At 39.9% G+C, this 72,089-nt stretch overlaps 1 non-coding gene across 1 annotated transcript; it reads right to left on the bottom strand.

Moving 5' to 3' along the window:
- Window positions 1-32,114: 32,114 nt before the first annotated feature.
- On the bottom strand, window positions 32,115-32,186 carry TRNAA-GGC (transfer RNA alanine (anticodon GGC)). Its single transcript has one exon. It is a non-coding gene; the product is annotated as a tRNA-Ala (tRNA).
- Window positions 32,187-72,089: the final 39,903 nt, after the last annotated feature.

Below are 72,089 nucleotides of genomic sequence, written 5' to 3'. Positions count from 1 at the left end.
CCATAACCTCCTAGGCAGGACTTAGACTTGTTTACAGCCTGAGGCAGATAGGATATTTCTGCCCTGGCACCTCAGAGAACTCGCACCACCAAGACAAACAAGGAGCTGAGATTTGGCAGGGAGCAGGGGCAGGGCTGTTCCGCTGTCTTCCCCAAGCCCGCCTTCGGAGCGCTGGCCCAAGGCAAAGCATGCAGCTGCACAGAGCAGTGGAGCGAATGGCACCGGGAGAGGGCAAGAGGCAACCTGCTTTCCTGGCAGGACTGCAGCACCTGACCACGGTGCTGGGAGGGGGCACGATCTGCCTGCCTGCCTCACCTGAGTGCAGCATCTGACTGCAGCACTAGGAGAGAGAGTGACCCGCCCGCCCACCGGATAAGAGCTCAGCATGTGACCCAGTGTTGGGAGGGGGTGCAGTCGGCTAGCCGACAGCCACTGGGAACAGCACAGATGAGGGCGCCAACAGAGGGCCTCTGGAAACAGCAAGCTGAGTTCACAGGGCGAAGGTACAAGGACCTCTCAATAAAATCATTAAGAGCACACAGTCTCCAGGAGAACTAGATAACTGAGACTCCTTAAGCCACAGTGCCAGAGAGATATGAGCAATATGAAGAAGCAGAGGAACCACTCCCAATTAAAAGATCAAGAGAAATCCCATGAAAGCACAATCAAGGAAATAGACATTGATGGCCTACCAGATCAAGATTTCAAAAAAGGAGTGATCAAAGTACTGAAGGAACTAAAAGAAATAGTGTTTAGAGATATAAAATATATCAAAAATGAAATAGAAGCTATAAAGAAGAACCAAGTAGAATTAATAAACTCATTTGCTGAGATGAGAGCTGACCTAAAGTCTGTACAAAGCAGGCTAGCTAATGCAGAGGAACGAACAAGTGACCTCAAAGACAGGACAACAGAAAGCACCCAATCAGAACAGCTGAGAGAAAAACCAATAAAAAACAATGAAAACAATATAAGGGACCTATGGGATAATCTAAAGCATGCCAATCTAGGCATAATAGGGGTTCCAGAAGGGGAAGAAAGAACAAAGGGGATTGAAAAGGTATTGGAAGAAATCATGACTGAAAACTTCCCAAACTTAAAGAAGGAATCAGATATCCAAGTACAGGAGGCTCAGAGGGTCCCAAACAGGAAGAACCCAAACAGACCCACACCAAGACATATCATAATCAAGATGGCCAGAGTCAAGGATAAAGAAATGATCCTAAAGGCAGCAAGAGAAAAACAAAGAGTGAGTTACAAGGGAACCCCCATAAGGCTCTCAGTGGATTTCTCTACACAAACACTACAGGCCAGAAGGGAGTGGCAAGATATATTCAAAGTCCTGAATGAAAGAAAGATGCAGCCTAGGATACTTTATCCAGCAAGGCGATCCTTTAGGATAGAAAGAGAGATAAAGAATTTCACAGACAAGAAAAAGCTACAAGAGTTTAGCAACACTAAATCCATGCTAAAAGAAATATTGAAAGGTCTACTCTAAATAGAAAAGCAGCAGGATGCTACAGAAATGAGAAACTCACAACTGGAAAGGTGGTAACTCATGAATTACAAATAAAATAAACACAAAATTGTAAAAGAAGACATCTAAATCATTAAGAGTGGGAGAGGGAAGCAAGGAAATCCACTGTGGAAAACAGTATGGAGATTCCTCAAAAGACTAGGAATAGACTTACCACATGACCCAGGAATCCTGCTCCTGGACATTTATCCAGAAGGAACCCTACTTCAGGAAGACACCTGCACCCCAATGTTCATAGCAGCACTATTTACAATAGCCAAGACATGGAAACAGCCTAAATGTCCATCAACAGGTGACTGGATAAAGAAGAGGTGGTATATTTATACAATGGAATACTATTCAGCTATAAAAGCTGACAACATAATACTGTCTGCAGCAACATGGATGTTCCTGGAGAATGTCATTCTAAGTGAAGTAAGCCAGAAAGAGAAAGAAAAACACCACATGAGATCACTTATATGAGGAATCTAAAAAACAAACAAATAAACAAACAAACAAACAAAAAACATAAATACAAAACAGAAACAAACTGATAGACATAGAATACAATCTTGTTTCCAAGGGGGCGAGAGGTGGGAAGGGACAGACTGGGATTTTAAAATGCAGAATAGATGAACAATATTATACTGTATAGCACAGGGAAATATATACAAGATCTTGTGGTAGCTCATAGCAGAAAAAAATGTGACAATGAATATATACATGTTCATGTATAACTGAAAAATTGTGCTCTACACTAGAATTTGACACAACATTGTAAAATGACTATCACTCAATTAAAAAATGTTTAAAAAAAAAAGAGCTAGGGTTGATAAAGAAGGCTTGTGAAGGAGTGTCTCTGTTTATTCCTTTCATCCATAACATACCTTTTCCCTGAACTCTTTGACTGTCCTCAAGTTTGCTAATGGGCACATTTCACATCTTGTGAAATATGCTTGCTGTGGTGGAAATCCTGAGAGACGAAGAGTACCGTAGGGTACCATTCTCTCCCACCTCAAGATGTCCCACTGAGCCTTTGGAGGGAATTGCCACCAACTTCAAGGAGGAAACATCATTCCCAAACATAAGGTACAGGGTGGACATTCATGGAGAGGACCCTCACTTCAGGGTAACAGAAAATTGTGTGTTAGTTAGGAAGGACCGTCCTGGACCTGTCTTTGGGAGAGTTAACATGGTCCTGTGCCTACACAAGCCTTTTACAGTCCTCTGATGAGAAACGTGTTTGGTGCTGAACTGGAAATGCTTGTTTTCTGTGATGAGGATGAGTGCCCTTAACTGCAGGTTCTCCTTCAAAGAGGCCCCAAGGCATGTGATTCCCATCCTACTAACACAGTGAAATACCTCAAAAGACCCTAAAGTCTCCAATGACTAGCCATCGGTCTCAGGAAATCTGTGGGTAACTCCTAGGCATAGTAGTTTCAGCATTTTCATCCCACTGTCGTTCAGTGCCATGTCTTTCTGACCCCGTGCTGTATCTGAGCCACTTAAAAGCTCTGTCAGTGAATGCATCTCAGAGCAATGTAGGGCCCATCAAAGTCCAAGGTCTGGACAGTGTCAGTTTGCCATGATCATGACCCGTTCTTTGAAAAAACTCTGCTACCAGACAGTTACCTGGTTTAGCCATTCTAGCCCAGATAACTCCAGTGTTATTGTTATTCTCTGCAAAACTGTTTTAACTTCCCAAAGCTTTTCCAAGTCCTCTATTTCCTTAGATCCACCTTGCAAATCTATACTGTTGGCAGGACAGCTACTGTTATCCTGTTTTCACAGAGAGACGAGGAAACTGAGCTCATGATGTAAATTCTCAGAGCTTGCTGTTGGTGGGACTGGGATTCAAAGCAGGGCTTCTCATGTTCCCTGCCTTCCTGTCCCCTCCTTTCCACCGCAGTAACTTTCAGTTCAGGATGTCTGTGTGCACAGCTTTCAATGTTCTTCTTGAAAGTGCTCCCAGCAATATTTTAACAGCATTTTTTTGTTGTTGTTGTTGCTACTACTATAGGAAATTCCAAACCAATTATGTATTCAAAAGGTTTGTATTCCTTTAAGTTAAAATTTTATTTATAAAGCATTTTACCATTGGAAGTGTCAAATCATGGTGGTTAGAATTTCAAAGTGTCCCACAAAACTGTAGCAGAGAAGAGGAAGAAGTACCAGCAGTAGCACTGAACCCCAAATTCTGTTACGCTCTCCTCTCCCTGCCTCGAGCATGAACCTCTGCTCGGTCTGATAATCCTGGAGCTTCCCAGAGGGGCTCACTGAAGACCAAGTGCATTCATGCCACGATCCCGGAGAAGGGCCTAATAGCAGCCTTTCCAAGGACTGGTTTCCCCTGAGTCGAGCATCTTCAGCGGATTACTAGCCTCCCTAAGTCAGGCCCCAGATTCTTCCTTTGGAATCCTTCTGCTCACGAAGTTGTGCATATCATGTGTCCTGGCACTAAATGACCACAAGAGAAAGAAGCCCCGTTGCCACTGACTGCCCTCCCCTTCATATGGGGGCAAAGGGAATGCCGTGTCGACAGAGACGGAGCTGGCTCCTCGCCTAGGGATGCTCACTGAGTGTAAAGATCTATGCGCCAGCTGTGAGGGGAAAGACGAAGTTGTTCCATCCACCACATTTTATTTTCTCATCTCACCATGTCCATCCTCAGAGGTGAAAATTCAAACAGGCTCCACACAGTCCCCGACCTCTACAACCCACTTGGAATCCCAACTAATCTTCTCCCTACATCAGCATCAAAATGGGAGAACAGCTCTTCCATATTCTCTGACCATCAGTGATGTACCCAGCGTTGTCACAGACCTTGGAATAGAGAAAAATGAGGTTCCATCTCTGTCCTTGAAGGCCTCTTCAAGATGGGGCATCAGGTAACAAAATACAACAAAGAGAAAAGAATTGCTATTTTTAAAATTCTTATTTTTTATTGAAGTGTAGTAGATTTACAAAATTAGTTTCAGGTGTACAGCCAAATGATTCAGTTATACGTACACATGCATACATTTATATGTTCAGTTTCCTTCCCATTATGACTCCTTATAAGAAATTGAATATAATATCCTGTGCTATACAGTAGGTCCTTGCTGTTTATCTATTTTATATAATGTGTGCTGTTAATCCTAAACTCCTAATCTATCCCCCCCCCCCAACTTTTTCCATTGGTAACCACAATTTGTTTTCTGTCTGTCAGTCTATTTCTGGTTTGTAAATAAAATTTGTTTTTTTTTTTTAGATTCCACATATAAGCCATATCATATGATATTTGTCTTTCTCTGTTTAACTTACTTCACTTAATATGATAATCTCTAGGTCCAAGAATTGCTATTTTTTTAACCAACCTTCCTTCCAAGGTCACTATCTGGAAACACACTTTCCTTTTTTTTTTCTTTCTTCTGAGAACATTGATTGATTTGCTTGAGCAAAGGTGGGACATGAATCTGAACTGGGGAAAAGGAGGTGGCAGGACCAAACATAAGAAGGTGAAAATAAGTTACATTTCTTGGGGCTAATCCCAGAGGGCAGGGGTGAGAAGGAAACAGGAGAGGCGGGGCGGAGTGAGCTGGCACTGTGCCCAGAGCGCGACGTGGGAACCAGCTATGAAGCATCTCCAGAGTGAAAGGGCTGAGGCTTTCAGAACGAGATGTCTCATGTTCACTTGAAACTGTTTATATTACTGCCATGTAAATTCCCCTCACTGTTCCTTCCAGTAACATCCACTCTGCAAAATTGCCTCTTTTAATTGGGGTTTTGTAAATACAAAGCAAGGACCTGCATTTCCTGTCTGTCTGAGGTGGTCCAGACCCCACTGCACTGAATGGCACACACAGGATGGTGACAACCCACAAGCCAAGGTCACAGTCATCAAGCCCAGTGTGACCACCATTTGTAAAAACCCTGGGGGCAGGGCTGCGTGGTCTGGACCCCTCCCCAGCAAAGAACTGGAAGTCCAAGAAGATGAATTCTTAAGGGGAAAGTGACCTTTGTCATCTGTGCTGCTTTGAAACAAACAAAAATTAGTGAACAGTTAAAAATGTCTTAGTAGAAGTTAAGAAAAAATATTTCAGGATCGGACAAAGAAACTAAAGCAACAAGAGAAGGGGGAGCAGAGCTGAGAGGGCTTCAGAGAGGAGGGAAATTTCAGCAAGGCTTGAAAGAAGAATGGCTTTTCACCAGATTGGAAAGCGAGAGAGCCGGAAGGCGGTAGGAAGGTGGGAGGAAGGGTATTCTAGGCAGAGTTCATAGCTTAGGTCAAGGTTTCTCCACATCAGCCCTATTGACATTTGGGACTGGGTAGTCTGTTACTGCAGGGTGCATTCGGATGTTTAGCTGCATTCCTGGCCTCTACTCACCAAACACCACAGCACCCCCAGCCCCTAGTTGTGACAAACAAGATGTCTCGAGATACTGCCAAACATCCACTGGGGGACAAGGCACATGGCATGTTTGGGGGATAAAGATTCATAAGCCTGAAGCCCAGAGTCCACAGACATCAGAGGATAAGGCAAGACAAAGATAAGGTTGGCCAATAATTTGTGCCCAGGTGGTGGAAGGGAGCTCAGTGCTTGCCATGGACTTGACACCATTCTCCATGCCCTGGTAATCCAGATGGGAATTTTAGGCATAAGCGGCAGAGTCCAATATAAGTAACAACAACAAAAAAAAATACCAAATAGATAACCAAGCCGTTGATAATGACTTGGAGGGCAGAGCCTGGGTCAGAGAATTCGAATAATACGGTTGATACACCTGGTAAGAAAAGGAACACATCCAAGCCTGCTTCCTTGACGCATCCGTGACTCTTACCCTAAGGATTTCCGCTTAGACCTGGCCAACCATGCCTGCCCCTCACTCGGCACCAGTAGCTTGTGCCTCTGAAGGCTGAGAACACCTGCGGCTTTGCCCCCCTTATTTTAGCAGCAATTCTTGAAACAGCGAGAAGCTCACACGCAGAAGCCCTTTCAACTGTTTGTTGTGGTGTTGCTAACGGAGCCTGAGGTCTAAAAGGGGTTCCCAGGGCGTGTTGACTAGTTATCTGCTGTCCGGGGAGCCAGGGACACAGCGTGCGTAGGGGCTGCTCGGCTTAAGAGCCTCGGTCAGAACTGGTGGTTATTTAAAGCCTCTGGCAGCAGTGTCAATGTCACTGTGGCTTTTTTTTTTTTTTTTTAAGATGGTTTAAGGGGCCAGGAGTAATGGCTGGCTGATTCTTCCACTTAGCCTTGCTAATTTGGGATTTGTGCTGCAATTATAAACAGCTGTTGCAACATCTCCAGATTCCTAGGCCAAAATGGGGGTGACTTAGGGAATCCGATTTTGGCCTGTTAAGGATTTTGGTAGTTGAATTTTCTCCTTTGGGGATGAGACCCCATAGGAAGTAGGTTCAAGATTTCTATCATGTTTGGGACAAAGGAAATGTCCTTGATTGTAAAAATTACATGTAATTCAACAAGTATGTATTCAGCGCCTATCATGTTCCAAACAATGAAGAGAGCTTACTAAAAACCCATCCTGGCTGAGTTTACAGTCACCTCCAACATGGTACCCAAAAGAATCTATTTCTTCATTTACACATTCAGTCATTCAATCTGCTACATGTGGGGCACGTTCTCTGTGCAGGCACACTAGTCCTAAGTATACAATGAAGGAAGAGCATATTCCCTGACCAAGAGAAGCTTATGGGCTGGACTGATAAACCAAAGCACCAAAGAGGTAGCATACTGTGAGGTTAGTTTCCTACGTCCGGTAAACCAGAGCAGAGAGAAGTCCCCCAACTCTCTGTGGGAGTCGAGGACAGCTTTCCAGAACATAGTTTGCTCACCAAAAGACCAGGTCTATTCTTGTCTTGTTATCTTCCTGGTCCTCAGTACAGTGCCTCTGACATAGTGGGCACTCAGAAACATGTTCAATGAATGAATGAACGAATGAGGCAGTGATTATACTGATGTTTGGTGGCTCCATAGGGTCCTGACACCAAGAAATACAAGATGCCCAAGCCGGAGTCCTTCTGAATAGTCTGGTGGCCATGAGTACCAGCAGGGGTAACTTCACAAATGTCAAGACCTCTAACTTTTCTAATAAGCTCAGCATACAGTGAGTTGCCAAGATAGTCATGTAAGTTGTCACCTTCAAAATAGTTCCTTAGAGCAACATGCTTCTCATATGAATGTTAGTATAAAGCAAAAGAAAATTTTCCTTGATCGGCTTCTCCTTCAGAAATAGGGCATGGAAAACAAGCATGCACCTCCTCAATGCTCTGGAAAATATGAGATGGGACTCAGAGTTCTGGGCATATTCCCTTTGGCTTGGCTCCTTCGGAACCCAACCCAAGGTCCTTTGCAACAAAACTGTGCTCGGAGTATAAGATCCTTCTCAACCTCATCCTTGTCGAGGAGAAAGCTCTCATGTACTGAAATATCATGGCACTGGGGATTATGAGGGTACAGGAGTCTCTTAACTTCAGGCAAATCTCTCTTCCTCTTTGAGATTCATCTCCCTCCTCTGCTCTGCCTCAGTATCACAGTCGCAGTGAGGATCAAATGAGATCGAGGATGTGAGTGCTTTGCAGGAGGCCAAATGCTGTAAAAATGCTCAGTCCAACAAAACGTTGATTGAGTGCTCCCTTGGACTACTTGAGGAAGCACAGTGACAAGAGCTGGACCGTGCTAGCTATTTGGAAAGGCATGCCTGAAAGCGGGTATGTGTAATGCCTGGCAGAGTGGGGCAAATTCCGTAATTCTGAAAGATCCCCTTAACACCTTGAACGAGACTGATGAGAAGAGACCCGAATAGATGGGGTGGAAAACACTTTCTATGAGTTTCCTATTGCTGAGTAACAAATTACCACTAGTTCAGTGACTTAAAGCAACAGCCGTTGCTTGCTTCTCGATTTCTGTTGGTCGCAAGCCCAGACCCAGTGGGACTGGGTTCTCCACTCAGGGTCTTACAGGCTGAGATGAAAGGGTCAGCTGGGCTCTCTTCTCATCTGGAACTCATGGTCCTCTGGCTGACGTGCTATCGGCAGAATCCAACTCCTTGCTCCTTGCTCAGTGTCAACGGGGCTTTCTCTCAGCTCTTAAGGACTGCTCTTGTGTCTTAGAAGTTACTCCCAGGTCCTTTCCACTTGGCCCTCTCCATCTTCAAAGCCAGCAACAACAACAGAACCCCTCCCCCAAGTTGGATTTCTTCTTCGGGAAGAACTCAATCTTTTTTTAGGGCTTCCCTCATCAGGTCAGCTCCACGAGGGACAGTTTTGCTTTCTGAAAGTTAATTGTGCTGTATGGCAAATCTAATCACAGAGTGACTATCCCATTATATTTCAAAGTCCCACTCCCACTCAAGGGGAGAGGATTATACAGGATGTGTACACCAAGGGGAGGAAGCTTGGGGACCGTCTTAGACTTCTGCCTACCATGCACCACTGGCTACCCATTAAAGTCTCTTAAAGCCTTAGGAGCAACACTCTTTCTGTCTCTAACCCTGCAGTGTGCGCCTGGCAGGCTTTGAGGTTCTTAAATTTGCTGCCCAGCCAAGCCTCGGTCTGTCCTGTCCGGTGGTCTGGTTCTCGCTGGATCACGGGATATGCTGAGAGCCTAACTGAGCCAGGTGCTTTATACCCACTGCCTCAGTCCTCAGTGAGGACTTGTATAGTACATATTGTTCAGGGGTGTTTATAATTGGAAACTGAGGCTCAGTCCTCAAAACCATACAGCTAGAAAGACTTGGAGCCAGGATTTAAACCCAGCTCTGTCTCCCTGCCTGTTCTCTCTCCACTGCGCAACACTGGCAGCTTGCCATGGCTGAGACACTGGGGTGTCCTGTCATATCTGCCTCCTCACTCACTCAGCCTCCAAGACTGCCCGTGCCTTCTTCCCACGATGCTGTGCACATTCTGAAAATACGCTGCTCAGAGCAGTGCTGGGTGTGTATGTTTCCAAAAGAAAAATGGGAACTATGTGTCCTGGATTTTCAGAGAGAGTTCCAATTTCAAGTAGATGGTCCTGATGTCAGCTCACGTCTTTGATGTTGGTGCTGAACTTTTTTTCTTTTAACCACATTTAGAATTCAGAGAGCATAACCAGAAAAGAGAAGAAAGGTCTCATTTCTCTTTGAAGATTTATAGCATTTATCTTTCAGGAAAAGTACTTACAGCCACCGCATATAAAAGTGTCATTAATATTGTCTAATCAGTATGTGTAGAGTTCCTTGGCTGCCCCTTCTGAGAGATGAGAGACTCCTTTGAAAGCTGCAAGAACTCCCTATGGTGCTGCTCCCTAGGGTACACACACACACACACACACACAGTGGGATCTGATGGTAATAATTAGTTCCTTACTTCATTGATATATTTCTCTGCTTATGATTATCTGAGATCTTAAGGAATTGAAATACTCATAAAGAAATACAGAGCTATTGTGCAGATGAGCTAACAGTATGCTATTTAATCTTAATGTTATCCAGAGAGGGCCACCTAACCTAGTGCTTCCCAACCTTTCACATCGCGGCAAACACAGAAACCGACAAGATGTGGCGGCACACTAGGGTAATTAGATGAAGCTGCTCACAGAGGCCACTGTCTTGGGGTCCTGTGAGAACCGTAGGAGACAGGATGTCCACCTACCTCTGGTCTGTCTGACACACGGACACACCAGTCGGGAAGCTCTTCTTGACTCAGTAGAGTGGGGAATCTGTGATTGCATACCGTCAGATGTTCAATTTAATACTTATTTACTGAGTGTTTATTACGTGTCAGACACTGGGTCTAGCTGCTAGGAATGCAGAGAGGAATAGAGGACTGCCGTCGCCTTCAATGAACTCACAGTCGAGTGTCAACTCACATACTCCATCATTAGGATGAAAATCATTTTCATCTCCTGTGCAAATCCAGTGGGTTGATCATGGCCACTGAAGCACCAGTTGAGAAGGCGTCTGAAGCCTCCAGGTGCAGGAGGAAAAAAATATCATCACTTAACACGTTGAATGTCACGTCACCCAAATCTGGGTGAGAGCTGTGTTTCCTCAGGGGCACCTGACCCACCGTGGGAGATCAGCGTGTTCACAACACTTGCCAAGTGAGGAAACAGGGAAAGCAGCGTAAGCGTGGAGACCACATGTGTGCCCGCCCTATTGCTTTAACTGGTATGGTATTATTTAAAGTCCATTATAGGTTCTACTTTCAATTGTGCCGTATTATTCATTTTGTGTTTTCAGCATCCTCCCAGTAATTACCATTGTGTTTAGTAATCAACAGCGCTGATTTACGCAAGTTACTTTCAAGTCAATCGCTCTAGCACTTAAAAACAATGGCCTTGAATGGAGTTATTTCCTGGGAGAATGTTAAATGTTTCCGAGTTCAGATATCCAAGGAAAGGCGGCTCCCTGTGTGTAAGGGAGGAGAATGAAAAGTTTTCTGGCAGCTGGACCAAGATAAAGTGTTCAAATAAGCACTGTTGTGGCTTGGGAGTGAATGGGAGTAACTCACTGTTTCCTGCCTAAAATTGTACTGCTGGATGCATTCAGCCGCCTTACGCAGCGTGCTTTTAATTACTGATATAAATCCTGATAGAGTCCTCGAGGGATCAGAAATAACCTTTAGCTATTCTGTCTGCAAACAATAGCAAGACTGCAAAGGAAAGGTAGCTGGTACGAGTGATTTCAAGGGAACTCCTTTATGTCCAATTTATTGTCTAAGCCTCATACCACTGAGCTGGTGGCCCATGGATCTGGGTTCCAACCCAAGATCTTTTTTTTTTTTAATTGAAGTATAGTCAGTTACAGTGTGTCAATTTCCTGGTGTACAGCATAATGTCCCAGTCATGCATATATATACATATATTTGTTTTCATATTCTTTTTCATGAAAGGTTACAAAGTATTGAATATAGTTCCCTGTGCTATACAGAATACATTTGGGTTTTTTATCTATGTTTATTTATAGTGGTTAACATTTGCAAATCTCAAACTCCTAAATTTTTCCCTTCCCACTCCCTTTCCCCTGGTAACCATAAGATTGTTTACTGTGTCTGCAAGTCTGGTTCTGTTTTGCAGATGAGTTCATTAGTGTCCTCTTTTTTCTTTTCTTTAGATTCCACATATGAGTGATATCATATGGTATTTTTCTTTCTTTTTCTAGCTTGCTTCACTTAGAATGACAATCTCCAGGTCTATCCATGTTGCTGCAAATGGCATTATTTTATTCTTTTTTTTATCACTGAGTAGTATTCCATTGTATATATACCATAACTTCTTTACCTAGTCATCTGTTGATGGACATTTAGGTTGCTTACATGTCTTAGCTATTGTAAATAGTGCTGCTATGAACATTGGGATGCATGTATCTTTTTAAATTAGAGTTCCCTCCGCAACCCAAGATCTTTAGCTTATGAAGGCAGATTCTAAAGTCCTGTTTTTTCAACAGAGTAAAGGCTGGATCGAAAACCTGGAGAGGGATGCAAGGAAGGGCTGGTCCTGATGGTGGATGGTGCTGTGGTCTTTACAGCAATTAAAGGAGAGGCAGTAGAAGAAAGCTGCCCCTTACACAGTGCATACTCTGCACCAGGTGCTTTAGCTCTTACTCTAAATGTAAAGGAAGTAACTTTTAAATACAGATAAGTGGCTTTTGAAGGTGCTCACAAACTTGGGCCAGGAAAGTGGAACAGTACCTACTGCTCACAGTTGTGGCACAAGAATGCTCAAAGGCACTTCTCAGGTGGACCATGCAAGAAGAGACTCAAGTCAGAAACAAATAGATCACCTGAAATCTAGACACCAGTCCAATTAAGGGAGGCAAAAAGACAAGTTCAGGCTTATAGATAAAACTGGCAGTCATCTTCCCACCTCTCATCATTGCAGACCTGACTCAGAATCTCAGCCAAGACCAGAGGTGGCCTACCCATCCCCATGTGCCCAAGAGAGAAATTCAACAGGTCCTGCCAATTTAATAGCTTTTCAGTGAGGCTGGAACTTTCTTAAGGGGAACGATGAAATGAATGAACAAGGGCAAACTCACTTTCCCACTGCATTCCCATTCAACCGCTGGGGTGGTTGGAATTTATTCCATTGAAAACGTTGGTAGAGATTGAATTTATTATTTCTTCCCACAGGGCTAATTCTTCAAAAATAAAAAACAACAACGGAAAAAAGGTGAGTCAACTTTAGAGGGAAAAAAGCATGTGGGAAGGAGAGACTGTGCATTGTATTTCTTTGGGGTTGATTATTTTCTGCTTCAGTCAAGAGTCATAAAGTTGCCTTTCATTTTAAGCAGGAATAGCATAGCAAGTTCGCCCCATCTATTGTCAGTTCCAGAGAGACAGCTGTTTGTGAAAGGAGTTTATGAACCGATGTAATTGGATTCTCTTGACAAACACAGTAACCTCAACTCAGGGATTGTCCATACAGGTAACCAGTGACATAAATTGTGATAAACAGAAACTCTTGACTACATATCGCCAGTGGACAAAGATTTGAACTATTTCCCCACCTTTGAAAATAAAATAAAAACATCTCCTTCCCTAGGCTTAGAAATTTGCAGGGTACCAATGCCTTTGTAAATTTCATCACATGCCATCCTCAGTGTGATCTTGCTGGTACAAATTAAGTAACCTGGAGCTTGACCGGGCTAACTGACTGTTTAAGGTCACTCAAAGCCAGAACTTCTATCCAGTCCCTTTAACTGCAGAATATGATATTAAGAGTCCATGATAAGCTCTACTTTCAATCGTGACATATTAGTCATATGACTACATTGTGTTTTCAGTATCCTCCCTCACAATTACAATTGTGTTTAGCTCTACACAGTTCTTTGGACCCCGAATAAGGAGCTTTTTCTATCAAACCAGAGATCTGAAGAAATGTCTGCAATCCACCCCCAATCCCTCTCCCTGGGAACACAAACAATGAATAAAGTTGTTATTCATGGCCATTTGTTATTTATATTATACCAAGTGGAACTCGGTCCCTTCAGTTGAGAATTAAATGCAGATTAAACAAGATTGAAGAGCTGAATTCCTTTTAACTGAGAGCAGAAAGAGAAAACATTGATTTGAATTACAGCTGCAAGGATTTGCAAACCTCTAGGCAGAGAGGCCTGATTGGTGGATAGCCAGCATGCTGAGAGCACGGAGCTTTAGAGAGTGGACAGAGGTTGAATCCACAGAATGGGGCAGCTGGCAAAATGGAGCACATTTGCTCTTCAGGTCTGGAGGACGGATATAGTAACCCATGCAGACATTTGGCAAGGGCGATTTAGGTCCTTTCAATTATTACAGTAATTTTGGTGCAGAACAGGCAGCCAGCTTGAGCATGCAGAGGACCAATTGTGTGTCCTCTCTTGCTCTTCGGCTCTGGAGGGTAAGTCCAAATACCTTTAAGAACCACAGGCTCTCATTCCTCATCTCCTCAAAAGATGCCTCGATAAGACCCAGGCCTTGGAAGAGAAGGTGGGAGGACAGGGAGACAGAGCTGACAGCCAGCTAGGAAGGGGCATCACTTGGAAGTCTTCACTTTGCCCCAGGTTTGTTAGGTACAGGCCTCTACACCTGAAGACTTACAGGAGCTTTCCCTGGGAGAGCCCAAGTCTCATTCCTGCACCCGACAACCAAGGCCTGGAGGGGAACAGGTGGTGACAGAACACCCAGCCTACTAGGAGGGAATATAGGCAACTGTGAATCCCCTTGTTCCCGGGCTGGGTAGGGGCAGACTCGAATGACACTTGTATCTCTGATACCTTGGCTGGTGAAGTCTAGGACTTATCTCCTCCACAGGGTGACAGACCTGGGGACCAGGCCCTATGTACACATGTCAAACCATCTCTTCCCATAACTTCAGATATTACTTAGATGCTCTTGACTCCAACAGCTTTACCTTTAGTCCAAACCCTTCTCCAGTGCTCTAGACCAGGGCTCAGCAAACGTTTCCTGAAAAGGATCACATAAATGCCTTATTGCAGTCTTCTTTTGATGTTAACAACCCTATAAAATTATTTAAAAAAAAAATTCTGAAGCTGGCTCTGGGACAGACTTGGCCCTGGCTGTAGTTGGCTGGCTGCTCCTCCAGACCTCCCTCCACCCTACTCCTACATTCCTCCCTCCTGTCCCTCATTCTCTTACTTCTACCACCTGCCACATGTTTCTTTTCCTCAGTAGCAGCGAATCTTCGACTCTGAGAGCAGCATGGTTTTTAGAGGCACCAATGTCATGCAGGGACATGACTGGAGGATTCACTTCCAAGGTGCCTTACTCGCATGGCCAGAAAGTTGGTGCTGGTTGTACCCAGCCCAGGACACTGCCCCCCACCCTTCTCTGCCACGGTCACTGCTTCATACCCAACATACAACAGTAGTGTGATCTTCGATAATTATAATACACCTGTAGATCTTCCCACTCAAAAAAGAAAGAAAAGAGAAACTTGCAGAAGTATTTGATCCACCGCCATTCTGAAATTGCAGCAATTCTGAAACTGATCAGGGCTAATGGTAGAATTCCTTGATTAGACTCAGTTTCTCTACGCAAAAGCCTCTTCAAAAGACTGTCTTCACAAGTATCTTTTTTTTTTTTCCAGAGAAAGTGGTCCAGAAGCAAGAGAACCAGCCTCTATGACCTCTCCTTGGAAGTCGAAGCATCATGTCTACCACATTCTATTCATTAGAAGTCAGTCATCACGTTTAGCACAAATTCAAGTGGAGAAGAATTAGCATCCACCTTTTGAAGAGAAATATGTCAAAGAATTTGTGGAAATATTTTAAACCCCCTCCCTGGTCTCCACAAATTACATGTACTCATCCCCTCTCAAGACCGCTAAAATTGTCATCCCATTACACTGAGGTCTAGGATCTTGTCATATAAATTATGTGCCAGGGCAGCTCCCCGGGTGTGGTTCCTCGCTTTCAGTGACTCAGGTACAGTTCCCCTTCACTGTAGACTTTAGAGACACTCCCCCCACCCTTCTCTGCCATTGTCACTGCTTCATACCCAACACACAACAGTGGTGTGAGCTACGATAATTATAATACACCTGTAGATCTTCCCACTCAAAAAAGAGAAACTTGCAGAAGTATTTGATCCACCGCCATTCTGAAATTGCAGCAATTCTGAAACTGATCAGGGCTACTGGTAGAATTCCCTGATTAGACTCTAGGCCTGGGAACAACACTCCATGGCTCTTGACTCTGCCTTTTGGACCCTTGATTCTGACCTCTGAGTCATTCTTCTCCTCCCTTGAAAACCAGCTCAGGTTTCCAGTTTCCTCAGCCTGTTTTTTGCTTGTAGAAGTGTGGGGGGTCCAGAGGACATGTTTTGATTTTGTGTTATCTATGTCCCGTTTACTCCAAGCTGGTCATGTTTCTGACAACAAAATTCTTTTTAAGAAGGTTGCGGGTCTTCTATGAATAGTATTAGAGTTAGACAAAAACCATACCCACAAATCTCTTCAAAATAAGTGCCTGTCTCAGGCACTTGGGTTGCTGTAGTAACATACCATGCATTGGATGGGTCATTTCACACAGATCTGGGGGCTGAAAGTCCCAGATCTGGGTGCCAGCATGGTTGGGTTCTGGTGAGCGCCTGTTTCTGGGCTGCAAATGGCTGAATCTTGCTGTATCCTCACTTGGTGGAAGGGGCTAAGGAGCTCTGTGGGGTCTCTACTAATTCCAAAGATCACCTCCCAGAGGCCCCAACTCCCATTACCATCACCTTTGGGGTTAAGATTTTAACGTTGGAATTTGAGGCAAAGAGGAACAGAAACACTCAGACTGCAGTGTGTTTGGCTTCTGGTGAAGGACTTGAGAGGCAGCAAACTTAGAAACTCTATTGTTTGACTAAAGGGTTTTCTGACCTTGGAGACCTTAAAAAATTTTACAGTCCTAGCCTCAGCTTAGTATTTAGACACTGATTTTCTGACAATGCTCTGGATTTGATCTTTGCCAGAACCCACATTTTGATTTTTAGTATTATGATGATCTGAAGAGCTGAGAATTTTCAAAACCTGCAAGTTCTTTCCCTTTTGATTGATCATCCTTTCCTTAGAGTCTCTCTTTACAATTATAAATAATTGTCATAGCTCTTTATAGCATTTTACTAAAAGCAGCAAACGAAAACCCGCCAGAATCTTCAAAACTCTGCCCATAAGCGTCCTGAAATGGATCACCCAGTTCATAAAGTACGTTTTCTACTTTTCACGTTAACACAGGTAACACTGTTGCTAAAGCTCCTGCCCTGCAGAAGAGCATCCCTTTCCTCCAGTTTAAAAACAGCATTTCTTCCCTTTCCTCTCACCCCTCCTATCAGCCTCCTTGAAGGCCATCAGACTTCTGTTAACAGTCTCTACAAAGCTCTAGGGTTTCTCTGACACTTTCTGTAAGGCCCTCCCAGCTCCTGTTTACTGCCTGGTTACACAGCCCTTCTCACGTTTTAGATTTTTATTTTGCTGATATCCTATTTCCAAGTATCAAATCAGTATTAGTTACCTATAACTGCATAACAGATTACTCCAAAGTTTTGTGGGTTATTGTAGCTCACACCACTGTTGTGTGTTGGGTGTGAAGCAGTGACAGTGGCAGAGAAGGGGGGGTATCTCTAAAGTCTGCAGGTCTACAGTCAAGGGGAACTGTACTTGAGTCACTGGAAGTGAAGCACCACACCCAGGGAGTTGCCCTGGGACAATAAACAATAATTTTTTTAAAAAATCACTCTCACAGTTTTTCTGGGCCAGGAATCTGTGAGCAGCTGAATTGGCTCAGGGTCTCTCATCTAAGAGATGTGACTTGCAACCAAGATGTCAGTGGGGCCTGCTGTCATCTGAAGGCTTGCCTGGGCTGGAGAATCCATTACCAAAGTGGTTCATTCTTCAGCAGTGGCTGTTGAGGAGAGGCCTCCGCTCCTCCCCACATCCCAAGGGATTGCTTGAGTCTCCTCGTGACAGAACAGCTGGCTTCCCACCCAGGGTACAGGAGCTAAGGGAAAGAGAGAAGGTAGCCAAAGTTGCAGTCTGATCACAGGGCTGCTGTAAAAATACTTACCATTTTCTGAAACTTACGGTCCATGTGCCGCCCCTGTGTGGGGTATTTTCTGTTTGTTATCTCCACATGGAAGGTGTTATTACCTCCATTTAACAGGTGAAAAACCTGCAGGGAAGTCATTTGCCTGAGATGTATAGCTAATGCCAACAGTTAATAGAATCTTGATCAGATTAATTTGACCTATTAGACCTTTCTAAGGCCTGATAACATACCAAGCAGTGTGATAAAAGATTTTCATAGTAGATCTTATTTTTCCTGAAAACAATGAAATCCTCCCTTGGAAAGGGAAATAGGTTTGATTAGGGTCAAGAAGTCTGGGTTCAAGTCCCGGCTCTGTGCTTTTTGACCCATGTGACCTTGACAGATTTCTTAACCAATCTGATTATAAGCTACTTCATCTGAGCAGTGGAAAGAGAATCACCTTTCTCTGAAGGATGTTTTTAAAGCTTAAACAGAGCACTAAGTCTGCGTTCATCTGTCACACTGCCTGGTTCATAAAAGGCACTTATTCATTAAAACCTAATCCATATAGATTATACATGTATTGGGGTATGTTTCTTTTTTCTTTTTTTTTTTTTTTTTTAACTGAAGTATAGTCAGTTACATTGTGCCAATTTCTGGTGTATGTAATGTTTCAGTCATACATACACACATATACTTGTTTTCATATTCTTTTTCATTTTAAGTTGTTATAAGATATTAAATATAATTCCCTGTGCTGTATGGAAGAAATTTACCATTTAATATACTGTTTATGTAGTAGTTAATATTTGCACATCTCGAACTCCCAGTTTATCCCTTCCCACCCACTTCCCCCCAGTAACCATAAGTTTGTTTACTATGTCTGTTGAGTCTGTTTCTGTTTTATAGATTACTTCATTAGTGTCTTATTTTTTCTTTCTTCTTTTTTTTTTTATTATTCATTCTCATGTTCCATCCTCCACCCTCCTCAACCAACTTACAACGACCCAACATAACATCTTCCTTTACATCTGATTTTATATTTGAAAACTCAGTGGGTCTCTCCTCCCCTCAGTACTCGGACCAGGGACAAAAAAAAAAAAAAAAAAATCCCTGGTCCAGATGTGATGGTCCCTGGGAAAAAGGGATAATCAGGTCCTCATATCATTCAGATGGTATCTAATTGGGAGGCAAAGTGAAATACGGACCAGTCTTCAGAGCAGACCTCCTGGGTTAGCTCTGCCATGTACCAGCTGTGTTGCCCTGGAAACCACCAGCTCTCGGTGGTTCAAATGCTTTGTCACTAAGATGGAGGTAACATCAATACATACCTCTCAAGGTTGTTATAAGAATTCAATGAGATATACCATGTCTAAGTCCTTAGCCTAGTGGCTGACAAATCCAATAAATGCGGTTTTTCTTAGGTTCGTGAATGTGGAGTGGACAGGGGCTTGGACAGTAGTTGGCTCTGCCCATCTCTGTGTGAGATGTGTGCCTACAAGATCGCAGTGGCAGCCATGGCTTTGTTGCTCCCTCTCCATCTGGATCAGCCTCACTAAGCATGCTTTTGTCCGGCAAATCAGAGAGAGTCCTTGTTCTAACCCTGGATCTCCTCAGGTCATCTGAAAGAAAGTTGTTCTTATCACAAAAGAAATATTTGAATGTTCCCTAGTAAGGGAAAAAACACAGGTAGATTTCAGGTTAAACATAGAAGACTCAACACATATTTCCACTCCCCTCAAAACTTTACTATCAAAATAAAATAATAGTAAAGGGGGAAAAACGTAGAAACTCACAAAGACAAAGAACAGGAAAAAAAGACAATAATAAATTTTAAACTATTAATATTTTTGAAGATGAGAAAGGATAATTGCATGACAGACTTACTAGGGAAGAAATGCTGAAACCAGAGACTACTAAAGGAGATCAAATGAAGCTGATTTAGGGTCATGACGTTCCAAAAAGCTCAGGAATTTGAGACAGTAGATATCTCCGAGAGCTGACAGGTAAGACAAACAGGGTGGGCAGACGGTCTGTATATGGAACAGTTGGTTCCTTTCATCCCTTCTTTCCTTCTGAGCAAACAGACTGAAAATGAAAGACTTGATCTCTGCAGAAGTGAACTACAGAGGCTCTGAACTGGGGCTGCCAGGTGCAGACAGGAGCAGGGTGAAGTGCTGTACTAAAAACAGGGTTATTAAAATGAATGTTTGCACTCTGAGTGCTAAGACCCTTAGCTCTCCTTTACTGTGTGGCTCCCAGCCTTTTGTCGGATGGTTTTATTATACACCCTGGGAAAGATTTGGATTTCTTCTTCATAGAAGCAGGCTGGCTCCAAGGGGAGTAAAAAAAAAAAAAAAAAAAAGCTACAGATACTGGCCTTTCATGTGCTGAAAAAGCTGGCCCAGGTGTGATCATTCTGTGATGATACTTAACATTCAGTACACTCTCTTTGCACCCAGAGTTCAGCTTCTAAGTGCTTTACTTAGCCGAAGAATGCCAGATGTTTGAGAAAAGTCCCTAGCGTGAAAGACAAAGATCAAAACAAATAAACTAAAGAAGGGGAGGGGGAGGGGGAGGAGGAGGAATGGGAAGGGAAGGAGAAGAAGAGGGAGGAGGAGGAGGAGGGAAAGGAGGAACTTACATGGAGCAGAAGAAAATTGCAACTAACAAACTATAATTTCCATCCTCAGAATATAAGAAAAAATATTGAATCCACAGTACAAGAACTGAGAAATTGAGAGAAGAGTTTGTGGAAATGGACCAATACAAGAAAAAAATTTATTGTTGTTAAAAGTCAATTGAAGGTCTGGAAAAGAAAGTAGACGGAATCTTCTAAAATCTAGGGTAAAAAGTCAGAAATGAAAAAATAAGAAAGAAATGTATGAAAATTAGACAAGGGAGTGTTATGGCAGGTTAAAGATGACTAAAAATTCTTTGTTATTCCTCTCACTGAGAGGTAGGGTCTAAATCCCCTCCTCTTAAAAGAGACTGGTGGTGGTGACTTGCTTGACCTGTAGAATGTGGTAGAAATGGTGTTCTGGGACTTCCAAGGCTGGGCGATAAGGACTCTTGAAACTCCTGTCCAGTCCTCCTATAACACTACTCTGGAGCCCACCACCATACACAGAGGAGGCTCAAGCAGCTCTGTGGAGAGTCCTGTGTGGAAAGGTACCAAGGCCCCATGAACAACTTAGAGCCCTGTGGCTGAGCCATCTTGGAAGTAAGCTCTCGAGTCCCATTGGAGGTGCCTCAGTGATGCTGCACAAAGCAGAGAGGAAGCCATCTCCAGCAAGCTTCGCCCAAATTACAGACTTGTGAGCAAAATAAATGATGACTTTTGTTTTGAGCTGCTTCATTTTGAGATGATTTTCTACATATCAATAGATAACTGGAAAAAGGGCCAACATTTAACTGATAAGAGTTTTAGAAAGAGTGATGAGAAAAATAAGAGAAAACAATGGAAGGAAGGAAACTTTCAAAATAATAATACAAGAAAAATTCCCAGAAGTGAATCTCCAGATTTAAACCAAAAGAAAAATAAAATACTGAGTGGCCAACACAATGCACTAAAAAAATAACTACTCCAAGATATATCATCATACAATTTCAGAATAGTAGTGATAAAGAGAAAATCCTTAAAAAATTCCGAAGAGAGGGGAATGTGGGGGCCACATGCATATATCTGAAATCGAATGATTCCTAACAGCAGTGCTGGCAGCTAGAAGACAATGAAGCAACGTTTCAAAGCTATCAGGGAAAAAAAAATTTTTAAAGGGCGGGAAGGGGTAAATTGGGAGTGCAAGATTTGCAAATATTAACTACAGTATATAAAATAGACAAACAACAAGTTTCTTATGTATAGCCCAGGAAACTATATTCAATATCTTGTAGTAACCTATAATCAAAAAGAATATGAAAATGAATCTATGTATGTATACAGATGACTGAAACATTGTGCTGTACACCAGAAACTGACACAGTGTAACTGACTATACTTCAATTAAAAAAAGAAAAGAAAAAAAGAAATTAGAAAAAAAAATGTTAACTCAGAATTCTATTCTGTCAAACTAATAATTAAGTGTGAGAATATTTATTCCTTTTTACATGCAAGGTCTTGAAGATTTGTTCTGCCAGAAGAGAATGAGCCAAGAATAAAAAACGTCCTGGGCTCCAGGACAGAGAGTTGAAGGAATTCCCAGAAGAAGGTGACTGGCACTCACCACCTCCTGACCCTCCTCCGCCCCCCCAGCTAAGCAGCAGCAGCAGGACTGGAGGGGAGCAGTCCAGTCTGGAGAATGGAGGATTCCAGGGGGACAGAGGGAGATGGAATCAGTAAGTTCCCTGGTGGTGTAACCATATTGAAAGGAGTTTTGTAGTTTGGGAAATGATTTAGGCTTCAGTGAATAAAAGGTAAATAAATAATTAAGCAAAAAAAAAAAAAAAAAAGAAAAAAAATTGTTAAAGAAACCATCAATTCTAAGGAAAGCGAAATATTATAGGGAAGGGAAAATAAGTTCTATATTCTACAGACTCAGCCCTGATGATGTTCAATGGTCATAAGCATATAAACACAGGCTATTGAATCCATCGTTGTGAAAGTGTAAGTGTCATGCGGTAATGTTGTAAGAACATGGGAGGAAAGCGTCTGTGTCAGGAGCAGGGGAGCAGTTTAAGAAAGCTGAATCATCTTCCACGTGGTAAGAAATTGTTAGCTAAGATCTTAAATTGAAAAATCAAGAGAAAGCAGCTCAAGCATATTGTTTGAATATAAGGCAATACCTTTCCGTTTAGGCTTCTATGACTTGTACCAGTCTTTCCTGAGAGAGGATTTGTTCATGGAAAGCAGGAAGAGAGGCTAATGGGATGACTCGGGCTCAAAATTGAAGTGCACAGCCCCGAGAGTGAGGACCTCCTTACTTTTCACGCCCTAGACCCCTCACATGTCTCACCCTCGTCCCGGCCATAAGGGAGAGCGAGCTCTGTATATAATAAAAGTGATAGAAAGAGCAAATGGTAGAAATGATGAGGAAATATAGGGCGCAGGGAGGAGACTCAGTGTACATCACATCCTGAAGGATGGATTGGACAGGGTACCTTTAAATCAAACCTGAACAGACGAGAAGGCTTTTGCAAAGTGGAGAGAAGAAAGGCATTCTAGGTGCAATGAACAAATGCAGAGGAACAAAGGCAGGTGTGGGACATGGGAAGAAATGAATATGACGTCACGGAGGAGAGGGACAAGCAGAATTTAGTGGGACCTCATTATGGATCACAGATTTGAAAACACTGGGTTGGATTCTTTTTTTAAAGATCAATTTATTGCTATTCAAAAGTGAGGTCTTCAATAAAGCAGAGAGAAAGTTCGACGAAATATTATTTTTCTTCTTTTAATAAAGCTATACTTCCTTTGCTGAAAGACTGGGTTGGATTCTTAATGTGTGGTTAGATTTCTGAAATGGAATTGGCTTCTAAAACAGCAGAAACTGATTTAAGAACACCCTAGAGTTGATTGCCTTTCTCTCCAGGGCCTCAAAACAGAATCTCGAGGCTTCAACTTGTCAGCATCAATTAGTTGATAGTATTAGCCCACAGGAGGCCTTGGCATCAAGGGTGTTAGATGGGCACTGGAGATGCTTCCATTCAGAACTGCTTTAATATGAGTTTTAGGAGTTTGCACAGTGGGGCCAGCTGGGTGGACGCCTGCTGAGGAGAGCTTTGTCCCCTGATGTGAGGGAAACATAAGCTGTTAGGCATCCTGAGCCTCACCCCCCACAAAGCCAGGTTCCCTTGAGTCCCTGAGAAATAGATCAGGAAGTTTAAGCAAGAGAGGCCCAGAGTCTGTGATGGCCGAGATATCCCCTGAAAGCAAATAAACGTGTAGCCCCAGATCCTCTAAAGGAATGGTGGACAGTGTTTTGTTTGCCTATTGACTGGCTTAGCATAATATTTTCTCAATCTTGGTCCTGTATCAACTTCTGACAGTACAATTGAAGACTGAGGCATGAGTACATTGTCTACAGGGCCAGCCGAGGAAATCGGGAGCTTGGTCAGTGGCTGTAAATATCCTCTTGGTATTTCAACTTGTTTACTCTGAAGTGCTCTCCCAGGGGCCGAGAGGGTTCTGGGACACACTGGCACCAGGTTTGCAGTGGGAAAGATCAGCTGCTGAGATAAGGGTTGGGGTCCGCCTTGAGACATGCCATGAAAAAAGATCTGATTTAGCCATTAAATCCCTCGAAAGGGTGGTGAGTAGGGCGATAACAATGGGGTATTCAGAAGAGCACTTGGTTGGCAGGAAAGGGATGTTCAAACACAAATGCAACAGAGACTTAGGGGACCAAAGTGTCACTCCCTCTTCTCCCAGGGACGCTGATTAAACATCAGCGAGAAGACTGCAGAAGTAGACTCCTACTTCCCGCAACCCAAGAGATAGTGGAAACCAAACTCGAAAGCTGGAGGGCAGCAAAATCTGCTGAAGATTTGTCCCCAGTGAAAACTTAGTCCTGGTCCACAAGATTCAGTGTGGGTGGTCCTGGCTGCGCTTAAGGAAGAATGCGCTCACTGATCCTTCTTTTTTTTTTTTTTTTTAAGGTCCTAATGGACCTGACCACTCCAGGAACAAGGTCATTGGAAAATAAAAAAAGAAGAGAGAGAGAGAAAGAGATGACAGCACATAAAGAAATATACAGGGAAGAAACATGTGCACAAGCAACCATGAAGAAGGAGAGGGAATCCTGAAGAAACATTCACCAAGACTTAAGGCAGAGTGCCAGAAGGAGTCACACACATCCCTAGGAGGTGGTTCACGGAAAGTCCAAGAGATTCTCTGAAACGAACTACACTCTCACACACACAAACACACACACACACACACACACACACACACACACACCCCAAGAACTAAATTAAAGGGATTCTTCAGTGTCTGCCATTCTTCAGTCTGAAATCCCTTGTTTGTATTTAGTGCAGAGTGTTTTCCCTAAAGGATATCCTGTTTGAGATTAGTATTGGCTGGTTCCTCTCAACATCCTTAAAGAAACATCCAGAAAAACTAAATAAACCCCCACCCCTCCAATAGCATGCCAAGTGATTTGTCAAGAGAAGGTCAGAGAGAGAGTTCCATGCACAAAGATGTATTCTCATCTCCTGTAGGTTCCTGCTATAACCCACAGTCCCTGAGAATTTCCCAAAAAAAGAAAAGGACTCTTGAGCTTGCCATTGGTATCATAGAAGGATGCAGCGTGGCATTGGAATCATACCAGTCGGAGACCAATTCCTGGCTTAGCTATTGGATGACCTCAAGTAAATCTGTGCCTCAGTTTCCTTGCCTGTAAAATGAAGGTAAATGTTTATCTATAGGGCCATTGGGACAATCAAATGAGCAAATGTATGTAAAAGCACCCTGTAATTTATAACGACCTTTAACCCACATTATTATTATGCATGTTTCCCCCATCAACCTGCAGATATGTTGACGCCATAAAATTAATTAATTAACAATTGAAAAAATGATTGGAAATTATTAATTTTTACCATTTAACTCAGCAGCAGATAGTGTATTCTCTATACAATAAAAACAAACTGTTGTTTTATAAAAATGATACTAGGGGTAACCAGGTGAGGGGTCTACAGGAACACCCTGTACTGTCTTTGTAACTTTTCTGTAAATATAAATCTATCATGAAGTTAAAGTTTATCTTAAAAAAATAAAAAATTTTTGTATCAATAAAAATGCCTATCCAATTATAAATAATGCTGCTGTTAATAGCAGGGTATATGTATCTCTTTGAATTAATTCTTATTTTGTGGTTGGCTTTATTCCTTTGATAACTATGTAAGTTTAGAAAGCTAAAGCTCTAAATGTTCTTGGAAACAATAAACAGTACATATATGTACGTTTTTAAAAATGTGCAGTATACTTTGTATATGTATTTATATGCAATATATTGTATATGTACAGTCAAATTGTAACAATTTTGCCTAACAAAACTGAAAATGAAAAAAAAAACTGTGTTATCATTGTTTTTCTTGCTATTGTCAGATTTAAAATACCAAAATTCTCAACCGATGTTTCCATTGCCTCTTCTTTCAGCAGCCTTATATTGGTGTTACAATACCAAGTGCCCCGAGCACTCTATGGGCAGTGGAAATGAAGAACGAGAGAGAGAGATTCTATGTGACTCAGAGTTGTGTTTCACTCTTTTGAAGGTCCTACCTCCTTCATGTCTCTTAGTCCCGACTTCTCATTCATTCTGCCCCCGTCATTGGTTTGGATTTTCAACATGACTTACCTGGATTACACACAGTAATCTTTCTGTTTCTTCTGGCTTCAGATTTGTTTCATTTTCACAGGAGCAAATTGGACAGTAGGTTTACTGTCTACCACATCACTCTCTCCACCATTCCTCATGATATCTGTGCTGAGTCTTACTGAATCATGCTCTCTACCTCTGAGATTTTGCCTGAAATGAACCTTGAGAACCCCTCTCACCTTTGCTTGTCAGGTCTTAGGTCAGGCACCTTCTCCTTTGGGAAGCATTTCTAATACTCTTTCTATGCCATCCATCAGCTCCCAGCTCCTGAAAGATGCCCATCTTGTGCGATCTGTGGATATTGATCAGAACACTGATTTCTTGGCATTACAGTTGCTTATTTGCTGACTTTTCCTATTATACTATGAGCATCTTAAGGAAGAGAATTATGTCAAGTATTATTTTATGTATGTGAGACCTAGCATAGTGCCTGGCATAGACTGGTCGAATGCATGTTTATTGGGAATAGACCAAGGGGCAAAAGAACAAATTCTGTGAGCTGAAATGAGTTTCCAAATGATCGCAGTTGGCTTGTCTGGGGATTTTAAAGATAAGGTCGGACAACTCTTCTTTCAGGGTGCTTTGAAATTGCAGACTTGGCAGAGGCAGGGGCTGGACTAGATGGTACCTGCCCCCCACGTGGTCCTCTTTCCCTAGGCTTAACAGCTGGAGGGAGAAAACAGAGAGAAAGAAAAGTAATTGTTGTTAGCCACCTACCACACCCCCAGGACTGCAACAGGCAATCTAAATTCATGGTTTTGTCTTCACAATAATCTCATGAGTTTGGTGGTTTTAATCCCTCCAAAACTGAAGAAACTGAAAACCGGAGAGTTTAATTAACTTTCCAAGACCACATAATTCCTAAGTGACAAAGCCAGGACTTGAACCGATTCTCCAGGGCTCCTTTTTCTATGCTTCTTCAGTGGAGGATGAGAAATCTCACAGTTAAGTGGTATGTGGGTTACACAAAGCAGGAATGCATACTCATGGCGCATCTTCCTGAGGCCATTTTACTTACATATTTGGGGGAAAATACTTACACTTATATTCAAAAACCACAAAATTAAATACTTAATTTGTATAAACATTTAGGATAAAGAGAGACATAAAATGTTTCGGATTTAGGGCTGGTTGCTCTGGGCTGGACCCCCAGGCTTCTAGGTTCTGTACTCTCACGCACTGGGGTCATCAGAGTCACTGAATGGAAACATTTGAGGAGTTCTGGACTACTGTCAAGAAAGCAGCAGACGCACGCCAGGAGTGAGAAGGAGGCCAAGGATGCATCGTGCTCCAGACTGTGGGATCGCTGTGGAAGAGGCTACAGCTGTGATGAACGTGGACCAAGAAGGAACAACAACACAAGTTTAAACTTGCCCAAGAAGAAGTTTCCAAACCCTGAACCTAGGACATCTCTCCTTCCTGACTGAGCAGCAGGCTCAGCCCAGGGATGTGCGGTCTTGCCAAGGAGACTGAGCAAAGCTGGTCGTGTCCGGGCCAATTGGAATGAGGACACTGGGGAGAGTTTGAAATGTCACCTAACTTTAGTTCTAATCTACATCTAAAAAGCATATACCGTATTTAGTCTACATTAAGATACATAATTTTTTTTTCACATTTCAGCATCTGATATCGCTATGTCTCTTAAAATCAGTAATGAATCATAACCTAGTAGGCTATGTTTTTGTTTTTCTTTCTTAGTGTCACATTGAGTAATGCTGTATTTCATCATTTTTGGCTTCCTGGAGTCAAATAATATATTGAGCTTTTACCGCTGGCTCCCATATAAACATTGTACTTGTATGTAAGTTTAATGAGTTTTAAACAGAAGGTGTCAAAACTTGCCTTCCTATGAAAGCTTCAGATGAAGTACTATATATATATATATATATACCATGGATACAGAAGGAATCATGCTGGTTGAAGCAGGAATAGAGCCCTTTCTGCAAAGAAAGGTCCACTGAGGGTTCCGTGGTGTCTCCTGGGCATAGGTCTCTGTACCATATGGCAGATCAAGTAGATAATAAATGGATGAAGGTACACTGTAAGTATTAAAGTGTATCTTATTGTCTATTTTCATATCTACCTCCCACTGAATGCCAAGAACAGGGAGATCCTGTGTCAGTAATAAAATCTTACATAACTACTTGACCCTGTAAATAATATAACTGCATAATTTTGATAAATTTTTAAAAATACAAATATGAAAAACAGAAAAAAACTATATAATTTAAATGAAGCTGTATTTAGAACTAGATCAAAGTTAATAGCTAAATGAGTAAATAAGTACATTGATTAAGCATTTGTCACAAAGAAGTAGAAAAAGAATAAAACAAAAATACTAAGCAAAGTAAAATATAGGAATCAATAAAAGTAAAGGCATAAAAATTAATTAATCATAAATAAAAAAAGAATAAGATGCATGTATGATCCGGGTCTTTAGAAATGAAAATAATTATTTTGACTCAAGAGTGAAAATGTAAAACAGACCAATTGTGAAAGTTGTCAAAGAACACCAGTGTTTTTTAAACCATAAGAAGTAAAAGTCCATATTATTATTCTCCAGCCATCATCATAATAACACAAATGTTTGACAAAGTGAGCACTTAAGACCCAATCTCACTAATGTATATTAATGTAAAAATTATAAAGTAAATATTACAAAGAGAATTTAGCAGTACATTATTAGAATTTAGCAGGACTATCTGAGTCTTGCTCAGAAATTCAGGGACAGTTCAATGTTAAGAAAATGTTCTTACCAGTCACCATGTTAACAGGTGAAAGGTCGAAAAGCATACACTAATTTCAACAGATGCTAACTGGGATTTCAAAATTGTAGAATAGATAAACAAGATTACACTGTATAGCGCAGGGAAATATACACAAAATGTTATGACAACTCACAGAGAAAAAAATGTGACAATGAGTGTGTATATGTCCATGAACAACTGAAAAATTGTGCTGAACACTGGAATTTGACACAACATTGTAAAATGATTATAAATCAATAAAAAATGTAAAAAAAAAAAAAACCAGATGCTAACAGATACTACTTTAACATAGGATCTTAAACTATGCCACCTGCTTAGTGATAAACTGTTATAAACATTCTCATTAAAGAAAAAAAACAAAACAAAGCCAGGAAGACTATTATCACCACCTTTCTGCAACTTCTTTCTGGAAACACTTCCCAGTGAAGTCAAGCACAAAAAATAATTTACAAGTTAAAAAAAATTAAGAAGAAAAATTATCATTATTTATAAACAATGTGATTTGTATGTGGGAAGTCTAAAACATCAATTGAAAACATTTTTAAGAAATAAAAGAATTCAGTAGGTGGTTGATAAGAAATCATTAGCAAACATAATGGAAAATTTTAAATATTACAATAGTAAATGAAAAAGATTAAAATACTCAGGAATATACTAAATAAGAAATGTGCAAGACCTTTATTTTTATTTACTTATTTATTTAATTATTATTGAGGTATAGTCAGTTTACAATGTTGTGCCAATTTCTGGTGTACAGCACAATGCTTCAGTCATACATAAATATACATATATTCGTATTTATTTATTTATATTGAAGTATAGTTGAGTTACAGTGTCTGTTAGTTTCTGGTGTACAGCTTAGTGATTCAGTTATACATATATATTCTTTTTCACATTCTTTTTAATTATAGGTTATTATAAGCTATGGAATATTGTTCCCTGTGCTATTAGAGTAGGACCTGATTGTTAATCTCAGGACCTTTATTTCTAAATGTTACAGTTCATCTAGAGGACATAGAAGACTGAAAGTCTCCACGTTGAAAAGAAACCGATTTCACTAAAGTGATCTATATACTCCTGGTAATTCAATCAAATCCAATAATGTCACAAAAATGATCTTATAACATAAGAACAAGGGAATAGTCGGAAAGCTTCTGAAACAGAAGAACAGTAAGTGAGCATTAGTCAGATATTATTTTTTTAATTAAACAGCTACATTAATTTAAACTATTTAGTGTTGGTGCTGAAAAGACAGAGGTATCAATGGAAGAGGCCAGAGACTCCAAAAATACACCAAAAATACTGATGGATACATAGTAGGAAACATGTACAAATGATTATAGTGGAAAACATATCAAATATTCATTATGCAATATTAGTATAAATATCAACCTATTTATAAAAAAATAATAAGGCTAGATGCCTACCCTAATTCTTACTCAAAAATAAATTCCAGATGCAAAAAAGATTAAACATTTTTGAAAATACCCTGAATGTACCAAGAGAAACATAGGTACTTTTTCAAATTAATCTTATACTGAGAGAGTCCCTTCTAATGATGATATGAAAACCAGAGACCATATAGTTAAAAGAATTATAAGCATGGCAATAAAAAGTACTTTTGAATAGCGAAAAGTACCAGGAGTAAAGATTTAAAATAATAGCACATTGGAAAATATTTACAATACATTTGACACCAAAATGCTAATATCCTTATGATAAGAACTCTTAAAAAGCATTTATTAAAAAGAGAAGCAATCCTAAATTTAAAAAATGGCAAAGGATATAGATCTGGGAATAAAGAGACATTTAAATGGTAATAAATATGAGAAGATGCTCCACCTCACTAGTCATTAAAGAAATGCATATTAAACAACAACAGGATACCATTTTTATCTTAAAAGTAATTTCGTGATGAATATGGCAGGCGGTGGGGAATCTGTCTCATAAATTGGTTGGTAGGAATAAAAATTGGTACAACCCACTTGGAAGGGCAATCTCTCTCAGAATATAAAATGCACATACTCCTTGTGTCTGTTACTGAATTTTCAGGAATTCACCCTGCAGATATGCTCTCTTACGTATGAAAATACAAATGTATGTATTTGTGGCCATTGCAAAAGCATTGTAGGTGTAGCAAAAGTTGGAAAATAAGTCAAATATCCATCAGTAGGGAACACTTAGACCATGATTATATATGCACATACTGTGAAGTATTACTGAGCTATTAAAAAGAGTAAGCTCGGTCTATATATAGTGATACGGGATAATGTCCAAGGCTTATTATATGATAAAGCAAGTAAGATACAGAAAACTGCTTAGCATAAGCCCATGTGTAATTTTTAAAGCATACATGCATGTGTGCAGGTGGTTGCCTACACCCAAAAGTCTCTGAAAGGACAGGCAAGAACAGTAAACCCAATTCCCTGGGGGAAGCAGGACTAGGGGCAAATGGTGGGCACTGTCTTCTTTCATTTTATACCCTTCTCTACTATATGATAGTGATCATGATCTTTTTTTTTATTTAAAAAACTAATTTTTATAATAAATATTTGGAACTTATTTTCTTGTAGCCATGAGTTTCTGAGATCCAGGATATTTGTACCCTGTGCATTATTTGTTGATTATTTAATTCTTATAAAGGGAACAAGGTGGGATATTATGACACCCACTTTACAGGTGAGGAAAATGTGCTTTGAGGAGATTAAGCAACTCTCTCAAGCTCACAGAGTGACTCTGTCATGCCCAGGACTTGAGTCTGAATTGGGATCCGTTTGGCTCCAAGCCTGCTGCACAGCACTGGACACTGGCCTCCAACTTTTCATGACTGATAAGCGCATCAGCATCCGCCAGATCCAGGAGGATGACCCTAGGACCTTTCTCTCTGTCTCTGCTGCACATCAGGCTCTGGAGGGGAGGAGGCTCACAAGAATGAGCTATTGAGTGAGTGAGAGGCACATGGATTTAATAGGCTGAATCATGGATCTGACTTATTTCATCACAAGAATTAGGTGAAAATCAGAAACACCAAGTAAGGAGACAGTGATCAGGCCTTTACTGTGTTCCTTGCTTTAGCACTATCCTGTTTTATGACAAAACTCACCTCCTCCAGGCTGTCCCCTTGCATAAACGAAGCCAGTGACTGAGTTTTAACCAATGGGAACCTCCAGGGGAGGTTTTAACCTCAGGGGAAGGACTCCTACCTTCTGGACTTGAATACCAACAAATATTTTTAATGTGCTTAGCAAATAATTAAAGTTTATATTGTTTTATACAAGATTTACATAGCTGCCTTTTCCCTTGTAGCCTGGAAATGCCATTCCATTATCTTTCAGCCTTTAATGTTACAGACTAGAAGTTCGATGTTTCTTGATTGGCTTTTCTATTGTAGGGAACTAGTTCTTTTTATCTGGAAGACTATAATATAGTCACATCATCTTAGGAGTTCAGGAATTTTACTGAAATATTGCCTGGTGAACATCACTGCTCGCCAGTCCTGCTTTTAACTTGATGAACCTTTCCTTTTTTTAATGGAGGTACTGGGGATTGAACCCAGAGCCTCATGCATGCCAGGCATGCGCTCTACCATGGAGCTATACCACCCCGATGAACCTTTTTAATCTGCAAATTCAGATCTGTCTTCAACTCAGGACGCTCCCTCTCCCGAATCCTTGTTAAGGTGTTCATTATCGTCTTTGAACCACTGTTTTCCACATGTTGAATCTTTGAAATACTTCTTTCTCCCCAAATTTCTCTCTCCTCATAGCTTCCTTCTTTAAATCCTTGCTCTGGACTTTGAGATATATCTCCCACTTGTCTGCACAGTGACCATCCTCTCCTTCAATCAGTGTGTTTACTTTGTTGAGTTGGGAAATCACGCGGTTTATCTTCACATTTGTGGTGCACTTGAATCTCCTTCGGTGTCTGAGTCACCAAACACCTGATCTGCCAGCATTTTGATCTTGGATTTCCCAGCCTCCAGAATTATAATAAATAAATACCATTAAAGCCACCCAGTCTATGCATTTTAGTTATAGCAGCCTGAACTAAGACAGAATAGTTATCCCCAAGGCCCCAGCCAACGTGAAAATCTCTGAGCCTTAATTTTCTGAAATGACCTACGGTCAAGGAAAGCATTGCTAGGGAAAAAAAAAAAAGGGGTTTTGTAATAAATTACGACATGGGTTTGAGAAGTGGTTATATCTTGTGAGCCTTGTAAATCACTTCTGAAGCAGCTTAAGTTCCTCATTGCTTCCTTATGCTGCAGCCTGTGCCAAAGGATTACAGGATGTCAGCTTCCAGCAAGAGTCCTGTGTTGAGAATATTGGCCAAATCTGGGAGGAAGAGAAAATGCCACTTCCTTCGGCTAATTTGCTGGATTCAGAGCCATAACATATCAGAGAGGGAGCTCTTTAGTCACCCCAAGTCAGCCTCCATCTCCTGATTCGTGCTCAGCCTGAGTTCAAACTGACGTGAAAACTAGAAACACAACAGAACAAGAATCAAGACAAACAGGGTCTGACATTTTCAAAATCAGTGAAAGCTCAGTTCTTCCAACTACCCAGCTGTTTCAAAAACCACAATGGCCAGCAGCTATAAACACAAGTGATGACCTGGAGTTGACAGTGCCTTAGATCCCACAGAATAAACAAAGAAAGAGAACAGGGGGTCACAGGGTTGGGTCACCGGGCTCTGTGGTCCATGCATCCCTCCCTAATGACCAGAGAGATTTGTGGAGACTGACCATAACATGCACTTCTCATCCTGCCCTAGTGATGTTAATTAAGCCAGCCCAGCCCAGGCCACTTGACAAGCCCCTAATACGTGCATGGCTTCCTCACACTCACTCAGTCGAACACTAGAATCTCAACCATTTCACCAACTTGTCTTCCCTTTCCAAACTTGTTACTGATCTCCTTGGCTCCAAAGCTCCTAATCTCTGTTTATGGAACCAAATGTATCCCTCAAGCCTGGCATTTGACCCAGATTCTCCAGATTCTGGTCTCCAGCTTCACTCCTCACACTCACACCTGAGTTAATGCCTGTTCCAAGGAACCCTCAATAAACTTGCCACTTAAATGAGCCTGGTCACCAGGCCCACGCCCTGGAATAAGCCTGTCCCACTGAACAGTGCTGGACTGGAGAAGGGGGTCCTTCTCCCTTAGACTTACTTGAAATGGCTGGGATGGTTGAGGGTGATCTGTGCAGAACCTGAGATGCTAAGATGTGAATTTCATCGTAAAGAAAACTGAGAGATTTGGGGGGAAGAAAGAACTTTTGATCAAATCTGTCTATACTCTTGAAAGACCACCCTGGAGGCACTGTGGAGAATGGATACAAATGAGACCAGAGAAAAAGCAAGATCCATACCCAGGGTAGTAGAGTTACATAGGCAAATGTTGCCATAGGTCACAGCAGGGAGGGTGGAGAAAAGTGAGCAAAACCTAATAGAGTAAGGGAAGTGAATTTGAGAAATATGAGTCTTGAGATGATTTTTAAAAAAAGGAGCCTAAGTTGGTAGGTGTATTAGGTTTTATAGTGTCCCCCCCACCAATTCATGTCTATACAAAACCTCAGGGAATGTGACCTTATTCGGAAATAGGATCTTTGCAGGTGTAGTTAGAGTCTCAAGACAATATTACACTGGGTTTGGGGTGGACCTTAAATCCAATGACTGGTTCTTGTAGGAGCAGAAGAGGATAAAGAGACAGAGAGAAGAATGCCACATGAAGATGAAGGCAGAGATGGAGTTATGTGGCCACCAAGGAATGCCTGGAGCCACCAGAAGCCAGAAGCAAGGAAGGATTCTTAGAGTCTTCCAATGGAGTATCACCTTTCTGACAACTTGATTTCAAACTTCTGGGCTCAAGAATTGTGAAATAATACACTTCTGTTGTATTAAGCCATCCAATTAGTGGTACTTCCTATGGTAGCCCCAGGAAACCCAGCAGGGAGTATGTATTTGTGTGTGTGTGTGTGTGTGTGTGCGTGCAAGTAGGGAGGCAAGAGGAAGGGGTAGGTGTAAAAGAGTTGGCACCAGCAATAGCGAGAAACAGGGAAGGGAAAATAGCTAATGGAGCACTTCCTGTTTGTGAAGCATCACGTTAAGATCTTTGCAGGTTAGCTTCATTTAATCTGAGCAATAGCCCTATTCTGTAGGCACGGTTATCCCCCCCTTTTTCTAGATGAAGTAGCTGAGTATTCATTAACTTGTTCAAGGTTACATGGCTTGAAGCCCAATTCAAGATCTGAGCCTATCTGACTTTAAATCTCATGTTATACTTCCAGGCATATACAGAGATGGGAGCTGGGTTAATAGGATTGTGTCCGTGAGTCTCTGAAGAAGAAGCATGAGATATTAACTTGAAAGATGTTTTTAGGACATATTATTAAGTGGAGAAAGCTTTGGAACAAACATAGGCACTTGGGCTTGACTGAAAACCAATCAGAAGCCATTGCCTTTTCCCTCTTAACTGTTCTGTGTTGACCAGGCGGGAATAACAGGCTGCCTCAAGTCGCACACAGCCAGCCTCCCAACCAAGGCTGGGCAGGTGGGGCAGGAGGGCTGGGTTACCGTGTCAACAAGAACAGTGTCTTCCTCCTACATGGGCCCCGGGAACTGGGATCCAGAATAAGACCTCCACCAAACCAAGAGAAACTGTTCACATCTGCAAATAATCCCCTTTGCCAAAATTCTGGTCAGTTTTTTTCTGCTGCACACATACACACAAAGATAGATAAAATTAACCAAATAAATGATAAGAGATCACCTTGGGGTGAGGAGAAGCAGGCTGTGGACGGAGAATGAGGGAAAAGGGGCCTGATGTTCTCTCACTGTCAGCATATCACACACACGGTGCATGTGCACACGAAGTTCATGTGTGCCCATTACACGCACATGTAAGACCCCCCATGCACATGCATGCCTGGGAGCATGCGTCTATGTGCACGCACACACACTCTCACACAAATCTGTCTCTTTCCTCCAGGACAACTCCCTCGCTTGGTGGGGGGTGGGGAGAAAGTTTCCTGATGGATTTTACTTCTCTGAAGGAAGAACAGGTCTTGTGTCAGAGCCCTACCACTGGGGCAGCTCAAGGGAAGGGTGGGAAGGGTGGAGGCCTCAAGGTGAGTCCCTGAGACCCTGGTGAGTGTATGTCCTCAAGTTCAGAACTCTTGAGCCTGTGGGTTGGATTGTGGCTGGGAGAATTCTCAGACCTCTGGGTCGACATGTGCATTTTCTAGTCAGGATGGAGGGAAAAGTTTGTTATTTTTGAGAAGCAAGAAGAGAGAGGAGGATGCCTCTTTCCACCAAGGGCGGACCGGCAGCTGTCATTTTAATGGCAGTAACTGACAGTAACAGCTTGGTGGCATCATATTTAACGGGAAGAGACCAGCTCACCTCATGCCCTGGTTGCTATGTACAGAGTTCCAAAGAGGCCATAACAAAGGCTGGAAGAGTCACTGCTCAGGGTAGAAGGGCATTGGGCCTGTCCCCAAGGAAGGGGGGCCAGCTTTGTCCAGCCTCATTGGAATTTATGAGCTCTGCAGAGCAGAGTTTGTGGACATGGCCCAGGAGGCAGGCAAAGCCCCATGGAATTGCTCAGCCAGCCTTCACTCCGAGTGGCTTACCTAAGTAATTATTGAACTTGGGAGAAAGAAACTGAAGAACCCAGGTCTCCTGTGGCTGTACTTAGATGTAGTGGAAGATCCTGGCAATTTTAAAACAACTTTGTCTCCATTTTGTCCCCTTTGGGAGTTCAGTGACCCACCAGCAATTGGCTGCTCCTTGGTGGAGGATAAGAAATGAGCCACATCATCTTAGATATGAAAATGAAAGCTCCAAGCAGGTTTCATTAGCCCTAAGGGGAAAAGGAATACATGAGCCAAGAATGAATAGGTCTGAGTTTAAGAAATCAGCAGACTTGGTTTCTTTGCTTCCCACCCCAAAGCCACCAGGGAAGAGACAACTGGAGGACACGAGTGGCAGAAGGGCCCGGAGGTAGGCGTGGCTGTGACATGGCCAGGTCCACTTCAGAAGTCAGCATAGCTGTCTGAGGTGATGGCGGAAAGCCCAAGGAAACGGGCTAATAAATCAAGTGCCTTAAGGTGGAGAGATCTGCCCCCAGAAGCCCTCCAAGCCGGAGGGGAGGCAATGGACCTTTGTTCTGTCAGGTACAGGGTGCTGGAGTGCCATGAAGTCAGCACGGAGGGTTCAGAACTGATGCTGCAACACAGAGCTCCTGGTTCTCCATCCTATACTGTCCCTTTAATGTCAAGTCATAATCTGTCTGTCTCCTACCCTGCTGTTATAGGAGGCCCAGTCTTTGACCAGATTCCTCATTCCCAGTATTTCTGAGAATCCCTGAGGCTTGATGGGGTCTCTCACAGGTCCAACCCATCTGTCCCTTGTTGCCTCAGTCAACCATTTGAGGCTGGATCTGCTTTTTGTAGAAGATCCTTCTTAACATCTCATGATCAGTTTCTCGAGACTTGTCACCCTTAATCACCCAAGCACAAGCAGGGCCACTCTGCAATGTACAGTACCACTTTGTGGAAAGCACTGGCCTCTCACGAAGGACACTGCAACATGTAAACAGCAAAGTAAATGCTAGATCACAGGTATGGCTATTCCCAGTCTCCATGATAGTCATCCATTCCCCACCCCCCAACCCCTGGCTTTTCAGCATGTGGCAGGGGTCAGTTACTTCCCCTTGGTGAGACTTCTGAGTCACATCTCCCTTTCTTGGAGCCCAGGCTCCCAAATCCTGACTAGCCACATATATATGACCGCCCCCCCCCAAAAGAAACATAATCTCAGGGATGTGATCACAAACTCAATATAGAAAGACCAAATTTTTGCATTACACGCCCAGCTATACTGCACCTTATTAGGCAGAACATCCCATTGCAGAACAGAAAAGGAAGCTCGAGTCCTCAGTTACGGCAGCAGTAACAACAGCAATAATTACATCAGCAGCCATGGTATATGCAATACCACACTATTCCAGTACTAAGGCTACCACTTTATATACATTATTTCCAATCTTTATATGGCCATCGATCTTGTTAGATAGTAGTTCCATTTTATGGATAGGAAAACTTAAGGAGAAATAAAGTAACTTGTCCAAGGGTCAAACACTTGGAAAATTTAGAAATAGGATTCGGTTCAGAATACCATTCAGCCATAAGAAATGACAACATAACGCCATTTGCAGCAACATGGATGTCCCTGGAGAATGTCATTCTAAGTGAAGGAAGCCAGAAAGAGAAGGAAAAATACCATATGAGATCGCTCACATGTGGAATATTAAAAAAAAGAAAAAAAAAAGAAAGAAAGAAAAGAAAAAAACAAATGAAAATAAATACAAAACAAAAACAGACTCATAGAATACAAACTTGTGGTTGCTGGGGGAGAGAGTGGGAAGGGACAGACTGGGAGATCGAAATTTGTAGATACTGACAGGCATATGTAGAATAGATAAACAAGATTATACTGTATAGCACAAGGAAACATATACAAGATCTTGTGGTAACTCACAGTGAAAAAGAATGCGACAATGAATATATGTATGCTCATATATAACTGAAAAATTTTGTACTGCACTGGAAATTGACACAACATTGTAAACTTACTGTAATTCAATAAAATAAAATTAAAAACAAAATGGGATTCTGTTCAAGATACGCCAAGACACAGAACCAGTATGAAGCCTGACTCACTTCCCCCAAGGAACTACAAGGGAAAAACACCAAGAAATTTCCACGTTTGAGTCATGCTATTTTGAATGGTGTATGGATGGGGCCTTACAAGGAGGCAGAACTGCAGGCCTTGGAGACTATGACGAGACAGGAACTCCCGCCTTCTTCTCTTGCTCCCCTTTGCTACTGCCTCAGGTAAACAGTCTGCCCTCCTACTGGTGGCTCTCAGTTCTGGTCAAGTTCTAGGTAACAAACAAGGCATGTAAAATATGTAGCTGTGAGGGACTAAGAAAAACAAGTGAAGACTAACATTGAACAGAAACCCTCCTTCCAAATCCCTGGGGCTAATTAATTTTTAAAGTCTTCCGTTCAATTACTACCCTGGCCTGACGCTGCTTAGCTTGTGAGATCAGACAAGATTCAGGGTGGTATGACCATGGACAATGCTTATAATCTAAAGATGCTTCTTCCTGATGGGCAGAGAATGAGGCCTTGATCTCAGGGCCAGAAGTACCTGACTAGCCGTCCCATGCCTGGCTTTCTCCTGTGCAAGGCTCAGCTCCCTAACCTGTCTAATAATTAGGGCTATTTCAAACTAAGGTTTACCCTTGTCTGACAAAATAGCCAATATCCCAGGGGAAATAAGCTCACAAACCAAAATAACAAGACATTTGAGGAGCACAGCTACTTGAAATGAAAATAACTTAGCAGGACATATTCCACCAAAAGCAGAAATATTAGCACATACACACAAAAAGTTTGCCTAATACTAATATGAAAAGAGATAATAGAAGTCATTAGCAATTTGAAACAAGAACAAGAAAGTATAAAAAGAACCAGGAAAAAAATAATAAACATGAAAAGATACTAGTTAAAATTTAAAAATTATAAATGAAAGAGATAGCAGAAAGAATTAGCTAAGGAATGGGTTAACAATGGAAAGACTGAATTGAGGGGGAAAAAATCCCAGAGGGAAGAAGGGAAAGGCAAAGAAATACAAAATATAAGATAAAATCGAAGAGGTGATGAGCCAGGGAAATAAAAGTAGTAATAACCAAAATAACCAAAAATAACAGGACTTCCAGAAAGAGGAAACAATAATGGAGAGAAGGAAATATTTGAAGAATTAGTGGAGAGAATTCTTCTCTTTTTCCCTGCGTGAAAGAGAAGGAGGAGGAAGTGGAGGAGGAGGCGGCGGCTTCAGATTGAAAGAGCCAGAGAGTCCCAAAGAGGAGACATAAGAAAGAAACCCACACTGGGCATTAATAAGAAAATATAAAAATATTCAAAATAAGGAGAAAGTTATGAAAGCTCCTAGAAAACAAGGTCCTGCATTAATAAGCAAGGGTTAGATTAATTTCAGATGTTTCAATAGCAACACTGGAATTACCTATAGCCAAAAAAAAAAAAAAAAAGAAATTAAATAATAGTGTAATGTTTTCAAAGCATTGAGAGAAAGTATTAGAACCATAAAACCAAGAAACTTTTATTTACCGAATTGCTATTTAAATATGAAGGGGAGATAAAAATAGTTTCAGGCATGAAACCCCTCACACTACTACAAGAAGGCTCACACTGAAATCAGTTCTGTGTTAAGTATTTCAAGAAGAGAAAATATAGAAAAGATAATGTAAGATGTGTATGAAGCTTAGAAGGATTTGATGTTGCCTTGCACAGTAGTTGCAAGCAAAGGCAAAGAGAAATTACAAGCCTAGTGACCCAGAATTAAAAACCAGATCAGTGGTTCTTAAAAGTGTGATGCCTGGACCAGCAGCAGCAGCATTGCCTCAGAATTTATGACAGATGAAAACCTACCAAATCAGACCCTGCCAAATCACAGGCCCAGCAGTCTGTGATTTAACAAGTCTCCCAGTGATTTGGATACACCATTAAAGTTGGAGAATCACTGGTCTCAAAAGTGTGGTTTGTGGACCCTTGGAAATCCAAGACTCTTTCAGGGAATCCACAGGGGCAAGACAATTTTCATAATAATTCTAAAATGTTATTGCCTTTTCACTTTCTCTCATGCGTGTAAAAAGGAGCTTTTCAGAGGCTATAGGATTTATCAAGTTTTTTAAATGTAGTAACAAATTAAGAATCTAAGACAGACAAGATTGGCCAAATGTAAAGCAATGTCACTCTTTTTTTTTTTAACACTTTTTATTGATTTATAATCATTTTACAATGTGTCAAATTCCAGTGTAGAGCACAACATGAACATATATATATATTCATTGTCACATTATTTTCTCTGTAAGCTACCCTAAGATCTTGTGTATATTTCCCTGTACTATACAGTATAATCTTGTTTATCTATTCTACAATTTTGAAATCCCGTCTATCTCTTCCCACTCTCCACCCCCTTGGCAACCACAAGTTTGTATTCTATGTCTATGAGTCTGTTTCTGTTTTATATTTATGCTCTGTTTGTTTGTTTGTTAGATTCCAAGTATGAGTGATCTCATATGGTATTTTTCTTTCTCTTTCTGGCTTACTTCACTTAGAATGACATTCTCCAGAAGCATCCATGTTGCTGCAAATGGCATTATGTTGTCGGTTTTTATGGCTGAGTAGTATTCCATTGTATAAATATACTACTTCTTCTTTATCCACTCATCCATTGATGGACACTTAGGCTGTCTCCATGTCTTGGCTATCGTAAATAGTGCTGCTATGAACATTGGGGTGCAGGTGTCATCCTGAAGTAGGGTTCCTTCTGGATATATGCCCAGGAGCAGGATTCTCGGGTCATATGGTAAGTCGTATCCTAGTCTTTTGAAGAATCTCCATACTGTTTTCCACAGTGGCTGCACCAAACTGCATTCCCACCAGCAGTGTAGGAGGGTTCCCTATTCTCCACAGCCTCTCCAGCATTTGTCATTTGTGGATTTTTGAATGACGGCCATTCTGACTGGTGTGAGGTGATACCTCATTGTAGTTTTGATTTGCATTTCTCTGATAATTAGTGATATTGAGCATTTTTTCATGTGCCTATTGATCATTTGTATGTCTTCCTTGGAGAATTGCTTGTTTAGGTCTTTTGCCCATTTTTGGATTGTGTTGTTTGGATGCTACTTATTAAGTCATATGAGCTCCTTATATATTCTGGAGATCAAGCCTTTGTTGGTTTCATTTGCAAAAATTTTCTTCCATTCCGTAGGTTGTCTTTTTTGTTTTACTTTTGGTTTCCTTTGCTGTGCAGAAGCTTGTAAGTTTCATTAGGTCCCATTTGTTTATTCTTGCTTTTATTTCTATTGCTTGGGTAGACTGCCCTAGGAGAATATTTTTGAGATGTATGTCAGATAATGTTTTGCCTATATTTTCCTCTAGGAGGTTTATTGTATCTTGTCTTATGTTTAAGTCTTTGACCCATTTTGAGTTTATTTTTGTGTATGGTGTAAGGGAGTGTTCTAGCTTCATTGCTTTACATGCTACTGTCCAGTTTTCCCAACACCATTTGCTGAAGAGCCTGTCTTTATTATATTGTATATTCTTGCCTCCTTTGTCGAAGATTAGTTGACCAAAAGTTTGTGGGTTCATTTCTGGGCTCTCTATTCTGTTCCATTGGTCTATATGTCTGTTTTTGTACCAATACCATGCTGTCTTGATGACTGTAGCTCTATAGTATTGTCTGAAGTCTGGGAGAGTTATTCCTCCAGCCTCTTTCTTTCTCTTCAGTAGTGCTTTGGCAATTCTAGGTCTTTTGTGATTCCATATAAATTTTATTACGATTTGTTCTAGTTCTGTGAAATATGTCCTAGGTAATTTGATAGGGATTGCATGAAATCTGTAGATTGCCTTGGGCAGTGTGACCATTTTAACATTATTGATTCTTCCAATCCAAGAGCATGGGATATCTTTCCATTTTTTAAAGTCGTCTTTAATTTCCTTCATCAATGGTTTGTAGTTTTCTGTGTATAATTCTTTCACCTCCTTGGTTAGATTTATTCCTAGGTATTTTATTATTTGGGGTGCTATTTTAAAGGAGATTGTTTCTTTACTTTCTTTTTCTGTTGATTCATCGTTAGTGTAAAGGAATGCAACTGATTTTTGAACGTTAATATTGTAACCAGCTACCTTGCTGAATTCTTTGATCAGCTCTAGTAGTTTTTGTGTGGAACTTTTAGGGTTTTCTATATATATAGTAACATGTCATCGGCATATAGTGACAATTTTACCTCTTCTTTTCCAATTTGGATCCCTTTTATTTCTCTCTCTTGCCTCATTGCTGTGGCTAGGACTCCCAAGTCTATGTTGAATAGGAGTGGTGATAGTGGGCATCCTTGTATTGTCCCAGATTTTAGTGGGAAGCTTTTGAGTTTTTCACCATTAATTACTATGCTGGCTGTAGGTTTGTCATATATAGCTTTTATTATGTTGAGATATGTTCCCTCTATACCCACTTTGGTGAGAGTTTTTATCATAAATGGGTGTTGAATTTTATCGAATGCTTTTTCTGCATCTATTGAGATGATCATGTGGTTTTTGTCCTTTCTCTTGTTGATGCGATGTATTACATTGATTGATTTCTGTATGTTGAACCACCCTTGTGTCCCTGGGATGAACCCCACTTGGTCATGATGTATAATCTTTTTTATGTGCTGTTGGATTCTATTTGCTAATATTTTGGTGAGGATTTTGGCATCTATGTTCTTCAGTGATATTGATTTGTAATTCTCTTTTTTGGTAGTGTCTTTGCCTGGTTTTGGTATCAGAATGATGGTGGCTTCATAGAATGAGTTGGGGAGTATTCCCTCCTTTTCAATCTTCTGGAAAAGTTTGAGGACTGGTATGAGTTCTTCTTTGTATGTTTGGTAAAATTCCCCAGTGAAACCATGCTGTCCTGGACTTTTATTTGTAGGGAAGATTTTTATTGCTAATTCAATTTCATTTTTATTGATCTGTTTGCTCAAGTGGTCAGTTTCTTCTTCGTTCAGTCTTGGTGGATTGTATGTTTCCAGAAACTTGTCCATCTCCTCTAGGTTATCCGTTTTGGTTCCATATACTTTTTCATAATATTGTCGTATGATATTCTGTATTTCTATGTTATTTGTTGTAATTTCTTCATTTTCCTTCCTTATTTTGCTAATTTGTGCTCTCTCTTTTTTCTTCTTTTTGAGTTTGCCCACAGGTTTTTCGATTTTATTTACTTTTTCAAAAAAACAGATTTTTGTTTGGTTGATTTTTTCTATGGTTTTTTCAATCTCTATTTTATTTATTTCCTCCCTGATTTTTATAATTTCCTTCCTTCTGCTGCCTTTTGGGGGTTTTTTGTTCTTCTTTTTCTAATTCTTTCAGTTGGTGGGTTAAATTGTTTATTTGAGATTGTTCTTCTTTTTTGAGGAAGGCCTGTATCGCTATAGACTTCCCTGTTAGCACTGCCTTTGCTGTGTCCCATAAATTTTGTGTAGTTGTGCTTTCATTTTCATTTGTCTCAAGGTATTTTTTTTTTAATTTCAGCTTTGATTTCCCCATTGAGCCATTGGTTTTTTAATAGGATATTGTTTAATCTCCATGCTTTCCTTTTTTCTCCTTTGTTTCTCTGTTGTTGATTTCTAGTTTCATGGCATTGTGGTCAGTAAAGATGCTTGAGATAATTTCTACCTTCTTAAAATTGTTGAAGTTTCTTTTGTGCCCAAGTACATGATCAATCCTAGAAAATGTTCCATGTGCACTTGAAAAGAATATATATCCTATTTGGGGTGGGTGGGTGTAATGCTCTGAAAATACTCACCAAATCTAATTTTTCCATTGTATCATTTAATTTCTCTGTTGCCTTATTTATTTTCTGTCTGGAAGATCTGTCTAGTGATGTTAATGAGGTGTTAAAATCTCCAACTATGATTGTATTCCCATCAATATCCCCCTTTATCTCTGTTAGGAATTTTTCTGTGTACTTTGGTGCTCCTATATTGGGTACATATATACTAATGAGTGTAATATCCTCATCTTGTATCACTCCTTTAATCATTATAAAATGTCCTTCTTTATCTTTCTTTATGGCCTTTGTTTTAAAGTCTATTTTGTCTGAAATCAGTACTGCAACACCTGCTTTTTTTGGCTTTTCCATTTGCATGGAATATCCTTTTCCATCCTTTCACTCTCAATCTATATGTGTCCTTCTCCCTAAAGTGGGTCTCTTGTATGCAGCATATTGAAGGTTCTTGCTTTATTATCCAGTCTGCCACTCTATGTCTTTTGACTGGAGCATTTAGTCCATTAACATTTACAGCAATTAATGATAGATGTGTTTTTATTGCCATTTTGAACTTATCTTTGCAGTTGATTTGGTATTTCCTATTTGTTCCTTTCTTCTTCCTTTTGTGGTTTGGTAATTTTCCTTTGTATTAAAATGGATTTTATTTAGTTTTTGTGACTCCCTTGTAAGTTTTTGGCTTGTGGTTACTCTTTTCTGTAAGTCTATCATTCCATTACTCTATCTCGAACCCATGCTACCAAAAACAAAAAATTTAAAAAAGAAAGAAAAAATACTCTATATTTTCTTGCTTCCCTCTCCCACTCTTAATGATTTAGATGTCTTCTTTTACAATTTTGTGTTTATTTCATTTGCAATTCATGAGTTATCACCTTTCCAGTTATGAGTTTCTCATTTCTGTAGCATCCTGCTGCTTTTCTATTTAGAGTAGACCTTTCAATATTTCTTTTAGCATGGATTTAGTGTTGCTAAATTCTTTTAGTTTTTGCTTGTCTGTGAAATTCTTTATCTCTCCTTCTATCCTAAAGGATAGCCTCCTGGATAAAGTATCCTAGACTGCATCTTTTTTTCATTCAGGACTTTGAATATATCTTGCCACTCCCTTCTGGCCTGTAGTGTTTGTGTAGAGAAATCCACTGAGAGCCTTGTGGGGGTTCCCTTGTAACTCACTCTTTGCTTTTCTCTTGCTGCCTTTAGGATCATTTCTTTGTCCTTGACTCTGGCCATCTTGATTATGATATGTCTTGGTGTGCGTCTATTTGGGTTCTTCCTGTTTGGGACCCTCTGAGCCTCCTGTACTCGGATATCTGATTCCTTCTTTAAGTTTGGGAAGTTTTCAGTCATGATTTCTTCAAAAACATTTTCAATCCCCTTTGATCTTTCTTCCCCTCTGGGACCCCCTATTACATGAAGATTGGCACACTTTATATTATCCCATAGGTCCCTTATGTTGCTTTCATTTTTTTTTTTTATTTGTTTATCTTGCAGTTGTTCTGATTGGGTGCTTTCTGTTGTCCTGTCTTCTAGGTCACTAATTCATTCCTCTACATTATCTAATCTGCTTTGCACAGCATTTAGATCCATTCTCATCTCTGCTAATAAGTTTACCAATTCTACTGGGCTTGTCTTTATAGCTTTGATTTCTTTTCTTTTTTTTTTTTTGACATATTTTATATCTCTAAGCACTATCTCTTTTAGTTCCTTCAATACTTTGATCAATGCTTTCTTGAAATCTTGATCTAGTAGGCTACCGATGTCTATTTCATTGATCATTCTTTCAGGGGATTTCTTTTGTTCTTTTAATTGGGAATGGTTTCTCTGCTTCTTCATCTTGCTTATATCTCTCTGGCACTGTGGCTTATGGAGTATCAGTTATCTATTGTGGTCCTTAAAGGAGTTTATTTATTTATCTAATGCCTATGTAGGAATAAAAAAAAAAAAAAAAAAAGGAGAGAGAGAGAAAGAGAATTTTAAAAGAAGGGAGAAAAAAAGGTTTGAAAACAGTGTATAACCAATTATAGAAGTGCAATTTGAATCAGACTAGCATTCGAGTTGAGACGTCTTTTTTTTCAAAAAAAAAAAAACCCTTTAAAAAAAGGAAAAAAGATTTAAAAAATGATATTTGAAACCTATTCATAATCAATAACAGGAGGTCAAAACCAAAAGAAATGAAAATGAAATCAGGTGGATTTTTTAAAAAATAATAATAATATAACTACTTTAAAAGAAAAATTTAAAAAGGAATTAAAACTAGAAGCATATACAATTGTTTAGAAAGTAGAAATTAAAAAGGTAATAGAAAATAGAAGTGATTTTAAAAAAGATAAAATAGAGAATTTTAAGAGAAGGGAGGAAAAAAGGTTTGAAAACAGTGTATAATCAATTATAGAAGAGCCATTTGAATCAGACTAGCATTCGAGTTGAGACATATTTAAAACCCCTTAAAAAAAAAAAGGAAAAAAGATTAAAAAATGATATTTGAAACCTATTTATAATAAAAAAATTCGAAAGGAGTTAAAACTAGAAGCATATACAATTGTTTAGAAAGTAGAAATTAAAAAGGTAATAAAAATAGAACAGATAAAAAAAGATATGATAAAGAGAGAATTTTGAAAAAGTGGAGAAAAAAGTTTTGAAAACAGTGTATAATGAATAATTAAAGAGCAAGTTGAAGCAGAAAAGCAATCGGGTTGAGACGTCTCTTAGAAACCTTTAAAAAAGGAGAAAAGAGGAAAAAAAAGTTTGAAACCTGTGTATAATCAATAACAGGAGATCAAAACCAAGAAAGATAAAAATGACATGACGTGGATCTTTTAAAAATAATATTATTTTAAAGGGATTAAAACTGGGAGGATATATAATTGTTTAAAGAGTAAAAATTAAAAAGGTGATAGAAAATACAACAGGTTAAAACAGATTAAAATGAAAAGGGGGGGCAAGGGGGTGTTCTCCTGGAGACTGTGTGCTCTTAATGAGAAGTTTCTGTCTTCGCCCTGTTTCGTGAATTCAGCTTGCTGTTGGCGCCCTCGGCTCTGCTGCTCCCAGTGCCTGTCGGCAAGCAGATCGCGCCCCCTCACAGCACAGCGTTCCTGCCGGAAAGGTGGGGGGCCACCTCCTGTCCCCTGGAGCAGGTCGCTCCTCCGCTCCAAGCTGCTGCATGCTCTTCCTGGGTCAGTGCTCCGCAAACGGCCCCGGGAGGACCGCGGAACAACCTCGCCCCTGCTCCGTGTCCAAACTCAGCTCCTTGTTTGTCCCGGTAGCGCGAACATTGCGAGGCACCAGGGTGGAAGAATCCTATCTGACTCGGTCTGCAAACAAGTCACTGCCCGGCCTTTAAGGCTGCCAAGCCCCCAGGCGCGGATTCAGGTTTCGCCCTCGCCCCTACCTGGGTGCCAAACACCAGAGGATATGGTGGCGGCGTCTGAGCCCTGACTCTCCTCACTGAAAACCTGAAAACCTTCCATGGGTTTTCAGAGATGGTATGCACCCTTCCCCGTGCTGTTTCATGGAGGTCCCAGGTTGTTCTACCCTGTGCACCCACTCATCCACATTGCATAGCCCCCTGCAGTTCCCTGGGGCTGCCTCAGCACAGCCATCCCCGTCCTCTGCCTAGCTTAGGCAGCCTGTCCTGGCCCCCATCTTCCAGCTTGGGTCTCAGGCTGGGTGTCACAGGGACCCTCTGTGACCATTTAACTTAGTTCTGTAGGTCAAGGGCTACTTTGTACAGATCCGAGCCTCAGAGGCTCCCCCTCTGTCCTGCTGGCCTCTCCATTGGAGAGGGGAGACCCTGCATACGAGCGCCAGTCCTCCTTTGCTGCTCCCTCCCCGAGGAACTGGTCCCACACTATTTTGCCTTTTCATCTTTCTTTTTTTCCTTTCTCCTACCAGATTTTTGGCGTCTTTGTCTTTTGAAGAGGGCGATGTTCTGTCGGAGTTCCGCAGGTGCTCTGGTTGGCTGAGTGGGTCCGTGGATGTGAGTCTTGGTGTATCTGTGGGAGAAGGTGAGCTACGAGCATCCTACTACTCCGCCATGTTGGCCTCGTCACTCGCAGTGTCACTCTTTTGTTTTAAAAAATGCAGTGTTTTTTTTTTTTTTTCATGAAAGTACACTATCATGTAATGGGTTTACTACTATTATTTTTCAACAAATTAATAAAATTATAAAACATTCTCAGTTCTTACTTTTAATGTGATAAGTTTTAACTGATAAAATCCCCATAAACAAAAAGTCTTTGGAGTTCCAAGTATTTTTTTCAGAATGTAAAGAGGTTCTGAGACCAAAAAGTTTGAAACATTGGTCTGGGTTTTGTCAGGATGATGGGATAATAGCAAATGGAGAGCAGTCGTGAGAATAAGCTCACATCTCGTCATAACAGGGTTAGATAGTGACAGTAATACAAATACGAAGGACTGAAAAGAAACTTAAGCGGGAGTGGGGGTGGGAAGGGATAAATTGGGAGTTTGGGATTTGCAGATACTAACTGCTATATATAAAATCAATAAACAACAAGGTCCTACTGTATAGCACAGGGAACTATATTCAATACCTTATAATGGTATATAATGAAAAAAGAATATAAAAAGGAAAATAAATACACAGCTAAAAAAAAGAAACTTAAAAAATGGGATAAAGTAAAATTAAAAAAAAAAACTTTAACGGTAAAAGAGGTTCAAGTTATAAATAATTACATTAAATAGACTAAATATTCTAATTAAAAGACAGATTGTAATAACACCACCCTAATCAGACTAAAGAACTATCAGAGAGAAAACTGGACATTACTTAATGATAAAAGGTTCAATTCAACAGGAAGATACACCAATTCTTGATCTTTATGTACCTAATGATTTAACTTCAAAATTGACAAGACTTACCTGCAGTATCTACAAATCCAAGAATACACTGAAAATTTGAAAAAACTTGCCATGTGCTAGTTTATAAAGCAAGTCTCAAAAAACTTCAAAGGATTATAATAATCTAGAGTATGTTCACTGAACACAGTAGAATTTCATTACCAATACGTAATAAAATCTCGAAATGTTTGGAAATTAAACAGTTCATTTCTAAATAATCAGTGGATCATAGTAGAAATCACAATGGAAATTTTAAAAAATATCTTGAAATGAGCACTAATGAAAATATCAGAATGTGCATGATGGAAATAAAGCCACATTAGAGGGAAATGCATAGCATTAAATACCTATATTAGAAAAATTGTATAACTTTATTCCAGTATATGTGAAAATTTAGGTAAGACAAATTCCTTAAAAAATAAATAAATATATTTATACCATGCAAACTGGTACAAGAAAATACAGTTTCTAAAACTAATACAAGAAGATATAGAGAATATAAATCATCCTTTACTCATTAAAGAAATTGAATCCTAATTAATGGATAAAGAAAGACTTGAGGCCCAGATAACTTCACCAGTGAATTCTTCCAAACATTTAAGGAAGGAATAAAATGAATTTTAGCCAAACTCTTCCAGAGAATAGGGAAAAAGGAAACAATTCTAAACTCATTTTTGAAACCAGTACAGATGGTCCTTGACTTAAAAACTTTTCAACTTAACAATGATTTTAACTTCAGGATGGTGCAAAAGCAATACACACTCAATAGAAACCATACTTCAGATTTTAATGTTGATCTTTTCCCAGGCTACTGATGTGCGGTAGGTACCCTCTTGTGATGCTGGGCAGGGCAGTGAGCTGTAGCTCCCAGTCGGCCACGTGATTACAAAGGTAAACAGTAGAAACACTGACAACCACTCTAGACCCATACCACCATTCTGTTTCTCATTTCCAGTACAGTATTCAATAAGTGGCATGAGATACTCAGTACCTTGTTATAAAATAGGCTTTATGTTTGATGATTTTACCCAACTCTAGGCTAATGTTAAGTATTCTGAACACATTTGGGATAGGCTGAGCTAAGCTATGATGTTTGGTAGAGTAGGTGTATTAATGTATTTTTGACTTACAATATTTTCAATTTACAATGCATTTATTGGGGTGTAACTCCATCATAAGTCAAGGAAGAGCTGTATAATCTTGATACTAACTTAAATGCACCAAGGCCTTATTAAAAAAAAAAAAAAAAAAAGGAAATGTACAAGCTAGTCTCTTACTCATGAACAAGGTGTAAACATCCTAAAAAGAATATCAGTATGCCAAATTCAGCAATTACACAAAAAGAATAACTAAGACTATGTTTATTCCAGGCGTGAAAGGTTGGATCCATTCAAAAGTCAACCAATGTGATTCCCTCAATTAAGAGAATAAAGAAATATAAAACAATATAATCACTTTAATAGATGAAAATTTGTTATAAAATTTAACAATATTTAAATTATTTGAAAAAATCCTTAGCAAACTTTCTTAATCTGATAATGACAAGAATAAAAGAGAGAGAGGAAGATTCATGGGGTGGGGTTGTAGGGGGAAGGGAGTTATAAAGGAGGGAAGGAAGGACGGAAAGGAGGGAAGGGAGGAAAGAAGGAAGGAAGGAAGGGAGGGAGGAAGATAGGTAGGAAAGGGAGAAGGAAGTGAGGGACACCAGCAAGCCTACCACACACAAGGACAGGGTAGAAAAATGAGTGAGTGCTAATTACGCAGCAGTTTGGAACATGGAAGCAGGAGGAACTCATCCAACACAACAACCAGTTCTTCTGGCCTCCCTCTATCTTTTTGATTCAGACCCCTTCAGAGAACTCAGGGCCACTTGGATGGAACGCCAAGCAGCCTATTCATCACTATACCTACAATTTGCACATAGTAGGCACACCCTGAATGCTTGTTAGAGACAGTAATTGGGAAACCGTAATCCGTAAAGCAGCACTAATAAACATCCTTCCCACCTCCTCATCACTGGGGTGGAATGATCTTTGCAAATGTGAAATGATGAGAACTAAATCTCTCATCAGAACCATAGTGTGTCGACTTTACTTTTCCCTGTAACCATGAAATTAACTCAGCAATAATTTCCTGCCTGGGGAAGTAATAGGACAGCTCTCTCTTTCCCAGGTCTCCTCCCTCCTTTGTGGTGCATTGCTTTGTGTTTGCTGTGCCCTCTCCCCTTCTTGTTCCTCTGTCTGATTTGGCTGGGGATCATTTTTACTTTTTCCCATCGTTCTCTTGCCTCCAACTCCTCAAAAATATCAGTTAATGAATGTTTAAATAAATGCAAGCCTCATTCCATGATCTGAAAATGTTCATGATCTAAATTTCTATGCCCAGTATGGATATTAGATTTAAAGAAAAATAACAAAGGGTTTGAAATTAAAAGAGAATGTAATCCTAATCTCCCCCATCCACCATAACTCTTGAAAAACACACATTTTTGTTTCTGATTCAAAATATAAAATTCCTAACAACAGGGTCTTACTGTATAGCACAGGGAACTATATTCAATAGCTTGTAATAACCTATAGTGAAAAAGAATATACATATGTATGTATGTGTAACTGAATCACTATGCTATATACCAGAAACTAACTACATGTCATAAAATGTATATATATAATAAATTTATATATATATATATATAATAAAAAATATATATATTAGGATTATATATATATATATTAGGATTATATATATATATACATATATATATATGTATATATATATATAAATTTCCTATAGTGCTCCCAGTCTCAAAAATTCACAACTTTCTTGGGAAAAATCCTCTAACTCTGGGAAGCCACTTTGTCCTTTTTCAGTGAAGGCAGTTCTTAAGAAGGCTGCATAGAAAAATGGAAACAAAATAGTAAAAGCCAGGTTTTTATATTGATTACATAATCTAAAATTATTTTCCAGAATTTACATTTATATGTAATATATTAGATCTAATTACATAAATGACAACTATAATATACAGTTACATTACAAAATTTATGAATTATTTTACATAATCAGGAATCCTGAGCAATTCTGAAGAGCTAATCCACTTAGACCTTAATTCTGCTAAAATTAGATGTCTACTTACCCTGAGAGAGAGGCAGCAAGTTGAAAACTCCCTGTGGAAATTTCCTTTTCCAGTGGAAAGCCAGAAAGATTTCTGGATCAGAGGAAGACGTCACCACTTCCGGTTTTCCCTCCAGGCAGATAAGAGGGCTTTCCCCCTGGCTCCACTTACTGAAATGATAACAAGCAGATACCTTGTGACCCCAAGCCCTCTGGCTGCTGGAAGTCCTGAAGTCACCCTACGACTGTACACCACCAGGAAAGAGATGGCTATTAAAGGGACAGCGTTGTGATGACATCTCTCCTGTGCTTTCTTGGAGCTTTGTACACTTGGGGTCAGGTTCCCTGAGGAGGCAAGGAGGATATGCAATAAGTTGATGGGCCCAAGTCAGACAGTAGGAAGGCACATTGTAACCCATGCTTCCTCAGCCCTTTTTTTCCTTTTTCCTCATTTGGGAATTTTGCTACAACTTCCAATCTCCTTTCTCACAAATGGAAGCTTGGTGTGGAGTGTAGATTTTTCAAGACATAACTAGCTCTTTCTTAAATATACATTCTTATCTTCCAGGGATGCAGGGGGTGGGGAACGCATACTAATTATGCCTAGATGAGTAGGTGACCCCTGTTACCTCTTCATGGATGCGGCCTTACATCAAGGGTCTTAGGTTTTGGGAAAGGAGTGCAGAAGGGAGGGGAAATTTGGTTTTCACGTAATAAGCACACAGGGAATTTTGAAGCCAAGATTCTTTGTTCAGCTGCTTTGTAACAGATAGTACACCGGCTTTGCAGCAAAGAGATTTAGGGCTTTCCAGAGGATTGAGAGGTCTTGGAACATGTCTCCACTGCAGGCTATGGAATTATGTCATCTAGAAACTTGACATAATACAAACAATGATTATAGAATCCCCATGCCACCTGGAAAAGGGATGTTGTAGGAAGAAAATGAGATAATCTCAGTGAAGCATTTAGGAAGTGACAGGGTTAAGGCTCTGTAATAGCAACAGTAACTGTCCGTATTGTGTAAATTTTATGTTTATTTTTCTATGCTCCTCTTCACCAGAGGTAACAAGGCCTTGCTGCTCTGTCAGTACTAACTCTTCCAAAGTCATCAGGATACCTGACTTCTGTTACATCATCGTGGTCCTCATGTCCTTGGACATATTCATTAACTCAACAAATGTTTATTACATATCAGGCTAAGTACTAAAGGGGAAGTTCAAAGGTGAGTGAGACAATGGTCCTAGTTCTTCAAGGCCCTACAGTCTAGTTGGAGAAATAGACACACGAACAACCAACTCCAACATAAAGCCGAGAGAGAGAGTCAACACGCAGGTGTAATGAAGCATAAGGTTTGTGGTCTGAGTAAATAGAAAATAATATGGTGAAGGAGGAGCTGGCTCTGCTGGATGGGTCCAACATGGACTTTAAACTTCTGGGTCCCGTGCTGGTCAAACAGGAGCAGGGGGAGGCTCGGGCTGCAGTAGGGAAAAGCCTGGACTACATCAGAGCTGAAATTAAGCGATATGAATCCCGGCTCAGGGACCTAGAGCTGCAGTCAGAACAGAGGGAAACCCTTTGCTCTGCAGCATCAGGAGGTCCAGCCGGCCCAGGCAGCAAAGGCAGGGGCTGCTGGAAAGGCCTGACCCGGTATGTGTGTGGCTGGTGGGGTGGGGGGAGGCAGTGAGGAGGGGGGAATGAGGCTGCTCTAGGCTTTATACTGTAGCTAATAAAATGTGAAAATACAAAGAAAAAAAGAAGAAGAAGAAGACGTGAAGAGGAAGAGGGAGAGGGAGAAGGAGGAGGAGGGGAAGAAGAAGAAGAAGAAGAAGCCAATTTAAACTGGGAGGGAGCCCGTAACGGGATTGGCAAAGGCTTCTAGGAGTAGGGGAAGCTTGCGCTGCCTTTGGAACTGAATGAGGACTGTATCCACCAAGTCAAAAAGGGAAAGAGGGACATGCCAGCAGCCTGAACAGGGTGGGCAAGGCCACAGGGCCATGAGTCACCGAGAAGTGTTAGTACCACTGCAAATAGCGCGCGTGCCTGGAGCCAGGACGGCAGGGAGTCAGGCAGGAGGAGGCTGGAGCAGGCTGGAGCCCGATACTAAAGAGCCTTGCTGCCTGGTCGTACTCCCACCTCCCCGCGGCCAAAGACAGGCGACCCGCCCCAGGCTTGGAGCAGCCTGCGGCGCGGGATAAGGAGCGCGGTCGGGACAGACCCGCGCGGTACCCGCCGCCAGCCCGCCCGCAGCCCCGAGAAAGCCCGGAGGGCGCACCATCCAGCTCCGAAACGCAGGAACTGGGACTTGTTTTTGCCGCAGGACGGGACTCAGAGAGCACTCAGAGAGTGTTGAAACTCCCTGTTTGGAAGGAAGAACAGTTGCACATCTGGGAAAGGTTAGGGTCAGGCTCCGAAACGCGGGGAGCGGGCACATTCCTCTGAGACGCTGAGCCGGTGACGTCAATCGCTGCCGGGCTTGGACAGAGCTGCTCTTGTGCAGAAGTCAGGGGCCCATTAACTCTGCCCAGCGCCTGAGTGTTTATGTGGAAAATGTGAGGCCAGGAAGTTGCTCCTAATTATGATTTGGAGGTTGTTGAGTTCTCTAGCGGTTGGTTTCTGTCTTTCCCACTTTCCCAGCTCCACTGGCTTCCTAGTTTCCCTTGTGTATCCCAGTCTCTCTCTCTCTTTTTTCTGTTGCTCCTTCTTTTATTAAAAACAAAACAAACAAACAATAAAAACTCTATTTCCTTCTGTTCCTTCTCTGCCTTGCTTCCTCCTTCTACCTTATATCTCGTTCTGCTGCTCCATATCCGCCCTCCTCCCCGCCACCCTCCCATGGAGGTGGGCCCCGCTGGAAAATGAATTCTCAAAGCACAAGGTCACCCCCTGTAACCTAGTGTTTGGACTATCAACATTTTTCACTTTCAGACTTCAGGGAGCAAGCTGCACTCTGCACAGGAACCATCACGCCTGTCCCCAAAATCAGAAGGAGATGGAAATGGAGCCCCTATTCCTTCGGGCATCAATCAAACCTAGAGAAAGATGGCAGAGGCTAAAATGTGTAAGCAGGAAAATGCTCAACGCCCGGAATTTCACCCTCTCACCGCCGTCACATCCATCACATCTGCCCAAGCTATTCTCATCCACCCAACATAGTAACTTGGAGGACTAGAGACCTGCTGGTAATTACCATTAGCCTACTTAATCCTAGGCCAAGGCGAGGCACCCCAGCGCTCCATTGCCAATGCCAGGTTAAAAAACCCTAACGGCCTCAGACAATGAGCTGTTACCCACATACGATTTACTTTAAGAATGAGTGACAGCACATTCTAAGCCCAAGACTCCTTTTGTATTTGTGCCAAGACTTTCCTCTACCACCCACTGATCAGCCTCCTCCCTCGTAAGTACTGCTAAGAAGCAGGGAAGAAGAGAAGAGCCCAGAATACACTTGGAAAACCCAAACTCATACCAGCCTCAACTGCATGTGAACCGAAAGGTAAATAGGCAAGAGAAAAAAATATATACATACATATGTAATTATATATAAATTAATTATTCATTATAATTTAATAATAAATTTATATATCATTTATTTCTGATTATTATAAATAATATAATAAATTTTATAAAATTGATTATAATTTATACTATAATAACTTATATGTAAGTTTTATATAATTTAAATTTATATTTTATATAAAGTTTGCAAAGTTATATTATGTTTATAATTTAACTTTATATATAATTAATTTTAATGGGACTAGATAGATGTATACATAGATTTACTTGGTATTGATGTAATATTAATTGTAACATTTATTGTTACATATTTCAATTAATATTAAATGTTACATATTATATATAACATTATGCTTAATAATATACATGCATTTTCATTACACACCTTGATACATTTTAACACATTTGTAAAATGTATGAACTGCTGACAGGGAGAGAGCCAGAGTCATAGCAAAAGAGAGAGAGATCCTTTTATCTATATAATTATCACCTAGATCAAGATATAGGACATTTCCAGCACCTAAAAGTTTTCTTTGTGCCCTGCATAGTCAATACCTGTCCCCTAGAATAAACCACTATTCTGACTTCTACCACTGTAGATAAATTTTGTCTGTCTTGCTCATCATATGAATTGAACCGTGCAGTATTGTATTCTTTTCTATCCGACCTCTTTTGCTCATAATGTTTGTGAGATTTCCACTTTGTTACATTTAACAAGATGCAGTCCATTCTTTTTCAGTGCTCTGTAGCATTCCATTGTATGAACATACCATAATTTACCCATTCTATTGTTCAGTCACTTAATTTTTAAAACATTATTTGTCTTCTAGGATTATACAGACTACTGTTTCCCCTTAATCAGGTGCTAATCACATGACAGTACAGTCTGCACCAATGATTTGCAACCTTTGTTGCATGCTAGAATGACTAAAATAACTTTTTAGCTTACTTGTGGCTTTTTACTGTAGCATGGCATCTCAGAGATCATGGATACCTCTGTAGAAAGACATATCTCTCCAGACTTTCTTAGAAGATAAAATGATTTATTTATTTTGATTGAAACTAGAAGGTTCAAAATGTAATTGAATGATTCTATGTTTGTGTAGCACAACACAGATATGATGATGATGATGATGATGATGATGATGATGATGTTATGTATTGAAGCTTCCTGGATACCGGACACTGTGCTAAGCACCACACAGACATGCTATCTGTCTGGCTTACTATTGGATTCCATTACCTAACACAATGGCTGGCATATAGCAGATGCTCAAAATATACTGAGTAAGTAAATTTAATTTGATCTACATTTTAAAGTAAATATCATTATCTCTACCATTATCTCTATCATTATCATTTTCTCTCACTTTAAAGAATAAGAAAAATAGAGCGTCAGAAGTTTTAAATTTGCCCAAGGTTACCCAGTATAAACATGGGAAAAATATGAGCCAAATCCAGATGTTAATTCTCAAGTTATATGACTATATTATATATAAAATATAAATATAAATATAAATTACATATAAATAAATAACTACTAGTCTATCCTTGGATGAGACTTTAAAATATGGCTTTTCTGGTGAGGGAGGGGAGAAAGGAGGGCAGTGTTGATCCTAGATGGATGTTTGGATGACCTGGGAAGTGAAATTTTAAAGAAATTCAGATACAAGGAAAGACTGTGGTACTTACTTTTACTGATAATTTGTGATGGGCAGAGGACCCTGATAACTGGTATCAAAGACACTTATTCATCTTCACAACACGCAGTTTAAGTTCGTTTTATTGTCTCTACTTTATAACTGAGAACACGGAGGCTTTGGAACATTGAGGGCCACAAGTGGTTAAGAATCCACAGTAAGTTGTGTAGCCACAGTTCTAAGCCAGGTCTCCCTGACATCAAAGTCCTTGCTCTTTTTACTACATCCTGCTGAAAAGAGGTGAAGGTGTGGAGACGGTTGGAGGTTTGGTAGGCTCTGACATCAGCCTTACAAGAATATCACGGAAGGCAGAAGGAAAATAGAAAGTGAGCTAATATTTTTTAAAAATAACAGCTTATGTTTATTTGAGCCCTCATGATGTGCTAGAATCTACTAAGGATTTTTCATGTATCATCTAATTAATCCTCACAACAGCCTCTGAAGAGGAGCTATATTTATTTGCACATTATGAATGCGTCACTGAGACTTAGAAAGGTCAAGTCGCTTACACAAGATCGCACTGTCATTAACTGGCCAAGCCAAGGTTAGAAGTCAACCATTTGGCTCCCACCTGCATGCTCGTAGCCGCCATGCTGCACTGACTCTTGAGGAATAGGCAGGAAGAAAGAAACCACCTGGGCAGAAGCAAAGCCAAGGAAAAGCCCTGGGATGCTGTGTGAGGCACCAGAACTAAGCGCGGTTCAAGTTTAACCTGCTACATGGATGTTACATTTGTGTCCCCGTGGTCATGACCTAAAGCTGAGTTAGGGACTTGGGGACCAAAGAGAAAAAGCCCATTTTCTCAGAGATCAGGGTTGTTGAAAATAGAACTGAAATAATATGAATATATTTTCAAGAAAGAGTAACAACCTTAAAAGTTAGAGTTAGATGAAGAACCAGCTACTCGTTTCTCCCAAACAAGAGAAGACCAGTAATAAACTAAAGAATTATCTAGTTTGGTGCAGCCACTGTGGAAAACAGTATGGAGATTCCTCAAAAGACTAGGAATAGACTTACCGTATGACCCAGGAATCCCACTCCTGGGCATATATCCAGAAGGAACCCTACTTCAGGATGACACCTGCACCCCAATGTTCATAGCAGCACTATTTACAATAGCCAAGACATGGAGACAGCCTAAATGCCCATCGACGGATGACTGGATCAAGAAGATGTGGTATATTTATACAATGGAATACTACTCAGCCATAAAAACCAACAACATAACGCCATTTGCAGCAACATGGATGCTCCTGGAGAATGTTATTCTAAGTGAAGTAAGCCAGAAAGAGAAAGAAAAATACCATATGAGATCACTCATATGTGGAATCTGAAAAAAACACAAACAAAGCTTAAATACCAAACAGAAATAGACTCATAGACATAGGATATAAACTTGTGGTTGCCAAGGGGGTGGAGGGTGGGAAGGGATAGACTGGGATTTCAAAATTGTAGAATAGATAAACAAGATTATACTGTATAGCACAGGGAAATATATACAAGATCTTATGGTAGCTCACAGAGAAAAAAATGTGACAATGAATATATATATGTTCATGTATGACTGAAAAATTGTGCTCTACACTGGAATTTGATACAACATTGTAAAATGATTATAAATCAATAAAAAATGTTTAAAAAATGCAAGTGAAAACAAACAAGCAAACAAAAAGAATTATCTAAGCCAAAACCAATGTGTTGATTGCTGTGAGACTCAAAATTATGGGTCCTCAGTGGGACGGCCTTCAGTCAGCGACCTGTGCTCTCAGACTTATTTCTGTGAAGGAATATCCACCATAACCCAGCTAGACTATCTATTAAGACATGTGGGTTTGTAATGGGGAACTTTAATCAGCCACGTTCCAAGCTCTTCCTGGGGTTTGTAATCTCTGAGTAGGCAGTCTAGGGGAGCACACTGTTGCCAGATGTCTACCAAAAGCCTGCCTGAGTGAAACAGTATTTGAGAATGATTTTTAGGAGTGAAAATTAAATTTTTAATTAATCTGATTATAAAAATGGTGTATACTTAGTGGAGAAAATTCAAATACAGAAAAGTATAAAGGAGAAAACATAGGAGGCTGCTTGGGAGTCAATCACCCAGAAAGGACAATTGTTAACATTTTAGGGTGCAGTTTAGTATGTGAAAACACATACACCATCAAGATGCCAGCTGGGGTCTTCTGTACTTTAAGACTGAGAAAAGATGGTCACGAACCCCTTCTCTTTACCTTGAGGGAGAATCCATGACCTCTCGCATGATTTCTTTGATACATTCCAGGGCTTACAAGCTCACCATGGCCACTAGCTCTGACATCCCATGTTCCCTGAACTGGTTCTCTGCTGTGCCTTACAGCTTTCCCTCTAACTCCAGCCTGGTGTTGACCCAAATGAAGAAATCAGTCACATTCTTCTCACGCAACTTCTCCGCTGTGAAACAAACTGCAATAAATGGGAGTTACGTGGCAACAAGGCAAATAACAAAATCTACTCCATTACTCAGTTACTCTGGTTTCCCCTTTCTCCTGCTCCCTCCTTTCTCTCTTCTCTAGTCTCCTTCCACCCCCAATGGTGTAGCGCATGCCTAGTATGCACGAGGTCCTGGGTTCAATCCCCAGCACCTCCATTAAAAACAAAAATGGGGGAACTAGGTATAGTTTAGTGGTAGAGCACTTGCTTAGCATGCACGGGGTTTTGGGTTCAATACCCAGTACCTCCATTAAAAAAAAAAAAACTAATAATGAAATAAATAAATAGACTTAATGACCTACCCCCCCAAAAAAGAATAGGCTTCCTTCACCCCCAAGTCTCTGTGCATTTCTAACGCATAGTGATTCAGCTGTCTTTCTTGTGACTTTGTATCTTGCTAATCCAAGTCCTTGGGACCTCACCTTAGGTATTTTATTATTTATATTTTAGATATTTTATTTATTTTACATATTTTATATTCTATTTTATTATTTTTATTAGTTATTAGCAGCTTAGGTGTTTTACTAAGCAAATATAATACTCTTTAAAAAAATTAATCTAGTGTCTACTGATAAGATTTTTTGACCTCATTTTTCATCATCCTAATTAATATGCATGTGCCCTGTTAATTGCTGAGAAAGGAACTGCATGCAGCTATTTGCAAATATATTGACTTTTTATTCCCCACAGTATCTTTCAGGCTCAGTGTGCCATGGAACACACTTTAGAAAATATTGGGTAAATTCTGCTAGAAAGAATAAAAATAAGAATATTTTCAAAAGCAAACAGCTTTGTGACGATGGAACACTACACCTGACAACCAAACCCTTAGACAAGAGACTTGCTCAGGCTCAGGAGTGTGGCTAGGTGAAAACAGCATTGAGAAAAATCAAAAGCACCATAGTTCCACAAAAGTGGGATACGTAGAAAGGAAATACAGTCATTCAAAGCAATCAGAAATGAAATCCTCAAAGCCATACTGCCATCAGGATGATCTAGGTAAAAGAGCCTCTTATGACTGGCCTTATTATTACTTATTAGCAAAAGTCTGGAAGAGTAGCTTCTTTTATGAAGCCAGAATAGAACTCTGCACTTTAGAAATGTTACACGTCCCCTTTCCTCCCTGCCACACACCCATGTAGCTTATTGTCCATGCAACTGGCATGGCCCGACACACTTTGTGGTATCACTATCTGTGATGGTTCATTTTATGTGTCAACTTGGTTGGGCCGTGGTGCCCAGATAGTTGGTCACACATTATTCTGGATGTTTCTGTGAAGATTGTTTGGGGGTAAGATTAACATAGAAATCAGTGGACTTTGAGTAAACCAGGTGACCCTCCACAACGGATGGACTGTGATTGGATGGGTGGGCTTCATCCAGTCAACTGAATACCTTAATAGAACAAAAACCGACTTCCCCGGAGCAAGAAGGATTTCTATGGGCCATTTGCCTTAGGACTGAGAATGCACTCCTTGCCTGGGTCTCCAGCTTGCCTTCCTGCCCAACAGATCTAGGATTGCCAAGCTTCCACGATCACATGAGCCACTTCTCAAAATCAGCCAGCCTCTGTCTTTGTCTCTGTCTCAATTCCTATCTCTCTCTCTCTCTCTCTCTCTATATATATATATATGAACATTTGTTTATTTTTATGTTTATATGGATATATGCATATAGTAGATGTTTTATATATATATATTTATATATTTTACATACACACATCCTATTGGTTGTGTTTCTCTGCCAAGCACTAATGCATTATCTGTCCCTTATTTGCTTCCCTAGCCGAATGGAGAATTCCTTGAAGAGAAGGAACACAACTATGTACCTCTCTTCCCCGGGGTCTATCTCTACACCTGGCATAAAGTTAGTACTTTTAAAGTGACATAAATGAAATTGAAATTATTAATATTAGAAATTATCTAATTTAATGGAGGTATAAAAATTACTTTCATAATAAGGAAAATAAAACATTCAATTGCCTAGAAATCTCTATATCTTTTTAGTTTCCCCTAAAAGTCCAAAAAGCTTTTTTTAGGAGTTAAAAAATTCAGCAGCTAGTTTTTTGTTTTAGTTTACAAAATGACAAGATAAATTGAACATTCCAAGTGGACATAAAAGGACGGACTTTCAAACATTCCACTGTGAGCTAAAGGAACTAAGTTTAGCAATAGATGAAGTAAAAAACAATAACAAGTGAAAGAAATTGAAATGCTAAATTGCACAACTTTCAATAATTTCAAGGATTAATTTTGTTAAATGCATATAAGTATAACAAGGTATAGGTTGCATAGACATATTGAGGAAAAGATGAATAATTAACATAGAACAAACATAACTGAAGTATATATTTTGGTTGTTTAGAGAAAATAAGTTTTTTGTGTAGTTCCGGAAAACATTTAGATTACACAGACTAAAATACTTAAGACTAAAAATAATTACGAGACTGGTTCAAAAAGTGAATGGAGGGATAAGGTTATGAGAAGGATTTTGCAGTTATTCATAGTCAGATACCAAGAATCAAACATAAGTCTCAAATTGTTAGAATGCCTACATTAAAAAGGGGGAAAGGAAAAACCCCATAACATTCACAATTGAAGCAAAGAAAATCCCTTACTTAAAATACAAGGGAAAAATCCCATCCCTCCATACTCATTTGGAGATGCAAATCAAATTTGTAAAAATATATCACTAATTTTCAGCCAGAACATTCAAAGCTGATGGATGGAGCAGTGAGATAGCAATGAGTAGTTTAATGTGACTGTTGCACAGGAGCAGAGGGGCAGGAAATGGGACTAATACTTTCTGTTTTTCTTCTCTTCCTAAGCTTCCTGGCTGACATCTTATCTGTGCGTGAGTTTCTACACCATCGTGTAGATGGAACCAGATTGTGCATGTCCTTAAGTGCCATAGAAAGGGGTTTAGATTTCATTCTCTAACTAGGCAAGGTGAGTCCATTCAGAGATTGTGCAATGGAAGAATGATGTCACTAAACTTGTATGGTTGGTGAATTGAAGCAAAAGAAATATGATGTCTGAGAGTTTATTAATGAGATTTGATAAATATTAATCTTATACTTATTTATTGGGTACCTAATGTGAAAAAGGCTCCATTTTACATGCTAAGTAGTAAATGCAAAGAAAATAGATAAAATTCAACCCTCATGGATGTGATTGTCCAGTGGAGATATGTCTGTAGTCCATGGAAAAGCTTGATTAAATAAGATGAGAAACTCAATCTAAGAATGTTTGACCTAATTATCAGAGCATCAGAGATTGCTTGGTGCAATCATCTCATATTTACAGAAAAATAAAGATGAGGCTTAAAAAGGGTCAGAGTTCTAATCTGAGTTTGGCAGTCATATATATGGACTACAATGCTAGATTTGGGAATCTGTGTTTCAAAACTTCAAGTGTGAACTTTAAGGAATGTATCCATTATGGATTATAGTTGTTCAGTTTGTATTTATCTGAAGAGAACTTCTCATCATTGAGGAATAATATGTAAGATAGAAGAAAGGGCAGTTTTGACAAGGTATGCAATGATGCATTTTTCTACATTAAACACAAGTATAGGGATAGATGTACACACAGAGATGACTTTTGATTTAGAGGGTAATATAATGATGCAGAAGACCATGCACAGATAAAATGTCAGTTTTGATTCCTTTGCTTTTTGTAATCATTTGTGTATAGAGTGATTTCCTCCATTGGACATTGAACTCCTATAAAGCAAGATTGGTGCCTTCATTTTCTTTAACAGCTTTACTAAGCACCAAGTCACATATACCACACAGCTCATTCATTTAAAATGCATGATTCAATGGCTTGGGTATAATACACTATTATCTTTTTAAAAATTGTGATTACATAAAGAAAATTTGCCATTTTGTTCATTTTAAGTGGCACTGATGACACTCACCTGGTTGTGCAACCATCACCACTAGGTATTTGCAAAACTTTTTCATCAGCCCACACATAAACTCTGTAATCATTAAGCAGTGTTTTCCCTTGCTTCCAGCCCCTGATAGTCTCTAATCTATTTTCTGTCTCTAGACTTGACTAGAATAGTGTCCTATTGATCTTTGTTCCCCGTTATCTTGAACAGACGTTGAGCACATAGCAAAGCTCAATAAACACCTGTTGAACAAATGAATAAAAGAATGAAGACACGTTGTTTTCCTGTCTTTGCTTAGACTCAGATTCTCTAAATGCCTCCTCTTTCTGCTTCACCAGAATGCCTCTTCATATCATCTTTATTTAAAACTCGGTATATAGGCTCATTTTTTCTACTCTCTTGTCTATGCCATTATGCCATTTCACCCAGAAATATATGACGTATGCTTCAGTTTTACAGAGGTAAATGAGCTGGTAAAATGGCCAGGGGTATCGAGATGAATGCAAGAGGCTTCCGTACAAAAGAATGAATATGTCCAAAGACATCTCACATGGGTGCGGATGATCAAACAGCAAGTCTCTGGACTGCATATCACCACACAAATGTTAAATAGGTTTGCAGTAAGAATATCTACACAATGGGAGAGACATTTTCAAGACAGATTCATCCTGAATGCCACTCTTTCCCTACAATTGCCAAAGAGGTACCCAACAACCTTTTCTTTCTAAAGAGAAGAATACGATGGAGAGGGAGCAGTTTCAGCAGAAAGGAAACACTAGGGACATGTTGTTTTTGAAGTGATTTATGGGTGATAAGTAGGGGTAGATGAATGCTAAAAGAAGATAGGCATGTCTTCCAGCTGTTAAAAAAAAAAAACAGCTGCAGTTAGCATTCTACTGGGTATTTTAAAGATGAGCTCTTCTAGAATTCTAGATTATAGTGTCAGAGTAGTAATTGAAACTACAGAAATAATGTTAATACACCTAAAATCTGTACTTTTAGCAACCGTATACAGATAGAGAATTTTCTGCATTCTGTGTAAAGTTACTGATAGAAGTAGGTAGAGTTATTTAATGCAGATCAATAATTAAGCAAAGAACAAGATCAATGGACAATTCAAAACTTGAACAAGGACAGAGAGAGTCTAGACTCTTGAATAGATCAAGACAGAGGTATTTCCCTGATCTAAAACTGAGTAAGAGCTTCACCAATTCCTTAACGAGGAAGGAATGAAAATTAATACTGAAACAACCCTATGTGTTCCTTTTATATTTTATGTATACAGTTATGCGTGAGTTAACAACTTAGCAAAGTGTAAATATTTATTCCATAAAGCACTAACAAATTTTGTGGTCTTTACGGAGTCCCAGATTAAATCCACATTTGTTTGCAATATGTATCTTAACAAAAAATTGCACTGAGAATTCTGGTTATACAAGCCCCTTGACTATGGTTTTGTCAAGGATAATGGCTCTTGGGATGTGATACATTGCAAATATACTTGACTGGTGAACTCCTTGGGCCCTCCCTCAAAGCCTGGTTACCATATATTTTTCCAAACACTTGGTCGAGATGGTAGGTGGCCTCAGAAATCCTAATAGTAAGTCAGCCCTAAGCCAACTTATTCTTTCATTTAACAAATATGTACTGTGACAGGGATGCTATAAACTATTTTAGAGATTGTAAATGGTTGTCAATGTACAATTTCCAAAATGTTAAAGACATAATTCTCATAAAAATACATATTGAGCTCATGTCAAGGTTGCATTTGATTCACTAATGAGGGATTCATCAAGATGACAAAGCTGATTCAAAGGAAGATATAGATAAATATTATATGTCTCATTATATATATAATATAATATACCTTATAATATATTATATATAATATCTTACAATATCATATATATGTAAAGAGAGGAAGAGAGAGGTGTAGGGAAGAGTATCCATTTAACAACAACAACAACAACAGAAAATTACTGAAAGAACAGCTACACAGAAGAGAAGCAATAAAATAGAGGACTTAAACAACACAACAAACCAAATCAACCTAGCAGACATATACAGAACACTCTAAACAACAAACATTCTTTCTAAGTGCACATGGGACATTTTCCAGGATAGACATAGGATAAGCCACAAATTAAGTCTTAAATTTAAAAAGATAGCTATTGTGAAAGTATCTTTTCTGACCACAACAGGATAAAGTTAGAAATCAAAAACAGAAGGGAAACTGGAAAATTCAAAAATTGATGGAAATTAAGCAATATACTCTTAAATAACCAATGGATCAAATAATAAATCACAAGGAAAATTAGAAAATACTTACAAATTTAGACAAAAAACAAAACAAAACAAAACAAAAAACACAACATACCAATGCTTATGGGATGCACTGAAAGTCGTTCCAAGGGGGAAATGTATGGCTATAAATGCTTACATTGAAAAACAAGAAAGGTCTCAAATCCACAACCTAACTTTACAACTTAGGAAACTAGAAAAAGAACAAACTAAACCCAAAGCTAGCACACGGGAGAAAATAGTAAAGATTAGAGCAGAGATAAACAAAACAGAGAATAGAACAATAGAGAAAATTTAAAAACCAAAGTTGGTTCTTTGAAAAGAACAACAAAATTGACAAAACTTTAGCTAGATGGACTAAGGAAAAAAAAAAAAAAAAAAGAAGGAGGTTCAAATAACTGATATCAGAAATGAAAGTGGGGACATTACTATCAACTCCACAGAAATAAGAAGGATCATGAGAGTACTATGAACAATTATATACCAGCAAATTGGATAACCAGATGAATTGGACAAATACCTGTAAACACAGAACCTACCAAGACTCAATCACAAAGAAATAAAAACTCTGAATAGATTTATAACTAGTAAAGAGACTCAATCAGTAATCAAACATCTCTCAACAAAGAAAAGCCCCAGACTGATGATGTCACTGCTGAATTCTACCAAATATTAAATAAGAACTAACACCAATCCTTCTCAATTTTTCCCCCCAAAATTAAAAGGAAGCAACATTTTCTAACTCATTCTATGTTGTCAGAATGACCTGATACCAGACACTACAGGAAAAGAAAATTATAGATCAATAACCCTTATGGACATTGGTGAAAAATTCTCAACAAATACTAACAAACCAAATTCGGCAGAATATTGAAATGATTATACACCATAACCAAGTGGTATTTATTCCTGGAATGCAAGGATGGTTCAATATTCAAAAATCAATCAAAGTAATATACCACATTAACTGAATAAAGGGGAAAAAGCGACAAATGCAGAAAAAACATTTGACAAAATTTAACACTCTTTCATGGTAAAAACACTAAAAAAAACTAGTAATAGAAAGACACTATCTCAATATAATAAAAGCCATATGCGAAAAAGCTACTGCAAACATCATACTCAGTGGTAAAAAACTGAAAGCTTTTCCTATCAAATCTGGAACCAAAGCAAGGATGCCCACTCTCACCACTTTTATTTAACATAGTACAGGAAGTTCTAGCCAGAGCAATAAGACAAGAAAAATAAGTAAAACACATGTAAATTGGAAAGGAATTATCTCTGCAGATAATATGAATGTGTACATAGAAAACTCTATAGATTACACACACACACACACAAATAAAACCTGTTAGAACTAATGAGATCAGCAAAGTAGCAGAATACAAATTCAACAAACGAAAATTAGTTGCATTTCTACACACTAACAAACTACCTGAAATAGAAATTAAGAAAACAATTCTACTTACAAAAGAATCAAAAAGAATAAAATACTTAGGAATTAACTTAAATAGGGAGGTAAAAGACTTATACAATGAAAACTACAAAACATTGATGGAAGAAATTAAAGTTAAATTTTAAAAACATATATTGCAACATTTCCACTTCTGTCTGTATACCCAAAGAATCAAAAGCAGGTTCTCAAAGAGATATTTGTACACCCATATTCATAGTGGTCTTATTCACAATAGCTAAAACAGGGAAGCAATCCGGGGTCCATCAAGAGATAAATGGATAATCTAAATGTGGTACATACATAAAATGGATTATTATTCAACATTATAAAGGAGGAAATTCTGACAGATGCTACATCATGGATGAACCTAGACATTATGCTAAGTGAAATAAACCAGTCATACAAAGACAAATACTGTATGATTCCACTTATGTGAGGTACTAAGAATAGTCGAATTCATAGAAACAGAAAGTAGGGTGGTGGTTGACAGGGGCTGGAGGAGGGGGAATTGTTTAATGAGATAGAATTTTAGTTTTACAAGAAGAAACGTTCTGAAGATGGATGGTGGTGGTGGTGGTGGTTGCACAGCACTATAAATGTATTTAATACCACTGAACTATACACTTAAAGATGGTAAATTTTGTGTTATGTGTATTTGACCACAATGAAAAAGAAAAAGAAAAAGAATGCTGGAATAAGACTACAAAGTTGGATACAAAGCCCATTAATTCCTACAGCATAATAAAACCATAACCTTTGTGGTAATAATCCTGTCTACTGGACACAATCATTTGTAGTATATATCTGTTTTATACAAGTTCAGTCCTAATTTTACAAAGTCTGGGCCCTGATTAATGGTAAATAGTATGCCAAATGATAACCAGGTTCCCATGGACAGGCTTATTACACAATTCTCCGCCTATAATTGAAAGAACATGTGGTCATGTTTACGCCTTATTTCCCAGTTGTGGGTGATCTTTCTTAACACGGTAAACAAAAGCAGGCACCCTCAGGGAGCTATCATAGTAACACAGTCACATCAAACAATGAACCAAGTAAAAGTAGATATCAATTGTGTTGAGTGTTCTGAAGGAAATGTGTGTGATGGCTGTGACTTCAGGGATTCCAAAAGGGATTTCTCTAGTCAGGAGGTAGGGAAGATGTCCATGAAGGAGATGCTGGGTGGGGGGAAATATGAATGATGATCAGAAATTAACCAGTCAGATCCTCTTCTCTTCCCCATCCATACATCTCCCACATCTTTGAACATCATGTATATATGCCTATTTCTCCTAAATGAACATGTCCAAACCTTCCCTTTCTCAAAAACTCAGCCCTGGGAGTCCACTTTGATGGCATACAGGTGAGACAGGAGGGAAGAGGGCAGAGCACAACCATTTAAAAAAATGACACAATAATTAGCACCAAGATGATGGAAGATAACAACTCCCAGTAGATCTTGAACTTCAATATACATGCATTGAAACAGAATAGCGTGCTAAATGGCACTCCCACAGATGCCAGGACAGTTTCAAGGCTGATAATAAAGGGTCAAAAAGTGGGTGATGGCCCAGTTCCTGGGAATCCTAGCCCCTTCCCCAAAATAGTTGGAATGATCCTCCCACTTGTTAGCAGATGAAGTTTCCGAGCTCATAAGAACTAACAACCCGCGCACTTTTTGGCCAATCTCATTTTCCTAGCCGACCCCATCCATGCTCTGAGGCTGCCCCTCTCCCTTCTAAGTAAGATGGCCCACATTCTGCCTATGGAATCTGTATCACCTAGCCAGCTTATCTCTTGACTTTTGAGACAGCCTGCACTCTATCTATGGAGTGTGCATCTCTCTGAACAAATCTACAAAATCTGCTGGCTCACTCTTGAATTCTTTTCTGCAGGAAGCCAGGGACCCTCAGTTGATGGGCCCCACCCCAGGGACTCGCCTAGGACATATTCTCTTGCACCCCATTTTTCCTGTATTACAGGCTTCTCATGCACAAAGCAGAGTGCTCAGTCCCTCCCTCACCAAACATCTCCCCCAGCCTTTCCTGGGTTCATACGTGGTATCAACTGATCAAATCAAAAGTTTCAGAATTATCTCTGATTCTTCTCTTTCCCTCACTCCCCACCTCCCCAAAGCAGTTATCAGTTAACGTTGCCAGTTATGCTCTCATAATGTGCCCAGTTCACCATTCTCCACCATTTTTCCACCACTACCCAGGACCAAGACACCACCATTCTGTCTTGGGAACTATTTCACTCTTGCCCCTACAGTCCATTCGGCACATAGCAACCACAGTGACAAACATCCAAAAGGTACATCATGCCCAGCTTCTAAAATTCCTCCAATGGAAGTCAGCATAAACTGCAAACTTCTCCCATGGGCTTACACAGCCCTATCAGACCTGTCTTTGGAATCTTCTGACATCATCTGTTACTCTTTCTACTCCCTCCCCATCCCTAACTCTGCTCCAGTCACACAGTCTTTCCAGATGTTCAAACATGCCATGCTTATTCCCAGATTATGGCCTTTCAGCTGTCTGGTTCCTTTCATCATTCAAATTTTACCTTAATATCATGACTTTAGAAAGATCGTCCTTAACCACCTGATCTAAATCAAGTACACGCAGTTTCTCTACATTCAATCCTCTGACTTTAATTCTTGGCATGACTGCTACCATAAGCTGGTATTTTTTCTTGTTTACTTCTTTTTTTTTTTTCCTGTCTGCCTCCCCACCCTCAACCTCTACACTTGTCTTGAATTGTAGTTGTGACTCCAGTGCTTAAACAGTGCCTGACATATAGTAGGTGCTGGAAGATGGTTTTGAATACAGGAACAAGGTAAAGAGAGAAAGGATAATTGTTAAGGCAGAAAGAGCTGGAAAGAGCATGAGAAGCAGAGGATGAAACCCAGTGTGGTGGGAAGCTTGGAGCATAGAGCAGGAGGGTCAGGGTAGCAGGACAGCTGGAGAGCAAGAAGCAGCCAAGCCACACAGCACAGCGCCTGGAGGGATTCTGAGGAGTTTCGTCTTCATCCAAAGAGAAATGAGAAGATACTGACAGATCTTTTAGGCGAAGGGATGGGAAAAGGTGATATTCTAGTGATCTTGTGCTCAAACTGAAAGAAACTATAGAAAAAAATAATGCCACTGCTTTAGAGACAAGTTCACCCTGGTACAACCTGAGCAGAAATCCACTGACCCACATGAGTTTATTTCCCTCCCCAAGACACCTGCATGCACAGGCATCATTTGTTCCAATCTCGTAACCATGAAATGAGCAACAGCCTCTAACGTGAACTTCCCTTTACTTTTTCAAGTGCATCTCTGCTTTCCAAGGCAGCCCCACCCCACATGCTGTTTCCTCTGCAAGCAAAGCTCTTCCAATTCCCAACCCACTTGCCTCATTAACTCTTTCTTTCCCTTTGCATCTCAGCTCAAACATCATTTCCCAGGGAGGCCTTCTTTGACCCCACCTCTCCATACTATGTCATCGTCAACTATTATGTATGTCCTTATATATTTCCTTTCATAGCGGAAAGTATAGTGGAAAATGGAGACTGTTAGATTGCCTGGCTGGCATCTCAGATTTTTATAGTGGAAAATGGAGACTGTTAGATTGCCTGGCTGGCATCTCAGATTTTTCTACTTAGTAGTGCCGTGAGCTTAAGCAAATTATACAACCTTCTTGAACCTCAGTTTTATCACCTGTAAAATGGGAATAATGATAGCCCCTACTTCAATGCACTTTTAAGAGTGTTAATGATACAGGTGAAATGGTCACTACAATCTCTGGTGTGCAGTTGCATGTTTAGTAAATGTTAGCTACCAATAACATTCCCATGCAAATTGGTGCAGCCACTATAGAGAACAGTATGGAGGCTCCTTAAAAAACTAAAAATAGACCTACCATATGATCCAGCAATCCCACTCCTGGGCATACATCCGGAGGAAACTCTAATTCAAAAAGACACATGCACCCCAATGTTCATAGCAGCACTATTTACAATAACCAAGACATGGGAACAACCTAAATGTCCATCGACAGATGACTGAATAAAGAAGTTGTGGTATATATATATATATATATATATATATATATATATATATGCAATGGACTACTACTCAACCATGAAAAGGAATGAAATAATGTCATTTGCAGCAACATGGATTGACCTAGAGACTATCATACTAAGTAAAGTAAGTCAGACAAGAGGAAGGCAAATATCATATATCACTTACACATGGAGTCAAAAAAATGACACAAAAGAACTTACTTATGAAAAAGAAAGAAATTCACAGACATAGAAATTCACAGACATAGAAAACAAACCAGTGGGGAGAAGGGGAAGGGAGGGCATAAATTGGGGGTTTGGGATTGGTAGATACAAACTACTATGTACAGAATAGATAAACAACAAGGTCCTACTGTATAGCACAGGGAAATACACTCAGTGGCTTGTAGTAACTGATAACGAAAAAGAATATGTATATATGTACGTATGTGTGTGTATATATATGTGTGTGTGTATATAAATATATATATATATAAAACTGAATCACTATGCTATACACCAGAAACTAATACAACATTGTAAATCAACTATACTTCAATTTTTTTAAATGTGGAGAAAAAAATAACATTCCCATGCTGTGATGAAACTGGCAATACTGTGTCTGGCCTTGCCAAACGTGGGTAACTATTCCCTGGACTCCTGTTTGGCTGGTTACCTTGTGTGTGGTATCCACTGTTACCACTTGTCCCTTTTGGAATTTTCAGTTCAGGGA

This window comes from Camelus dromedarius, chromosome 16 (assembly GCF_036321535.1).
Source record: "Camelus dromedarius isolate mCamDro1 chromosome 16, mCamDro1.pat, whole genome shotgun sequence".
In the NCBI taxonomy this organism is placed as follows: Eukaryota; Metazoa; Chordata; class Mammalia; order Artiodactyla; family Camelidae; genus Camelus; species Camelus dromedarius.
The sequence above is the reverse complement of the archived record's forward strand: the minus strand, read 5'-3'. Positions and strand labels throughout refer to the sequence as shown.